Consider the following 72089-nt stretch of genomic DNA (forward strand, 5'->3'; position numbering starts at 1 on the left):
TACATCTAATTTTTATGTGTCTATCACCTTTATTTATTTTTTTATTACGCTTTTAATTTAGCTCACTAGTCTGAATTCCTCTCAAAAGGGGGGGGGCGTGGCCTCACTGTGCAGGTCTCCGCCCCCCTCCCTCAGTATGCTGTCTGCTCACATCTCCCCTAGCATTAGCAAAACTACAACTCCCAGCTTGTCCTCACTGACAGTAGCGGGACACAAGCTGACAGTGGGAGGATTTTTCCTCCAGCTATGAGCCCTGCACTCACAGCTGTCAATCAAGGAAGTGTGTCCATGACATAGGTGATGATGCATGGACTAGACTTGTGCAGAACCAAAAATTTTGTTTCTTTTCGTTTCGTATAATTTTGGATTAAACATTTTTTTCGGTTCTGTTCAACCTTCGGAACAGATTATTTAGTTTTATTCTGTTTTCGGACACAATCAATATAATAATATATGTTTTGGATCTATTCGGAAACTGTGCAAGTTTTGGACGCATTCGTTATTTCGGATCTATTCGTTATTCATATAAGTCCATTCACTTTCATTTGGGGCCGATTTTGTTATTCGTTTATATAGTTATTATTCCTAAAGAATAGCGAAAACGGCAGAATTCAGTAGTTAGGCCAGGTCAGGCCAGAGCTTTTCAACAAACTTTATTGAAGTGACACAAACTTACTATCTCATTCTGGTTTCTTCCACCCAGTGTGTTAGACTCAGAAGCTGTTTGTCTGTAGAGTAAAATTGATTAGTGTGTATTGTGAGCGTAAAAAAATCTGGTATAAGAGAAATTGTGTCTGTTGTGGCTGGGAGAGAGGATGGTGAGCATGCTGTGGGTGTGACTGAGAGTGAGGGTGTGCGTGAGCGTGCACATGTGTGGTGGCAGAATTGGGATAAAGCCTTGTGGGGTTGTAGGGTAGTTAGGGTGTTGCTGTTCGGGATAGTTAAGGGCACTGTTAACCCTTGTCACTCGTGACGCCAGGGTGTGGGTTAAATGCTGTAATCTTGATAGGCCTATTGCCACCCTTCCCAAGAGCAATATGTGATGCAGAAATAAAGGATTGTCCACAACCACTGTTAACTGAAAACTTGCAGGAACTTTTACTGAAGAAGTTCTGTTCATGCAGCAATAGTAACAGTCCAGATAACAGAGTCTCTATGCATATAGCTGAGCAGCGATTGACAGCTGGTTGGGATCAGATATGCTCAATTTAGCTTCTTAAGGATTGTATAGCATATATCTGCTGGATTTAGGGGTGCGTTTAGGTCCAGTGATCTTGCGATGAGTAGCGAGGAATTTCTTAGTCTATCCGCTATGTAAGAGGCCTAGGCCGCAAGGCTTTGGCCTAGTAAATCGTCTTGTAAGCAGCAGAGGTCCTACCTCTTCCAGAGTCAGCAACCCAAGAGAGGGATCAAGATGGCGCAGGTCCCTTATATGGGCAGGGGCTGGCCATTTTGAATTGGTCCATAACAACTGTCACTCACCGTTACAGTGCATTGTGGGTGAACACGTCACGAGAACCTCCAAAGGTCCTGTAGCAAAACCATAGAGTTCTGAACTAATCACGTGACCCGCAGGTCCTGCTACGCTTGACTAGGTAGGCCATTACATATATACATATCTATACTTATACTTATATTGATAAGAACTTCTATATAGTCATCGACTAAGTGAGGGGTGACAAGGGGAAAACTACAGAAGAGGGACCCCGACGTCCTAGTGACTAGTGAATATGGGGACCTCTATAAAGGTAACGTATAAAATACGGTACCGGGACACCACAAACCCCCTTACTTAAAATAAGTCGACCCCGACGCCTGTCCCCTAAGGCAGAGGAACTAGGACTAGAACAGGATTATATATATATATTTTCTATACATCCTGACAAAACCTGAGTAAACATTAAACACATTTATACTTGCTTGTTACTCTGACTAGCATATTGACTAGACAATATTGAAGCTATCTAGACATTTTGAAGCTATCTAGACAGTAGTGAAGCTATCTAACCTTTAGTTTCTAGCTCCTTAGACATTTCTTATAGCTCTCTATAACATTTATGAGGCTAACTAGACATTTATATACAGCTTTCTATAACCTTTAGTCTCAAGCTGTCTACACATCTTTAAATCTCACCACATTTTTATTTTTGCCACGATTAGTCATCTGTTGGTACACAGAAGGGTATATTGGCTTGCCCGAGGCTCTCTACCAATGAGGATGGCTACTAGGGTCTATCGGCTACACGCTACTTACCCCTAGAACACAACAGTATAACCTACCTAGGTTACCTTTTAGAAATACATGTTTAATTCTAAGCTCGCAAGAGCACCTACTGGCCAGGTAGAGCATCTCACACACGTAATACAGAGAACAGAAACATGAGTGTACCTAACAGTGGCAGGAATTGGGTATCAATAAGCTACAATTATCAATAGGCTACAAGTGTTTCTTGAATGTGAGATATTTTCAGTTTTTGTGTATTTACTGAAGAAGAATGAGGTAGTACATTTAAGTGAGTAATTTGGTGTACTGAAAAGATATAGGTAGTACATTGAAGAGAGTCATTGAAGGTACTATATGTGCAGGAACTAAATGTAAATCTTGGTACCTTAAGGGTATTTTACCCCGTGTAGTCCTTTGAGACCGTCGCAACACCACCTCTGAGTCATCAGGAGTCTCTTCACTCGACGAATCTGCAAGAACTTCAGTCCCCAAGGGACCAGCTGGAGGTCAGGAAACAGGTGCAACATCTTCGGTTGAACTGAGAGATTCTCTGAAGTCAGGTGGAGAAGGTGCAACAAGACTTGGAGCGGTCACAGGAGCAGGACTGATGCTTGGTGTATCGACCAATGATGGCTGACAGGGAGAAGCAGTTATTGGCAGCTGTCTGGGTGGAACGGCTACTGGCAGCTGACTGGGTGGAGCAACCAGTGGCGGCTGGCTGGGTTGAGCTGGACATGGTATACCCCAATACATGACAGGCTGATGAGAGGGGAACAAAGAAATGTCCATAGTGGGATAAATTCCCTCTCCCGGCACATATTCTCTCACTGGCCTTGCTGGGGGTGGAGTAGGCGGAGAAGGTGGAGGTGGTCCAGGCCTTCTTTCAGGCACACTTTTATTCTGTTTCTGTGGACCACCTGCGGCACGAACCCCTCTTTCTGTATTTCATATATGTCCGTTTCCTGGTACGGGATCGCAGTAATGTTATAAGGTTCCGTTTCCCACAATGAGTCCAATTTATGGGTCCTAGGAAATTTTCTGAGCCACACCTTATCTCCAAGCTGTAAGGGCTTAGCTGAAGCATGCCAATTATAATCTCTCTGCTGTCGTCCATGGACTTCGCCCATTTTCTTCTCAACAATGCTTTTGGCCTCCTCTATCCTCCGTTGATGCTCCGACACCCAACCTTGAGAAACCTGAGGGAATTGTTGAAAGGAGCCTGCAGCCCGAAGGTCCGATCCTTTGGCAATTGGCCATGTCAGCCCATCATCAGGAAAAAGGGGGTGTACCCTGTAGAACAGTGGACTGTGTTGTTGTAAATTTCGAGGAGCTCAGGCAACAACCAGGGCCACTTTTCTTGCTTTGAAACAGAGGCAGCTCTGAGCATCTGAAAGAACACTTGATTGATCCTCTCGCAGAGCCCATTCCCCTGGGGATGGTAGGCTGTCGTCCGGAGCTTTTTGCAGTTATGCAACTGGCAAAGTTCTTGGAACAACTGGGCTTAAAAGGCGGTTCCCCGATCCGTGAGGACCGATTCGGGACACCCCAGAGGTTGGATCCAGTGACGATAGAAGAGCTGGGCAGCCGTCTTGGTGGTAAGGTCCTTGACAGGGACCACGACCACCCACTTAGAGTAATGGTCCACCATGATCAGGGCATGGCAGTAGCCAGATCGAGTGGGGGCCAACTTCACATGATCCAAGGCAACAATCTGATTCGGTCTCTCCGTACAGATGGGATGTAAAGGGGCCCTTGCGTCCCTACAGCGATTCTTGATAACATTGCACACGGAGCATTCAGCGCACCATTTCTCGATGTCTCCCCGCATCCCTATCCAGTAAAATCTTCTTCTGACGGAGGCTTCAGTCTTATGGACCCCGAAATGCCCGGACTGGTCATGATAGGCATTCAGGACCATGGCTGCATCTCTTCTAGGGACCACAATCTGATGTATACGATCCCTGGAAACTGGGTCCAGGGAATTTCGGTATACCAACCCCTTGTGCAGGAACAGGCGATTCCTCTGTTGCCACAGCCGTTTCAATTCAAAGTCCCCTTGTGTCTTGTGAAGCCGAGTGGGCCCTTTCTTGTGGAGGCAATAGTCTAAGAGGTCCCCGATAACCCAGCTTTCGTCCTGAAGTGTCTTCCATGTAGATAAATCTTCAGGGACTTTGAGAGATCCAGGTTCGTCACCCTCCTGGGCAGTTAGAGCACTCTGGCTCACGAACCTTCGGTAGAAGGGAGGCATCTCCACATCTTCCCACACATCCTCAACAGGAGGTGCTTCCCCCGGAGCCATGCGAGAAAGTACATCCGCGTTAATGTTAGTTTTTCCGCTGCGGTACTTGATGTGGAAATCATAGTTGGCCAATCGGGAGGCCCAGCGTTGTTCAAGAGCCCCCAACTTAGCAGTGTTCAAATGGGCCAAGGGATTGTTATCAGTATAGACCATGAAGGGAGTAGCAGCCAGATAGTCTTTAAACTTCTCAGTAATGACCCAGACCAAGGCCAGGAGCTCCAGTTTGAAGGAGCTGTAGTTGGCGTCATTCCTTTCAGCGCCTTGGAGGTGTTGTCTGGCGTAGGCAATTACCCTCTCTTTGCCATCTTGTACCTGAGATAAGACTGCTCCCAGACCTTTGACGCTAGCGTCTGTATATAAACGGAACGACAGGCTGTAGTCAGGATACGCCAAAATAGGGGTTTCCATGAGGAGGTATTTCAGGGCTCGGAAGGCCTTTTCTTGATCTTTGGCCCACTGTATGGGTAACCTCCCATTATAATTCTCCCGGGCAGTGCCTCTCAGTAACTCGGTCAAGGGTCCAGCAATTTGGGCAAAGTGGGGGATGAAGCGTCGGTAATAACCAGCAAATCCCAGGAAACTTCGGACGTCTCGCACTGTCTTGGATGTAGGCCACTCTCTCACAGCACTCACTTTATCCGGATCAGGCTGGACTCCTTGGGCACTGACGACATTACCCAGGTAGTGTACTTGCGGCTTCAACAGATGACACTATGTTGGATAAGGACTCGGAAAACTTCTTTCAGGTGGTCCCGATGTTGCTGATATGTCCGGGAATAGACAATGACGTCATCTAAATACAACAGAAGACTCTGGAAGTTGAGATGTCCTAAACATCGCTCCATTAAGCGTTGGAAAGTAGCCGGTGCATTGCACAGTGGAAAGGGCATTCTTTTGAACTCGAAGAGTCCCATGGGGGTCACAAATGCTGTCTTCTCTCTATCCTCCTCCGCCATTGATACCTGCCAGTAACCACTTGTCAAGTCCAGTGTGGAAAAGTAGGCGGCAGACTACAGTGCAGTCAAGGATTCTTCCATACGGGGGAGAGGATAGGCATCCTTGTGAGTTAAGCCGTTCAATTTCCGGTAATCTACACAAAAGCGGGTAGTCCCATCCTTTTTCTTCACAAGGACCAAAGGTGCTGCCCAAGGACTCTGGCTTTCTTGGATAACATCAGCCTCCTTCATTTCCACAAGCATCTTCTTTATGGTCTGATACATTCCAGGAGCCACGGGGCGATGCCTCTCCTTAATGGGTGGACTGTCCCCGGTGAGAATGCGATGTTTGATCATCGTGGTCCTGCCAAAGTCTGTGGGGAACTTGCTGAAAGCTTCTTGATATTGTTTAACCACCTGGATGACTCCTTCCACCTGTTTCCTGGGGATGTCTTCGTCCCCTATTTGTAGCTGGACCCACCAATGTTCCGCTGGATTCTGATCAGGTCCTCGTTGGGCCACTTGTGACTTCGAGACCACATCTCTTGCGTCTAAATGGTGCAGTTTAGCCACAGGGGTGTATTTGGGTAGCCGGACGGCAACTTTAGAGAGATTAATGAGTCTTACTGGAACTTTCCCATTACGTACTGTTACCAGGCTTCTAGCTGCTCGCACCAAGGGACAATCTTCCAGCATGGTTCACAAACTTCTGTTCTGCTTGGAGTACTTTGAGGTGGTGTTGCGCAGCTCGCCGGCCTGGAGGTGACATGTGAATGAGAGATGCATGCAGTAAACAGACAATATCATCAAAACAGTGTCTCATAATGTACATTCCTAAGATGAAGTCAGCTGCCCCTTCATCCTTAACACTGGAGATAATCACAACCTGCCTTTCCAACACATGCTCTCCCACCTTCACCGTGGGCTCCCAGTAGCCATGCCTGGGTACTGGTTTCCCGTTCCCTGCGATTACTCTAAACTCCACTTCCTTAGGCTCACACAACCTTTCTGGACCCCAATACTTATAGAAAACTCTCTGCGGAATAGTGGACACCTGAGACCCAGTATCTATTAGAGCTTGCAACCGGATACCTTCAACTATCACCTGTACATAAGGGCAAGGAGCAACATACAATGACAGTCCTTTCTTGTTGCCGGTTGGTTCTGGACCTTCATCAGCTAAAGCCCAGCATTGGCTCTTCCAGTGTCCATTCTTGTTACAATAACTACAAACAGGTCTCTGACTCCCAGGCAGTCTCACAGGAGGGGTATCAGGTGGATTGGCAGGGCGGGGGTCAGGTTTCCTAGGTGGGAGTGTTGTAGGTCTAGGGGGATTGGGCCGGACGGTCATTTCTTTAAAGGCCCGGGCTAACTGTTCAATGTCCTGTTTAATGTCTTGTAAATCAGCTGTCCAAGGGCTAGGGGTAGGCATTGTAAGAGCAGGCTGATAAGGGACAGGTGACTGGGGCGAGGGCCCCGGGGATTCTGTAGCAGGGACACTAGCCTCCTCTGTCTGGGGTCCTGATTCAATCACCTTAACCGCTAGTCTCTTAAAAGCTGGGAAGGCCATGTTGGGATTTTGCACAGCTAACATCCTAAATTGGCCTTGTCCCACTTATTCTGTGCTCCCTCTATAAAACAGTCCATCAGCACTCGGTTACCCTGATCGGGCGTAATGCCATCCAGCTTTTGCACCGCCTCTAATGCGCTCTGTAAAGCTACTGCATATGCTCTGAGAGGCTCACCTGGTTTCTGACGTCGCTCATATAGTCTGAGGCGTACCTCAGAGGGGGAATGAGATTCAAACACCTGAGAGAGTCCTTAAAAAATCTGCCCCACTGTGGCTTTTTCAGCCGCTGGCCAGGTGCGAAGTTCCTCCAAGGCAGGTCCCTAAATATTCTCCCTAAAGTCTCTCAACGTGAAGGGATCTCCGGTGTACGTGGGAAGAACGGGGTTTCCCAGGAAGACAGGGGCAGCAACAGGGGCTCCCAACATGTAGGGAACAGCTGGGGATGAAGGTGGATCCGGACTTGCTCGGGGTGAAGGTCTTGCCGTTGGTGTCGCAGGAGGACTATGTCGTTGTCGGTCAGGCAGCATCAGTATGGGTGGCAGCATTCTTCTGACTTGCGGTGGGGACCTCATTGGCGGGGTCCCAGGAGCACCACCTTCCTGTTGGTCAAGTGGCGGTGATGGAGTTACAGGCTCTGACAATCTTTTATTGAGTGCCCTGGCCCTTTAAATGAAGCTTGGATCTGTATGTCCCCGACTTTGGGCTCTGGCAAGATGGCTGGCGCCACACCGCAGACTTCGGTGGGCAGAGTTTCTGTATCCCGCGCGCCGGAAGGCCTCGCGCCGGTTTTAACTCTTTTCAACGAGGATTGCAGCTCCGCTGTACTCTTCGCCTCCCCCCTTACTTTTCATGTGGCCCCTTTGTAATGCACCACACGCACCGCTACTGTACACTGCAATGCGGTCTGCGACACATGAACAAAGTCCGTCACTTTCTGGGGGGGTGTACAATTTCACTAGTGGCAACAGCAGTAGGCACACACCCGAATCCTGTTCGTGCGACGCCAAAAAGGCTTGTGGTGGCCGAATTGGGATAAAGCCTTGTGGGTTTGTAGGGTAGTTAGGGTGTTGCTGTTCGGGATAGTTAAGGGCGCTGTTAACCCTTGTCACTCGTGATGCCAGGGTGAGGGTTAAATGCTGTTATCTTGATAAGCCTATTGCCACCCTTCCCAAGAGCAATATGTGATGCAGAAATAAAGGATTGTCCACAACCACTGTTAACTGAAAACTTGCAGGAACTTTTACTGAAGAATTTCTGTACATGCAGCAATAGTAAGAGTCCAGATAACAAAGTCTCTATGCATATAGCTGAGCAGCGATTGACAGTTGGTTGGGATCAGATAAGCTCAATTTAGCTTCTTAAGGATTGTATAGCAGAGATCCGCTGGATTTAGGGGTGCATTTAGGTCAAGTGATCTTGCGATGAGTAGCGGGGAATTGCTTAGTCTATCCGCTATGTTAGAGGCCAAGGCCGCAAGGCTTTGGCTTAGTAAATCGTCTTGTAAGCTGCAGAGGTCCTACCTCTTCCAGAGTCAGCAACCCAAGAGAGGGATCAAGATGGTGCAGGTCCCTTATATGGGCAAGGGCCGGCCGTTTTGGATTGGTCCATAACAACTGTCACTCACCGTTACAGTGCAATGTGGGTGAACACATCACGGGAACCTCCAAAGGTCCTGTAGCAAAACCATAGAGGTCTGAACTAATCACGTGACCCGCAGGTCCTGCTACGCCCGAATAGGTAGGCCATTACATATATACATATCTATACTTATACTTATATTGATAAGACCTTCTATACAGTCATCGACTAAGTGAGGGGTGACAAGGGTAAAACTACAGAAGAGGGACCCTGACGTCCTAGTGACTCTGACTATGGGGACCTCTATAAAGGTAACGTATAAAATACGGTATTGGGACACCACACATGAATTTGGGTCTGAGCGTGAGAATGTTGAGTGCGTTAGTGGTGGCGGGGAGAGAAGAGGAGTCGAGCAGGAGTTTTGCAGGTGATGATACTGCAAGAATCCTAGGTTGGGTGATATCTGACTCTATCAGCCACACCTCTGACAGTGACGAGAGTCAGCGCTCAGTCACACCTGCCAAAAAATCCAGAGGGCCCAGATTTATAGAGGCAGAAAACCTTGCGCTGATGGCTGCTGTCATCAGTGAAAAAAACATATTGTTTACCACAACTGTGGGCACAAGGGAAAAGATGGCTGCCTGGACCAGAGTGAGGGACAAAGTGTCTCAAGTTGACACAGTGGACAGGACAGTCAGCTGTGTCAGGCATCGGTGAGTAAATATTTCCATATGATATCAATGTTGGCAAAGACATATTGCAAAACATAAACTATCTTTGTCTAAGTATACCATTCTATAACCTTTATTGTTACACATATGTCCTTTACATCCTAGATTTCTAATTGCATCTATTGTATACAGATGTGGTTTCACCCCTTAAGCATATGCTCACCAGCTTTCTTGCCAAAAAATACCGGCCATGCTCAATTGCATTATTAACCCCTTAAGGACCAGGTGTTTTTTCTGTTTTTGCACTTTCCTTTTTTTATTCCTTACCTTTAAAAAAAATCATAACTCTTTCAATTTTGCACCTAAAAATCCATATGATGGCTCGTTGTTTGCACCACCAATCCTACTTTGCAGTGACATCAGTCATTTTACCCCCAAAATCTATGACAAAATGGCAAAAAAAATGATTGTGTGACAAAATTGAAGAAAAAACACAATTTTGTAACTTTTAGGGGCTTCCTTTTCTACATAGTACATTTTTCGGTAAAAATGACACCTTCTCTTTATTCTGTAGGTTGATATGGTTAAAATGATACCCTACTTATGTAGGTTTGATTTTGTCGTACTTGTGGAAAAAATCATAACTACATGCATTTATACGTTTAAAATTGTCATCTTCTGACCCCTATAACTTTTTTATTTTTCCGCGTATGGGGGTGGGTGGGTATGAGGGCTCATTTTTAGCACCGTGATCTGAAGTTTTTAGCGGTATAATTATTGTATTGATCAGACTTTTTGATCGCTTTTTATTAATTTTTTCATGATATAAAAAGTGACCAAAAATACGCTATTTTGGAATTTTTTTGCGCGTACGCCATTGACCGTGTGGTTTAATTAATAATATATTTTTATAATTCGGACATTTCTGCACGCAGCGATACCACTTATTTTTATTTACACTGTTTTTTTTTTTTTTTTTTTTTTAAATGGCAAAAGGGAGGTGATCCAAACTTTTATTAGGGGTTAAATGATATTTATGAACTTTTTTTTCCAATTTATTTTTGTAAGGGGCTATAACACTGCAGACACTGCTCTTTTACATTGATCAATGGCTGCTCATAAAAAAAACATTGATCGATGATTCTTCTTGAGATCTTCATGCCTGGATCTCAGGCACTGAACAGTCATTCGGTGATCGGACACCAGGAGGCAGGTAAGGGGACCCTCCTCATGTCCTACAGCTGTTCGGGATGCCACGATTTCACCGCAGCGGTCCTGAACAGCCCCCTGAGCTAACCTGCATTAGTTTACTTTCACTTTAGACGAAGCGATCAACTTTGAATGCCGTGTCTTAAGGGTTAATAATGTGCAGCACCCCACGATCAGTGCCGCGTGCTATTAGCCACGGGTCCCAGCCGTTGTTAGAGGCCGGGTCCGACCCGCTATGGCGTACAGGTACGCCCTTGGTCCTTAACAGGTTAATTATATATGCTTGACATCCCAGGATACACCTATGAAGGGGATATTTTGTTCTATTCTGACCCCTATAATTTTCGTACTTCTCCTTATACAGTCCTGTAAGAGGGCTCATTTTTTGCACCCCGGTCTGTAGTTTTTGACAGTACAATTTTTGTTTTAATGTTACTGTTTTGTTTATTGATTTATTTCTTTATCAAAGTCAGGAGTTGCAGTTAGTTACTAACTACAACTCCCCGCGTGCCCTGATACAGCCTGTGGCTCAGCAGCAGCTCCAAATGAAACTGCAACTCCCAGCACGTTTAAAAGTTGCATTTGTATTCTATGTCCAACCTGGCTTACAGAAAGTGCATACGTCCGCAGAAAAGGACATTAACACCCACTTTAACTAACATTCCCTGCTGCGCTACCTATATATATTGCCCCCAGCAGTGCTTATATGTGCCCCCTCCCCCCGCAGCGAGTGCATACATTTGTCCTTCGCAGCGCTATCTGTGAAGTAAACTATCAGCAGCGCATCATGCTGCTAGCCGGGGAAGGCAGTGCAATGCCGGCAGGCAAATACGCTGCTAATAGTATACTTCACAGATAGCGCAACAAGGGACATGGGGGTCCAACACACGTTTTAGGACTACTACTCCCATCATGGACAGAGTATGCCTGTAAAGGGAGTTATAGTCCATGGGCTTAGGTGCAGATCGCAGCAGGTCATTATCCAGAGACACGCTGCGATCAGCATTTATTAACTGTAAAAGCCGGTGGTATATGCGGCTACACTGCGCTGCCGCTGGCTCCAGTATACCCTGTCATATAATTCATAATCCCCGCTGCCAGGAGAGGGAAACTCTGATTGGTTAATAGCTTTTCTTCAATCAGAGCTTCCCTCTCCCGGCAGCGGGGAATATGAATTATGTGACAGTGTACACTGGAGCCTGCGGCAGTGCAGTGTAGCCGCATATACCGCAGGCTTTTACAGTTAATAAATGCAGATCGCAGCGTGTCTCTGGATATTGACCTGCTGCGATCTGCACCTAAGCCCATGGACTATAACTCCCATCACAGGCATAGTCTGTCCATGATGGGAATAGTAGTCAAGGCTGCACTGGCCATAGGGCACATTGGGCATTTGCCCGGTGGGCTGGGCAGCTGCCCTCACCTCTTTTTTTATTTTAATCAGTTACTGGGGCCGGGCTTGCCCTAACGGTGTCCTAGCTGTGCACACTAAGTAGCGCCGACAGGGAGGCCTGTGATACAACCCTGGCTGCTGGTATGAAACGTGCCTGTGCGCGGGACATCAATAACCAGTCATTGGGAGAAGAGGCCGGCTAGTGACGTCGGCTGACGCATCCCTCCCTCTCCCTGCTCGGCGCCTGCAATAGAGTGTATGTGTGTATATGGGGGTGTGCATATAGGGCTGTGTATGTGTGTGTATGGGTGTGTGTATGGGTGTATATAGGGCTGTATATGTGTGTGTATGGGGGTCTGTATGGGTGTATAAAGGGCAGTGTATGTGTGTATATGGCGGTGTGTATGTGTGTATATGGCGGCAATAATGTGTGTATATAGGGGCGTGTATGTGTGTGTGTGGGGGCTGTGTATGTGTGTATATGGCGGCCTTTATGTGTGTATATGGCAGCGTATATGTGTGTATATGGGGCTGTGTATGTGTGCATATGGGGCTGTTTATGTGTGTATATGGCGGCGTATATGTGTGTTTATGTGCCTGTGTATGTGTGTATATGGCGGCGTGTATGTGTGTATATGGCGGCATGTATGTGTGTATATGGCGGCAATAATGTGTGTATATAGGGGCGTGTATGTGTGTATATGGCGGCGTGTATGTGTGTATATGGCAGCAATAATGTGTGTATATAGGTGCGTGTAAGTGTGTCTATGACGGCAATAATGTGTGTATATAGGGGTGTGTATGTGTGTATGGGGGCTGTGTATGTATATCACCTTAGGGACACAGTGTATAAATGTATGGAGCGCCAATAACACTGATTAATGCTGTGCTATGGCACATCATTGTTTAGTACATGCAATCTTTTTTGAGATGGTGTGTAATTGTCTCCTAAAAAATGTGTAAAAAAATATAAAATCCCATCCCTTCCCCAATATCGCGCCACACCCCTACCCTTCAATTCCCTGGTTGAGCTTGATGGACGTATGTCTTTTTTCAACCATACTATGTAATAAAAAATTTTAATAAGCCCCTTCCTTACCTAATAAAAGTTTCAATCATCCCACTTTTCACATTTTCTCAGTTAAAACAATGTAAGCAAAAATTTACTAAAACATATGTGGTATCAGCGCTTGCATAAATGTCCAAACAATTAAAATATAACCGTACCTGTTATAAAAAAATTAATTAAAAAAAATCCAGAATTGAGCATTTCTGGTCATGTACCAGGAAAAAAAAAGTAATCAAAAACTCCCTCATAAACAAAAATGATACTGACACAGCGCAACAAATTAACCCTCATAAATCCCTGTCTGAGGAAATGTTTTTTTGTACAAAAAGTAGTAAAGTAGTTTAGTAAATTAAATCAAATCTTTTATAAACTAGGTATCATTTTATTGTATGGACCTACTGAATAAAGATATGGTGTCAATTTTACCAAAAAAGTGCTCTGCGTAGAAACAGAAGCCTCTAAAATGACAAAATAAAAAAATAAAAAATCTAATTTCACCCCAATAATTGATGTCGTTAAAAAGTTCAAATGGAGGTGCAAAAACAAGTCTCATATGGGTCTGTAGGTGGAAAATGGCTTTTAGTAGGCTAGGAGAAAAAACGAAAGTGCAAAAATGAAACATCTCTGCCTCCCTAAGTGGGTATGGAGGCTGTGTGAACGTGTGTGAGGGGGCAGTATGTGTGTATAGGGGCACAAAGTGGGCAATATTGAGGCGAAGTTTGCATAGAGGTGGGGATGGTGCTGTCACAGTGCTCTCTGCTGACATCTCAGCAGAGAGCACTGCGCTCATGATGTCAGCAGAGAGCTCTGTGTTTCAAACGGTAAAGAATTTCCACTGTAGTATTCAGCAGCTAATAAGCACAGGAAGGATTAAGATTTTTTAATAGAAGTAGTTTACAAATCTGTTTAACTTTCTGGCACCAGTTGATTTAAAAAAATAAATAAAATTCACCGGAGTGCCCCTTTAAGGTCAAAATGGGCTTCGTCCCCAAGGGGTTAAAAAAAAACCAACATATTTACTACCATTTCCTACAAAAAAGTGTTGTAATCTTGGTCTGCATCATTCTGTTGTGAAAACCAACAAAAGTTTAGTTAATTTTTAAAAACAGAAAACAAAATACATTTTTGATGTTTTTTAAGTCATTCTACATGTTAGATGAGATGCTAACATGTATGGTTAGTTTTTTAATTGATATAAATTTGTTGACACATACTTCTACTTCATCACTTTCCCTTTCCATTTTTTTTCCCTCTTGCCTAAAATCACATATACCATAATAACATGTAGCCATGATGTTCGCAGCATTTTTAATTAGTGAATGCATTGCCAAAGCACTTTCCATGTCTAACATAACAAAAAATCATATCATCCTTTTTTTTTTTTTTTAAGGGAATTTTTATTGTTTAATCGTTTTCCTATTAGCCACAGCACAAGAAATAATAATATAAACTTAAACCTAACACTTGACTTTTAGATTTTAATTTAACATGTGTAGCTGTGTTACATTATTCCCACAGTATTATGTACACTTATGTTTCTTTTTCACTATTTACAACCTATTAACCAAAAAATTCTTCAGTAATGCGCTGACTAACAGCTTGACCCGCGTTATTCACGTGTGGATGTATCTTTCACTGCTTCAATTTCTTCTCACAGATCTTCATCAACCTCCCCTTCCAAATGATGTTTAACTGCAAAGTTGTGCAGAATACAGCATGCAATGATTATTTGACAAATGTGCTTGGGCTTGTAGAATAAAGCCCCTCTGGTTATGTCTAAGCTCCGGAAGTGACTTTTTAGGATGCCAAAGGTGGGTTCCACCATTGCCCTTGTCTTTTTGTGTGCCAAATTAAATTGATGTTCTGCTTATGTTCTTGGATTTAAATAGGGTGTAAGCATACAACTGAGCTTAAATCCATTGTCGCCTATTGGATGGAACATATCAAAATTTAGATTTCACTTGGCTTATGTCACAATAAAATGTTGTTTTGTACTGCAGTGTACACTTTGTAAATATGTACATTTTTCAATCATCTTTCTTTAGGCTGTCCCCTCATGGTTGTCCACCATCACCTTTTACATGTATGAAACCTATTGAACTGTCATCTTGGCAGGAAAATTCCTCATTCAACATCTCATTCTCAGAAGGAATAACTTCATCAAGACTTAAATGCTCAGAGTGATCATGACGAACCAGGGAAAGGTTCTGTGGTTGTTTTAGAATAGTAGATGGTAATGGGGAATCGCTATTTTCTGAACTATCATCATCTGTCTGCGGAAAATGCTCATGGAGGAACTCAGGAAAAGCATGTGAAATCTCTTCTTTTTTAAGTTTTTGCCTTCTTTTTCTAGGTGTTTTACTCATAACTGCTGCTACTCCAGTATTCTTATTGTTCGTTTGATTTCCTAACTGTGGAGTTTATAAGTATTCTGGATCAGCTGTTTGCAGTTTTCTGTGGGTTTGGTTTTGTATCAATGCGCCTAAAAACCCATGCGCCTAAAATCATGCGCTTAAAAATTCCCCATGTGCCCCCCCCCCCCAAAAAAACATGCTCTTAAATAGTAAATAACCAGGGGAAAAACCAGAAAAAAAAATACCCACAAAATAACAACTCTCCAGTTTTAGTAAATAAACCCCCATGTCTCTCATTGTAATTAAGGTTTCTAGTTTAGCACTGATGGTGGTCTACTTATTTTCACGCTTTGCACTGTTAAATTGCGACTTTCTAAATTATTCACGAATGGCAAATTAATAAACACTGCATCTAAAGTATCTACCACGACCAGTCTGGAAAAAACACTTAGCTAGTAGGAAAAAACTCAAAGCAAAAATAAAAGAAGAAAATAAAAAAAAGGTATAAATTACCCCCTCCCCCCCCAATGTGCTAATTTTTTGACTTGATTCATTATATTCTGCATCTGAGATATATAACGTAAGAGTGACAGTTCATCACAACAGTGTTAAGTCATGTCACAAAGTACTGTATATACGCTTATGTGGAAACCCAGGGATTGTTCTGTAATAGAAGCATTTTCAGTATTGTAATGACATGTTGCGATTGGTTTCATAAGAAATTGTAAGCCTAAAGGAAAGGTAAGGGTGGACACATTTGTGTGTTGTACAGTAAAGTACAGTGTTGTGTACAGTCAAGGGTAGGGTCACACTTAACGCATCCACAGCATATTTTATGCTGTGAATCTGGGGTGGCAACAGCTGGAGGCACACTATGGGTTGGATTATCAGCAGATCCGCAGTGTAAAATATGCTGTGATTTATTTATTATTATGTGTGACTCTACCCCAACAGTGTATCAGTCTTTTAACTGTCATAATGGAAAAATAAAAAAATATTGTTGTTGTCATTCAGGTAAAAAAAAAAAAAGCCCAGTTCTCAAGAGATTAAATAAGACACTTTAAAATTATGGTAAATTAGTTATTTTACGATTTTTTTTCTGCAAAAAAATCTTGAGTTATATCCTTTGCTTCTTCTGCTTGGCCTTGCATGTTTGATGGTATTACTTTGAAGCAGTAATACTTGAAGCAGTCATTGTTCTGGTGCATTTTTAAGTGTTTTACTTCCTTAGTTCTTTATGTAGTTCAATTAAATAAATATTATTAATATTTTATTATTATTATTAGAGATGAGCAAACTTTCGATTCGGCCGATTCGCCGAATTTTCCCCCAAAAATAGTTTTGATCCGAAATTATTTGCGGCAAAACTATATTAAATATGTCTATTTCTGGCCTACAGAGAGCCTCAATAGGGGTATAGAACACTTTTCTGTGTTCTAACACGCATGTGGAGTGTGCTGGGGTACTGAAATAATACTGTTATTCAGAATAACATGAAGATTACCGGCATCGCTTTTAGAATCACTGCCCCAGTGTGGCACAATGACAGAGCCTGGAGGTGGCATTAGTATGAGGAGACCATATAGTGGCTGAATGGCACAGCGTGGAGGTTTTGGCAGCATGAGGAGACCATATAGTGACTGAATGACACAGCGTGAAGGTGTTGGCAGCATGAGGAGACCATATATTGGCTAAATGACAGAGCGTGGAGGTTTTGGCAGCATGAGGAGACCATATAGTGGCTGAATGACACAGCTTGGATGAGGCTGAAGCATGAGGAGACCATAAAGTGGCTGAATGACACAGCGTGGAGGTGGTGGCAGCATGAGGAGACCATATAGCGGCTGAATGACACAGCGTGGAGGTGTTGGCAGCATGAGGAGACTATATAGTGGCTGAATGACACCGAATGGAGGTGCTGGCAGCATGAGGAGACCGTATAGTGGCTGAATGACACAGTGTGGAGGTGTTGGCAGCATGAGGAGACCATATAGTGGCTAAATGACACAGAGTGGAGGTGTTGGCAGCATGAGGAGACCATATAGTGGCTGAATGACACAAATATTTTGGATAGCTAGTGCTACCTACCATAGCAACATTTTTATTCCCAGACCCAGGCCCAGCAGCGGTTTCAGTAAACCATATATTGCCTGAATGAAACAGCCTGGAGTTGGCTGAAGCATGAGGAGACCCCAGGGCTTCACAATCCCCAAGAAAAAACACAATCATTTTTGAAATGTAAATTGAAGAATTTGGATAGCTAGTGCTACCATAACAACATTTTCAGTCCCAGACCCAGGCTCAGCAGCAGTATCAGTAAACCATATATTGCCTAAATGACACACCCTTGAGTTGGGTGAAGCATGAGGAGACCATTGAAATGTATGATTTTTTTACATTTCAATATAAGAATTTAAAATAAATTTAATGATTCTGAAATTTAACTTTTAACTCCCAAGTTATAGTGTCCCGGATCCCGGCGTTTGGGTACAAAGGGCCAAATCTAACAAGCCCCCACAGGGCTCATGTGGTCATGAGATGTAGGCACAATGTCTCCATTGCTCTGACCAGCCATTGTTTCCAACACTTTTCGCCAAGGCAAACCTGAAGAACAGCGTGACACCGCCATGCCCTGTACACATGGTATGCTAAAGGGCCACTGAGAGTCTGAGACTTGTCTGGGCAGTGGAGGCTGAGGACATGGTGGAGGATGAGGAGGTGGAGTCGAACACTGTCACCAGACCAACGTGCTGACAGAGTGGAGCAGGAAGCAATATGATAACACAAGAGGGTTTCACAACCCCTAAAAGTAAAAGGTGAATGTTGAAATCTCTATTGAAGATGCATGTTAGGTAGTGCTACCATCCAAAAATTTAAGGCCCAAGCCCAGAAGCATCAGTAAGCCATATAGTTCCTGAAAGACACAGTCAGGAAAAGGCACCAGCAGAACACAAGATAATTTCATAACCCCTAAGCTTGAAAGATCAATGTTGAAATCTCAATTAAGCATGTATGTAAGCTAGTGCAAAACGTCCATAACTTTAAGGCCCAAGCCCTGAAGCATCAGTAAGCCAAGTAGTTCCTGAAAGACACAGGAGCAGTCAGGAGCAGGCATCAGAAGTACCTAAGAGGGTTTCATAACCCCTTACATTGAAATATCAATGTTGAAATTTCTATCATGCATGTATTTAGCTTGTGCTAAACATCCAAAAATTTAAGTCCCAAGCTCAGAAGCATCAATAAGCCAAGTAGTTCCTGAAACACACAGTCAGGAGCAGGCATCAGCAGTGCCCAAGAGGCTCTCATAGCCTCTTACATTGCACAATCAATCTTGAAATTTCAATTAAGCATGTATGTAGCTAGTGTGAACATCCAAAAATTAAAGGCCCAAGGCCAGAAGCATCAGTGAGGCAAGTAGTTCTTGAAAGACACAGGATCAGTCAGAAGCAGGCATTAGCAGTACCCAAGAGGGTTTCATAACCCCTTACATTTAAAGATCAATTTTGAAATTTGCATTAAGCATGTATTTAGCTAGGGAGCAGGCATTAGCAGTACCCAAGAGGGTTTCATAACCATAATTGTGAAGTGTTGGTGTAGCAGCATGGTTAATCTACTCTGAGGCATCTGGAATTGGTGGGTGGAAATACTGGCTGATCCATGCCTGATTCATCTTCACAACGGTCAGTCTCTCCACATTTTCCGTGGACAGCCAAGTTCGCCTTGGGGTGACTATGGCCCCGGCCGCACTTTACACCCACTCTGAGGGCACACTTCTGGCCGGGCAGGACAGCTTTTCCAGGGCAAACTCTGCTAGTTGCGGCCATAAATCAAGTTTGGCTGCACAGAAGTCCAGCGGATCTTCAAGGTTCTTTGGCATGGCCATGTCAAGGTATGCCACCACCTGCTGATTAAGGTCCTGTTCCATGTCTACCTGATGCTGATGAGTTCCTTCACTATGCGGGTAAAGAAAGGTACTCATCTCCGACTGTAGACTTAGGCTGTTGATAATGGAGCTGCTACTGCTGCTGCCACCCCTCCCCTTCACAGCAGCCATGACAGTGGAAGGTGAGCGTAGAGGGCCCCCCGAGTCAGACCTGCAAGTGGATGGACCATGTCGCCGATAGGCATCGGCCAAATGACTACGTAGGATCTCTCTGTAGTAGGTCAGTTTGTCCTTCCTCTGAGTGGGTGTAAAAAAGGCCCCCATTCTGTGACGGTAGCGAGGGTCTCATAAGGTGGAGAGCCAGAAGTCATCCCGCTGATGAATTTTGACAATTCGGGGGTCACTAAGCAAGCAACTAAGCATGCATCATGTTGTGTCCCAGGACACAACAGTGCAGCACCACAAATAAAATAAAAAAACAGGGATTAAACCCTAAAATGCCCTCTGTCACAGAGTGTTAAGAGTAGTGTGAACTGGTTTTAATACCCTCTACAGATTAGCAGTAGATGATTGTTTGTGGAAAAAATAGACAGAATTGCGCTGAAAAATCTTTCCTGCCTCCGGTGATATAACATTCATGAAGTTGAGGAAGTTGTTGATATGTATGAGGCAATGAAAAGCTATCTGGCTATCTGCCCCTCTCTGATAAAATGCTGAAGAACGTGACTGGAAGGTATGGTGCAAAAATCCCTCTCAGTCAGAACAAGCAATGCAATTAACTTCTCTCTGTCCACAAGGCTGATGGAAATAGCAGTTGTCAGTGGAACGCTGTGGCTTCAGCGCACAGACACGGAGTATGTCCTATGTATGCAGTGTATATGGCATAAAATGAGCAGCCATAAGATGGCTGACGATTATATAGGGCTATGACATCACAGGGGTCAATGAATGCTGATAGGCTGCATCTCGCATGTGATTCAGGGTCATCCCGCCTCCCATCCCGCCGTATTTTCCCGCCCTCCCATAATCCCTGCCCCATGTAGTGACATGTGGATCCGCCATTTTAGGTCTCCTTTAGCCTGTAACGCTGTAAAATAGAATTTAATGAAGCGATACTCGCATTAGTTGCGAATCGAATATTTCATGAAATTCGTAACAAATTCAGGTTCATCAACTTCGGTTCGCTCATCTCTAATTATTATTATTATTATTGGTCTTTTGTTATTCTTGTATTCCACTGTGTCTCTATAGTAACAGTTAATTCTTTTTTTTTGGTATATATTGCAGTTCCCTCATTATGTATTCAGCATGTCCCACTTTTTTTGGTTACTATATAAATATTACATCCATTGTACAGAGAGTGTAACTTTTATGGTAACAGGGAGAAGTTAGTAACCACTGGGCAGCACGGTGGCTCAGTGTTTGGCACTGTTGCCTTGCAGCCCTGGGGTCCTGGGTTTAAATCCCACCAAGGATAACATCTCAAAGAGTTTTTATGTTCTCGGTGCTTGGGTGGGTTTCCTCCCAAACATACTGATAGGTTTAGATTGTGAGCCCTCATGGGTACAGAAGCCAATTTGAGTGTATGGTGCTGTGGAATCTGTGTGCGCTATATAAATAAATCATTATTATTCTATATTTTCCCAGTGTGCTCTCCATCGGGGCATCCTACACACCTGGAGTTGTCTGTATGTGGATATTATAAGGATCTCTTGGCCTTAATTTGACACAACATGATGAACCACAGGCCAGTCCCACAACCCAATGACTTGTTCATCCTATATCCCTTCATCTCTATAAAAAGTTGTTCTGACTTACTAGAGACTAAAGAAATTGACTGATAAGAAGATACTAAATTCTTGAAGAACATCTTATCACCTCAGGCTTCTCATTTGATTGTTTAAATTTGAAGTAAATGTCTCCATTTTCTCACATGTCCTAAAGAATATATTTAAGTGAAATTGCCCTCATTTTATGGTTCCATGTTTACGAACAGCTTTATCCTCAGTGAATATTTCATAAGGTAGTTTATGGTTGAGTAACAGGGTTATATTCTTTCTAATTACAAAATCATGGGCTCTCTCCTGAAGCTATTTCACCGGCATTTGCTTCCTCGCTAGACTGTCTTCGTGTCTCACAGAATTTTTTATCCCTCTATATCGGACTTCAATGAGCACAATAGATGCTAGAAGGTTGTACCTAAAGCTGCTTTGCATAAACATCATTTCTGTGCATTGGGCTTTCTGCCTGGTTCAAAGCATTTTACTTGTTATGTCTGCAGTTGCAGTTTCTTCTCTTCGTTCCTGTGAAAAGTACCTGTTTATTCTATAAGATGTTTCTTTGTTTTCCTATTAGGCATATATGAGCATATATGAGAAAGGACACAGAAATTACAAAGTGAAATCTCTGCTGAATTGCAAACAATGGGTATAACAATCCATTCCGATATTTGACTAGAGATGAGCGAATAAGTGCAAATTGTATTTTTGCCATTGATACACAGTGTTGAGCGGCATAGGCCATATTCAAATTCACGATATTTCGCGAATATATGGACGAATATTCGTCATATATTGTCTAAATTCGCATATTCGTAAAATTCACGTTTTTTTTTTCGCATAGGCGAAAATTCGCATATGTGAAAATTTATGAACTTTATATGTATGTTGCTAATCTCCGACAACTGTATTTGCATCATTCTCATTGGCCCACAAGCTAAAAGAAGGGAGGGATCAATATTTGCGAATATTCGCCCGGAGGTCTCACACAGTAGTATTAGAGCTTTCTTTAGACCACACAAGCTGGAAACAGAGAGGGATGATCACTGTGATGTGTACTGTGAAAAAAAAAAAGCCAATATTCGTAATTTCGAATATATAGTGCTATATTCGCGAATATTCTCAAATTTGTGAATATGTGATATTCGCGAATAAAATTCGAATTGCGAATATTCGTTAGCAACACTATTGATACATCAAGTTGGCAAATGTTTTGCTTAAAGGGGTACTCCGGTGGAAAAGATTATTATTATTATTATTATTTTTTTTTTTTTTTTCAGATCAACTGAGGCCAGAAAGTTAAACAGATTTGTAAATTACTTTACAAGAGAGATCTGCAATGGAGATTTGCACCTGGACATTTCCTGATACAGACAGAGGTGTCATAAGACAGCACTGTGGTCAGACTTGAAAGAACTACACAACTTCCTCTGGAGCATACAGCAGGTGATTAGTACTAGAAGGATTAGGATTTTTAATAGAAGTAAATTAAAAATCTATGTTTGCTATTGAAAAGGAGGCAGATGAGTACCTTGAAACGTGTCTAGCTTCCACCACCTGTACCCCAGTATTGGCAAACTTGACATCATCCATTGGACTGCAAAAACTATATCAGAGCACGCTCCCGGGATTGCACGTATCCCGCCTGCCAGTGGACATCTCCCCGGTGAAAACCTATGCCCGGTAACCTCGCTCCAGGACATTGCTGGTAAGAGGCACAGTGTGCCAAATCCCTAAACTCACTCAAACTTACCCCATGCTGCCGGGGTAGAGTGGTCCACATTTTAGGGGTCTCCAGTGCTGCAGAGCGCAGCTTCATGCACCTACAGGATTACAAATAACAGACTATCTATATCCCACTCACTAATCTCTATCCTTGTGCCATCAGGGTAGAGTGGGACACATATAAGGAATCTCCAGCGCCGCAGAGCGCACTGAATTCACTCACTTACCGGCATGCTGGGATGCGCAATATCTCTATCAGATACGAGCCACACAGAGACATCACTGCTCGGATCATAAGACATTGTATTCCACCCGGAATAGCACGATCCCCATGCATGCACCTATAGCGCTAACTATTATTTGCCTAACTGGGATACCAGCACCTATTACTTATACATTTTCTGCCTATTTTATTTTTATTTTCTAATTTATGTACATCTACTACCAGTCTTATCGTGGTAAGTCCGATGTAAGGGCCCTACAAAGGACACCACAAGAAATATCACTATTGTTGTATTAATAAATTGTTTTAATTCAGTCTAACTCACTGGATCCAAATGATATATATATATATATATATATATATATATATATATTTATACAATCATATATTTTTTTTATACACCTATACATTGGTTTTAATCAAGCCTAGACTTGAGGAAAGTGTACCCCCACTACATAAATTACAAATCTGTTTAATTTTCTGGAACCAGTTCATATGAAAACAATTTCCACTGGAGTACCTCTTAAAGATATGGTATGTCATGGTTTGTTTATTGCTTATATTGATACTATATTGTAATTATGACATATAGAGATAATAATTAACCAAGGAATTGACAGAAATCTTGAATCTCATGGGTTTTAATACAAAATAACAACCAGAGACTCCAAACTTCCATGTTTCAATGAAAATACTGGCCCCTTCTTTTGTGGCCCCCCCTTTAGGAGACAGGACTTGGGTGCAGTTGTTATCTTTGCAACCATAACTTTCCCCATTAGGTTGGGTTCACATATATTTTGATCACTATCTTAGACAATACCAGGAGAAGGTTAAAATCTTTATGTAATGTACAGCTGTATTCTTTATAAATATCACTCTGATGTCTATGGTCCATATTTAATAAAGGAATGTTTTAAATAAAAAAGGGATAGCTTTAAATATTTTTAGCATCTTGAGTGTATGATGTACAATAAAACATTTCTGCCATTGTTTTTAATCACAATTTTAACCGTTATTCTTCTGCAGCTTGCACATATAATACATCGCAAACATCATGATTCTGGCAAGTTTCAATACCCATTGCCACTGTCAGCTCTTATTTTCTGATGAATGCATATCTAAGCTCATAAAATTTAAGTTAGGTGTGTACACAAAAAAACAAACAAAAAAACAAACAAACAGGAGGGACTAGGTATCTGGGCTATTAGAATTGGGACTAAATTTGAAATGCTACAGAAGAAAGATGGTAAACAATTTTTTACAATTTTGGGGTCACAATTTTACCCTGATGGGTACGCCCTGGTACTTAAGGACCCAGGGCGTTCCTGTACCTGGCACGCGGCAGGGACCGAACCGGGATGACTGCGGATATCTATCAGCAGGCACCCTGTGCAAACCCCATGTCGGCGATCACCGCAAATGGCTGGTCAATTCAGACCGGCGATTTGCTGCCATTCCGGGTCAATCGGGTCTCTGGTGACCTGGAAAAAAAGGGTCAATGGGACTGTCCAGGACAGCCCCATTCACCCTTATCCAGCAGGAGTGAGGTGGCACGGGTGCCACCTCACGATCATGTGATTGATCGGTCGGAACGACCGACAAATCATTGCCCTGCTGGGCAGTGATCGAGGCGGCGATCAGGGCTGGTGGGGGTCTCTTACCTCTCCCTGATCTGGTGGGGGCCCCTCAGAAGTGGTCCCCACGGCAGCGGCGGTCCCAGCGGCAGGATACAGCAGGAGGTGAGGCCTGTTCACCTCCTGCTGTTGCTTAGCAACAACTATCAAGCATGCAAAGCCAAAGGGCAAGCTGGGAGTTGTAGTTTTGCAACCACAACTCCCAGCATGCCCTTTGGTAGTTTGTGCATGTTGGGGGTTGTAGTTATGCAACAGCTGGAGGCACATGTTTTTCTATGAAAAAGTGTGCATCCAGCTGTTGCATAACTACAACTTCCAGCATGTACAGACTACCAAAGGTCATGCTGGGAGTTGTAGAAGTTTGCCTCCAGCTGTACCAAAACTACAACTATCAGCATGCACTGAGAGACTGTACATGCTGGGAATTCTAGTTTTGCAACAGCTGCAGGCACACTGGTTGCGAAACACTGAGTTAAGTAACAAACTCTGTGTTGCACAACCAATGTGCCCCTAGCTGTTGCATAACTACAACTCCCAGCATGTATGGTCGGTTAGTTCATGCTGGGAGTTGTAGTTTTGCAACAGCTGAAGGTTTGCCCCCCCCCCCCCCCATGTGAATGTACAGGATACATTCACATGGGAGGGAGTATACAGCGAATTTTCTGCGGCAAGTTTGAGATGCGGCAAATTTTCCACCGCAGCTCAAACTCCCAGTGAGAAACTTACTGTAAACCCCCGCCTGTGTGAATGTACCCTAAAAACACTACACAAAATAAAAAGTAAAACACTACATATACATATACCCTTATACAGCCCCTCCAAATAAAAAATATTTAAAAAACTCTTTTACGTCACTGTTTCAAAATGGAGCCTTCAGCTGCTGAAAAACAACAACTCCCAGTATTGCCGGTAAGCCACTGACTGTCAAGGCATGCTGGGAGTTTTGCAACAGCTGGAGGCAGCTGGTTTGGGAAACACTACTGTAGGGTATTTTGGTGGCGGATACAAATCCCCAGAATAGGCCTCAAATGAGCATGGCGCTCTCTTGCTTTGGAGCCCTGTCATATTTCAAGACAAAAGTTTAGTGCCACATATGGGGTATTTCTGTACCCAGGAGAAATTAGCGTTACAAATTTTGGGGGGCTTTTTCTCCTTTTACCCCTTATGAAAAGGTAAAGTTGGGGTCTACACCAGCATGTTAGTGTAAAAAAATGTAATTTTTAACACTAACATGCTGGTGTTGCCCCATACTTTTAATTTTCACAAGCGGTAAAAGGAAAAAAAAAGACCTACAAAATTTGTAATACAATTTCTCCTGAGTACGGAACTACCCCATATCTGCGGGCACACAACATGGCTCAGAAGTGAAAGCGCACCATGTACATTTGAGGCCTAAATTGTTGATTTGCACAGGGGTGGCTGATTTTACAGCGGTTCTGACATGAACGCAAAACAATAAATACCCACATTTGACCCCATTTTGGAAACTACACCCCCACGGAATGTAACAAGGATTATAGTGAGCCGTACAACCCCACAGGTGTTTGAAGAATTTTTGTTAAAGTTGGATGTGAAAATGAAAATGAAAAATAATTTCACTAAAATGGGTGTTACCCTACATTTTTCATTTTCACAAGGGAGAATAGGAAAAATGTTTAGCCCCATTTCTTGTAAGTAAGAACATACCCCATATGTGGATGTAAAGTGCTCTGTGGGCGAACTACAATGCACAGAAAAGGAGCGCCATTGGGCTTTTGGAGAGAGAATGTGCCTGAAATTGAAGACCATGTGTGTTTACAAAGCCCCCATAGTACCAGAACAGTGGATCCCTCCACATGTGACCCCATTTTGGAAATTACACCCCTCACAGAATTTAATAAGGGGTGCTGTGAGTATTTACACCCCACAGGTGTCTGACAGATTTTTGGAACAGTGGTCTGTGAAAATGAAAAATTAAATTTTTCATTTGCACAGCCCACTGTTCCAAAAATTTTCCCACTGTTCCAAATTCTCTCTCCAAAAGCTCAATGGCGCTCGTTCTCTTCTGAGCATTGTAGTTAACTTTAGAGCAGTGTAGAGCACTTTACATCCACATATGAGGTATTTCCATATTCAGAAGAAATGGAGTTACAAATTTTGTTTTTTTCCCTCCTATTAAAGGGGTAGTCCAGTGGTGAAAAACGTATCCCCTATCCTAAGGATAGGGGATAAGTTTGAGATCGCGGGGGGTCCGACCGCTGGTGCTCCCCGCGATCTCTCTATACGGGGCCCCGGCTCTCCGCCGAGATAGCGGGTGTCGACCCCCGCACGAGGCGGCGGCCGACACGCCCCCTCAATACATCTGAATGGCAGAGCCGGAGATTGCCGAAGGCAGCGCTTCGGCTCTGCCATAGAGTTGTATTGAGGGGGCGTGTCGGCCGCCGCTTCGTGCGGAGGTCGACACGCCCCCTTCCCGCGGGCTGTTGGGGCTCCGTACAGGAGATCGCGGGGGGCCCCAGGGGTCGGACCCCCCGAGTTCTGCAACTTATCCCCTATCCTTAAGATAAGGGATAAGTTGTAAACCACTGAGTCCCCACTGGACTACTCCTTTAACCCTTGTGAAAATGAAACATTTGTGGTAACACCAGCATTTTTTGTGAAAAAAAATCTAATTTTTCATTTTCACTTCCAACTTTAGCAGAAATTTGTCAAACACCTGTGTTAAGGCTCACTGTACCCCTTTTTACATTCCTTGAGGGGTATAGTTTCCAAAATAGTATGCCATCTGTTTATTTATTTATATTTTTTTTTTTGCTGTTCTGGCACCATAGGGGCTTCCTAAATGCGGCATGACCGCCAAAGACCATTTCAACAAAATTTGCTTTCCAAAGGCCAAATGTGACTCCTCTTCTGAGCATTGTAGTGCGCCCGTAGTGCACTTCATTTCCACATATGGGGTATTTTAATATTCAGAAGAAATGGGGTTACAAATTTTGGTGGGATTTTCTCCTATTCCCCCTTGTAAAAATGTAACATTTGGGGGAAAACCAGCATTTTAGTAAAAAAAAAAAAAAAAAAATATTTACACATTTGAATTTACCGAAAAGTTGTCAAACACATGTGGGGTGTTAAGGCTCTCTGTACCCCTTGTTACGTTCCTTGAGGGGTGTAGTTTCCGAAATAGTATGCCATGTTGTTTTTTTTTTTTGTTTTGTTTTTTTGCGATTCTGGCACCATTGGGTTTCCTAAATGAGAAATGCCCCCCAAATTTTACCCCTTGTAAAATGTCAAAAACTGGGTCTAAAAGAGCATGCGAGTGTAAAATATGAAGATTTTGAATTTTCTCCTTCACTTTGCTGCTATTTCTGTGAAACACCTGAAACAAAATTTTGAATACTTTGAGGGGTGCAGTTTTTATAATGGGTTCAATTATGGGTATTTCTAATATGAAGGCCCTTCAAATCCATTTCAAAACTGAACTGATCCCTGAAAAATTATGATTTTGAAAAATATGAAAATTGCTGAAGAACTTTGATGTCTTCCAAAAATAAAAACATGTCAACTTTATGATGAAAATAATTGTATATGTGAATCAATATATAATGTATTTGTTATGTCTATTTTCTTTATAAGCAGAGAGTTTCAAAGTAAAAGAAATGAAAATTTTCTAATTTTTTATCAAACTTTGGAATTTTTCACCAAGAAATTATGCAAGTTTCGACAAAAATTTACCACTGACATAAAGTAGAATATGTCACGGAAAAACAGTCTCGGAATCAGAATGAAAAGTAAAAGCATCCCAGAGTTATTAATGCTTAAAGTGACAGTGGTCATATTTGCAAAAAATGCCCAGGTCCTTAAGGGGAAAATGGGCTGGGTCCTTAACCTGTTAAGGACCAAGGGCGTACCTGTATGCCCTGAGTCTGCTCCTGTTCTATAACATGGGGCCACGGCGTGGCCCCGCGTCATATCGGGTCGGGCCCAGCCTCTAACAACGGCCGGGACCCGTGGCCCTCTTACCTTGCTCCGTCGGGTCCGATCGGCGATTGATTGCTCCAAGCCTGAGCTACAGGCTTGAGCAATCAACCCCTTATTACGCTGATCCATTCAAAGCTATGGCTTTGCAGGATCAGGGTAAAAGATCAGTGTGTGCAGTGTTATAGCCCCCTATGGGAGCTATAACACTGCAAAAAAAATGCATAATAAAAGTTTGAATCACCCCCCTTTTCCCATAAAAAAAAAGACAGTGTAAATAAAAATAAGCATATCTGGTATCGCCGCTTGCGTAAATGTCCAAATTATAAAAATATATCATTAATTAAACCGCACGGTCAATGGCGTACGCGCAAAAAAATCAAAAGTCCAAAATTGCATATTTTTGGTCACTTTTTACATAATGAAAAAAAATGATTAAAAAGCGATCAAAAAGTCTGCTCAATACAAAAATGGTACCGCTAAAAACTTCAGATCACGGTGCAAAAAATCAGACCTCATACCGCCCCATACGCGGAAAAATTAAAAAGTTATAGGGGTCAGAAGATGACAATTTTAAACGTATAAATTTTAGTATATGATACTCACTAGGTAATGCAGAAACTTTACATGTCACATTTCTGTAAATGTCTAGCTTCTCTATTTGGCTCATAAGTCCCTCAGTTCTGCTGCTCACTCATCCACTCGGGGGTCCAAGGCAAGCATTGAGCCCGCCCTCACTCACCACGAGTTCACTTCCTCTCTGAGTCTGCTGTGCTGGGTCTCTTCATTCAATCACTTCAGGATCTTCAGTAACCCCCTCCTCTCTGTTGCAGTCTGATAGGGCAGGACACAAAGCATTGCTAGTCCTACCCTTACTTACTGAACTTTGTCCATGCCTTTGCTTCAGCCGGGACAAAGATGCTGCTGCAGCTGGACAGGATTGTGTTCTGAATGGTTCTTATGAAGTATATTGGAAAGGTTGATGTTTTGCCAAGATATACAACATATTAAAAGTTTTTGATTCTAACAGTGCCCATTTAAATCTCTACAAGAAAAAAGAATATGGCAATGTGGTAAAAAAAGAAACCTGTCAGAGTTTTCATCCTCCATTAGCTGTGGGCCATATTCTGTAAAACAAAAGCAGCTGAGCAGACTTATAGATTGTAGGAAAACAGTGCAATTTGTAAAAAAAATTTTTATTGAAGTTACACTTAACCCCTTAAGGACCACAGGTTTTTCCATTTTTGCACTTTCGTTGTTACGATTCGGCAGGCTGGATGTGGATCCTCTGTGTCAGCGAGGGATTGGCGTGGACCGTGTCGGTGGACAGGTTCTAAGTTGCTACTGGTATTCACCAGAGCCCGCCGCAAAGCGGGATGGTCTTGCTGCAGCGGTAGCAACCAGGTCGTATCCACCGGCAACAGCTCAACCTCGCTGACTGCTGAGAAGGCGTGGGACAGAAGGACTAGGCAGAGGCAAGGTCAGATGTAGCAGAAGGTCGAGACAGGCGGCAAGGTTCGTAGTCAAATAGGAACAGCAGAAGGTCTGGAACACAGGCTTTGGACAACACTAAACGCTTTCACTGGCACAAGGCAACAAGATCCGGCAAGGAAGTGCAGGGGAAGTGAGGTAATATAGCCAGGGAGCAGGTGGAAGCTAATTAGGCTGATTGGGCCAGGCACCAATCATTGGTGCACTGGCCCTTTAAATCTCAGAGAGCTGGCGCGCGCATGCCCTAGAGAGCGGAGCCGCGCGCGCCAGAACATGACAGCCGGGGACCGGGACGGGTAAGTGACTTGGGATGCGATTCGCGAGCGGGCGCGTCCCGCTATGCGAATCGCATCCCCGCCGGCAATGTCAGTGCAGAGCTCCCGGTCAGCGGGTCTGACCGGGGCGCTGCAGAGAGAGAGATGCCGCGAGCGCTCCGGGGAGGAGCAGGTACCCGGAGCGCTCGACGTAACAGTACCCCCCCTTAGGTCTCCCCCTCTTTTTGTCTCCTTGTCCCTTCAAAAGAGACGAGAATATAGGGGACGCCTCTTGAGTCTCCTTCTGAAAAAAGAAGTCCTGGGTAGCTATACCAGCGGCAGGTAGTTCAGAAGAAGTGGGAATGGGGAGGGGGGGCAGAGGGTGAAGCTTGTCACGGGGCAGAGTGTCACCAGGACGGGGGCTATGAGGAGGCATGGCACAGTACTGATAGGCCTTGGGGAGACCAGGCACAGGAGGAGACACTGAGACACGACAGACGGGACTGGGAGCCGACGTGAGGCATTTCTTACGGCAAGCAGAACCCCAATTCTTGATCTCCCCGGTGGACCAGTCAAGGGTGGGAGAATGATGCTGGAGCCATGGCAGACCGAAGAGGACTTCAGAGGTGCAGTTGGGAAGGACGAAAAATTCAATCTTTTGGTGATGGGGTCCAATGCACATTAAGAGGGGTTCTGTGAGGTAACGCACAGTGCAGTCCAACATCACTCCGTTGACCGAAGAAATGTAGAGCGGCTTGACGAGACGGGTCTACGGAATGCAGAACTTATTCACCAAAAAGTCCAGAATAAAATTTCCAGAAGCACCAGAGTCCAAGCAGGCCACGACTGAGATGGAGGAGTTGGCAGAAGGAGAAATCCGCACGGGCACAGTGAGACGTGAAGAAGCAGACTTCATACCAAGAGACGCCACTCCCACGTGAGCTGGGTGCGTGCGTTTCCTAGACGTGGAGGACGAATAGGGCAATCCACCAAGAAATGTTCGGTACTAGCGCAGTACAGACAAAGATTTTTTTCCCTACGGCGAGTCCTCTCTTCATGGGTCAGGCGATACCGATCCACTTGCATAGTCTCCTCGGCGGGAGGCAAAGGGGTAGATTGCAAAGGATACTGTGGGAGAGGTGCCCAGAGATCAAGGTATTTTTCCTGGCGGAGCTCCTGGTGTCTTTCAGAAAAACACATGTCAATGCGGGTGGCCAAATGGATAAGTTCTTGCAGGTTGGCAAGAATCTCTCATGCGGCCAGCACATCCTTGATGTTACTGGATAGGCCTTTTTTAAAGGTCGCGCAGAGAGCCTCGTTATTCCAAGATAATTCGGAAGCGAGAGTACGAAATCGGATGGCGTACTCGCCTACTGAAGAATTACCCTGGACCAGGTTCAGCAGGGCAGTCTCGGCAGAAGAAGCTTGGGCTGGTTCCTCGAAGACACTACGGACTTCAGCGAAGAAGGACTGGACTGTAGCTGTGGCAGGATCATTGTGGTCCCAGAGCGGTGTGGCCCAAGACAAGGCCTTTCCAGACAGAAGACTCACTACGAACGCCACCTTAGACCGTTCTGTAGGAAATTGGTCCGACAACATCTCCATATGTAGGGAACATTGAGACAGAAAGCCACAGCAGAGTCTAGAGTCCCCATCAAATTTGTCCGGCAGGGACAAGCGGAGGCTAGGAGTGGCCACTCGCTGCGGAGGAGGTGCAGGAGCTGGCGGAGGGGATGGTTGCTGCTGTAGCAGTGGCAGAGGTTGCTGTAACGTGGCGGTCAACTGCGACAGCTGCTGTCCTTGTTGGGCGATTTGCTGCGATTGCTGAGCGACCACCGTGGATAGGTCAGCGAGACTTGGCAGCGGCACCTCAGCGGGATCCATGGCCGGATCTACTGTTCCGATTCGGCAGGCTGGATGTGGATCCTCTGTCTCAGCGAGGGATTGGCGTGGACCGTGTTGGTGGACCGGTTCTAAGTTGCTACTGGTATTCACCAGAGTCGGGATGGTCCTGCTGCAGCGGTAGCAACCAGGTCGTATCCACCGGCAACGGCTCAACCTCGCTGACTGCTGAGAAGGCGTGGGACAGAAGGACTAGGCAGAGGCAAGGTCAGACGTAGCAGAAGGTTGGGGCAGGCGGCAAGGTTCGTAGTCAAATAGGAACAGCAGAAGCTCTGGAACACAGGCTTTGGACAATACTAAAGCTTTCACTGGCACAAGGCAACAAGATCCCGCAAGGAAGTGCAGGGGAAGTGAGGTAATATAGCCAGGGAGCAGGTGGAAGCTAATTAGGCTGATTGGGCCAGGCACCAATCATTGGTGCACTGGCCTTTTAAATCTCAGAGAGCTGGCGCGCGCGCGCCCGGGGAGGAGCAGGGACCCGGAGCGCTCGGCGTAACATTTCCTCATCACCTTATAAAAATTATAATGCTTTAAATTTTGCACTTACAGACTCATATGAGGGCTTATTTTTGTGCCACCAATTGTACTTTGTAATGACATCAATCATTTCACCACAAAATGTAGGGTGAACCCAGAAAAAAAATATTTTTGGGGGGCAAAATTGAAAAAAAAAAGCCATTTTGTAACTTGTGGGGGCTACCGATTCTATGCAGTGCACTTTTCGGTATAAATGACACCATATCTTTATTCTGTAGGTCCATATGGTTACAAGGATACCTAATTTATATGTTTTATTTATTGTATTACTTTAAAAAAATTATAACTACATGAACTAAAATTAGTATGTGTGAAATTGTCATCTTCTGACCATGATAACTTTTTTTTTTTCCATATTATTTTTTTTTTAGGGTATACAAAGTGACCAAAATACAAAATTTTGGACTTTGTGTTTTTTTTTTACGTGTACGCCATTGACCGTGCAGTTTAATTAATATTATACTTTTTGTCACGGCGAGCACCGCACCCCTACCATGTGCGCTTGCCTCTCTTTCTCCTGCTGGGGTTCCTCTGCCTGATAATCAGTTAAGCAAGTTGTCCACCATGATGGAGCAGTTGCTATCTGCTCAACAATAGCAGCAACAGCCTCAGCCACCTCCTGCTCCAGTGCTGTCTCCCACTCCTGCAGTCGTCTCTGGACCTAAACTCTGCTTGTCTCTTTCTGAGAAATATGAGGGGGATCCCAAGTCTTGTCATGCTTTCGTCACACAGTGCTCCATGCACATTGAACTCATGGTGGAACAGTTCCCTATGGAACGAGCAAATGTGGCCTTTGTCATCAGTATCTGGAAGGGCCTTGGCCTGGGCAACACCGTTTTGGGATCGCAGTAATGAACTCACAACTAATCTCCAGGCTTTTCTGACGGAATTTTGGGGTGTCTTTGAAGAACCAGCTCAAGCTTCCTCCGCTGAGACAGCTTTGCTGAGCCTTTCTCAAGGCATCTCCTCTGGCATCGGAGTTATCATGGAACAATGAAGCTCTATGCGCCACTTTCAAGAGTTTGACTATCTAGTCAAATCAAGGATGTTCTCGGTTCCTGGGAATTGCCATCTAGCCTGAATGAACTCATACAATTGGAATCCCGGATTGATGTCCGTTTCTGTGATTGACGTGAGGAACTTTGCCAAGAAAGGGAGCCTGCACGACCTCGGCATTTTCCTCATCTGGCATTTATCTTCCAGCAACCACCGCGACCTTCTACGTTGCCTCCCGCAGTGGAGGCTATGCAGGTGGATCGGTCTCGCCTTACCCGGCAGGAAAGAACTCGCAGACGAACTGAGAATCTTTGCCTATACTGTTCCAGTGCAGATGACGTCCTCAAAGAATGTCCTCTGCGTCCACAGTCACAGGGAAACGCTGGCACTTAGAGTTTGTGGGAGAGGCCTCCCTAGGTGTGAATACCACCTCTCCATGCTTGAATTTGACAGTCAAGCTTTCTCTTCCCTCCAAATAGACTATTTCCGTTCTTGCCTTCCTGGACTCTTGTTCCGCAGGAAATTTTATCAATGCCTCTTTAGTACATAGGTATCGTCTGCCAGTATCCCACCTTTTGAAGCCTCTGTACATCTCTTCGGTCAATGGAGAAAAACTGGACTATACAGTCTTATTCCGCACAGAACCCTTATCTATGCAAGTTGGAGTTCTGCATATGGAGAAATTATCCCTTTATGTATTTCCCCATTGTACCTCCACTCTATTATTTGGCCTTCCTTGTTTGCAACTACATGCTCCGCATCTTGATTGGAAGACTGGAGAAGTTCTTCATTGGTTAACCTACTGCTATAACAACTGTTTTCATATGCTTCCGTCCAAGCTGGTGTCTCCTACTACTTCTCTGCCTGGTCTGCCTTCATTCCTTCTGAACTTTGCTGACGTCTTTAGTGAAAAGCAATTTTACCACCTCATTGTCCCTACGATTGTCCAATTGACTTATTGCCCGGCATCGCACTTCCTCTGGGCAAAATTTACCCTTTGTCTGTTCCTGAAACTAAGGCCATGTCTAACTATAACCAAGAAAATCTTTGCAACCTTGCATCGACTACTGCGGTCTGAATAAAATTACTGCAAAGAACCGCTATCCACTTCCATTGATCTCAGAGTTATTTGATTGTAAACGTGGTGCTAGAATCTATTCCAAACTCGACCTTCGTGGGGCCTATAATTTTATTTGCATCCGTGAAGGGGATTTATGGAAGACTGCGTTTACTCGTGATGGACATTTCGAGTATCTTGTGATGCCAATCGGACTTTGTAATGCTCCATCAGTTTTCCAGGAGTTTGCCAATGGTATTTTTGGTGACCTTCTATACTCCTGTGTTGTTGTCTACTTGGATGACATACTCATCTATTTGCCCAATGTCCAGTCTCTTCGCTCTCACCTCCGCCAAGTTTTACAACATCTCTGAGAAAATCATCTCTATGTTAAACTTGAGAAATGCATTGTTGAAAAAAACAGCCTTCCATTTCTGGGGTATATTGTCACCAGTCAAGGTCTTCAAATGGATCCTAACAAGTTGTCCGCAGTTCTGGATTAGCCAGGTCCTACTGGCTTGAAAGCTATTCAGCACTTTCTTGGATTTGCCAATTACTATCGGCAGTTTATTCCTCGCTACTCCATTTTGGTAGCTCCCATCATTTCGCTTACCAAGAAGACTGCTAATCCAAAGGTCTGGACTCCAGAGGCTGAAGAAGCTTTCAAACAGTTAAAGTCTGCCTTCACTTCTGCTCCTGTTTTATCTAGACCAGATCCAAGCAAGCCATTTATCTTGGAAGTGGATGCTTCTTCAGTTGGAGCAGGTGCAGTCTTAACGCAAAAGTCTTCTACTTTAACCTTCTGATTTTTCTTGAAGACCTCCTCCCCTGTGGAGAGAAATTATACCATCGGAGATCGCGAGCTCTTGGCTCTGTACATCCGCTAACTATCTATTCTGGCCACAAGAACTTGCTCTATCTCCAGTCTGCCCATCGTGTCAACCCCCGGCAGGCTCGTTGGTCTCTGTTCTTCTCCAGATTTGATTTCTTTATCCACTTCTGCCCTGCAGAGAATAATCTTCACGCTGACGCTCTGTCAAGATCCTCAGATGTGCAAGACCAGGAATTCGATCCTCAACACATTATTCCTCCTGATCATCTCATCTCTGCAGCACCAGCAATTCTTCAGCACTTGCCTCCTGGGAAGACTTGTGTACCTCCCCGTTTAAGACTCCGAGTCCTGAAATGGGGTCATTCCTCTCTTCTGGCCGGTCACGCCGGAATTCTTAAAGGAAAACTGTCAGATATTTTCTCCCACACTATCCACAGGTACTGATGGATAGTGCGAGAGACGCTGATTTCAATGAGCCCTACCTTGCCCAGATCTGCCCGGCTGTTTGCCCGCAATCGTAGTTTTATTCTATGTGGAAATCTTGTTGTAACTGGCACGGGCGGAGCTTCTGCAGCTAACTGGCACTGACGTCAGCACAGCTTATGAATATTCATCCCCCTTCCTCCAGTTCTCCCTCTCTTCGCCGCTCCTAATGGGATGAATATTAATAAGCGGCGCTGATGTCAGTGCCAGTTAGTTGGAGAAGCCCCGCCCGTGCCAGTTACAAGATTTCCTCATAGAATAAAAGTACAGTTGCTGGCGAATGGACGGGCAGATCCGGGCAAGGTTGGAATCAGCATCCCCCACACTATCCATCAGTACCTGTGCGGGAGAAAATATCTGACAGTTTTCCTTTAAATCCTTGCAGCTCATCTCCCGACAGTGCTGGCGGCCTACTTTAAAACAGAATGTTGTTGATTTTGTATGTTCTTGTTCGGTCTGTGCCCGGGACAAGACCCCCCCGTTCCAAGCCTGCTTGTCTACTACATCCTTTGCCAGTTCAAGAGAAACCCTGGACCGATATTGCTATGGACTTTATTACTGACCTTCCTTCTTCTGGCGGCAATATGGTAATTTGGGTTGTAGTGGACCGATTCTCTAAAATGGCTCATTTTGTGCCTCTACCAGGATTACCATGTGCACCGTATTTTATATAAGTTATTCCATTGCCATATTTTCCGCCTTCATGGATTGCCTTCTCATATTGTCTCCGACCGAGGTGTCCAGTTCGTCTCTAAGTTCTGGAGGGCTCTCTGCTCATGTCTCCAAGTTAAATTGGATTTTTCCTCAGGTTACTACCCACAATCCAATGGACAAGTCGAAAGGGTGAACAACATCTTGGGAGACTATGTTTGGCATTTTGTTTCTGCTCACCAAGATGACTGTGTCAATTTAGTACCCTGGGCCGAGTTTTTTTACAACCATAAGGATTCTTAATGCACTGGGACCTCACCGTTCTTTGTGGTATATGGACTTCATCCTCGTCCTCCTCTTCTCTTGTCCTCTTCCTCAGGAGTTCCCGTGAATAATGAACAAGTGCGGATTTTCGCCTCCATCTGGCAGAAGACTCGTCACTCCCTTCTATATGCCACTACCCGTATGAAGAAAAGACTTCATGAATTCTCTCCTTGGGACAGAGTATGGTTATCTTCCAAATATATCCATTTTAAAGTACCCTGTTATAAGCTGGGTCCTCGCTATTTGGGTCCTTTTAAGTTCAAGAAACATTGAAATCCCATGGTTTATTCTCTCCATCTGCCTTCCTCTCTCCAGATTCTGAATTCTTTTCATGTATCCTTCTTGAAACCTGTCATCCATAACCACTTCTCCAAAAAAGACATCTCACCTATTCCCACCTCCGGTACCTCGGATGTTCTCTGATGTTTATATTGTCAAAGAAATTCTGGAATCCAAGTTTGTCAGAGTTAAAGTTTTTTCCTTGTTGATTGGGAAGGATTTGGCCTGGAGGAAAGTTCTTGAGAGCTGCAGGACAACATTTTAGACCGTGACCTCATCCACAAATTCTTGTCCTCAAAAAAGAGGGGGAGACCAAAAAGGGGGGGGAGTACTGTCACAGTTAGCGCTCCGGTCCCACATCCCGACCGTGTGCACTCGCCATCTCGTTCTCCCGGCGGGACCACGATTCCCATCACGGGATGCACCCACATGCGAATCGCAGCCCGTTCATTACCTGCTGCTGCCTGGCCCTTTGCTTCTCTGCGAGCACGCCCCTGCCTCCTGGGGACCGCTTGCGGCACCTTCTCTAGATTTAAAGGGCCAGTGCACCACTAGTTGATGTCTGGTCCATCCCATACCTTATTTAAGCCAGCTCCTCCCCCACTTCCCTGCTAGATCTTCGGTGCCCCTTGCCTGAGATTAAGCGTTCCTTATTGCCTGTTTGCCTTACCCGTGTATCCAGACCTTCCTGCTACGTTATTTGACCGCGTGCCTTGACCTCCTGCTAAGTTTGACTACGCTTCAGCCTCATCCTTCGGTACCTCGTCTTTCCCAGCTACCTGTGTGGTCGAGCCGTGTCGGGGGTAGCGACCTGGGTGTTGCCTGCCGCAGCAAGCTCATCCTGCCTTGCGGCGGGCTCTGATGAAGACCAGCGGCACCTTAGATTCCGTTCTACAATACAGTCTGAGTCATCTGCCACAAAGGTTAAAGGATCCAAATCCAGCATCGTAACAATTTTTATAGTTCGGATATTTTTTATGGGAAAATGGGGTTGATTCAAACTTTTATTAGGGAAGCTAATAGTGCCCAGAGGGGACTATTACATGCAATCCTTGGATTGCATACATTGTTCAATGTTATGCAATAGCATAGCATTGATCATTCTAATCTGCGCTCGATTGCCTGGATCTCAGGCATGGAACAGAAGAGCGACGATCGGATAGCGGGAAGCAAGGTAAGAAGCCTCCCACTGTCCTCTCAGCCGTTCAGGATGCCGCAATTTCACCGTGGCAGTCCCAAACAGCTCACTAAGCTCCCGTTTTAGTCGCCACGATCAAAGTTGATCAGTGTTGTCCGGTATTAGCCATGGGACCTGGCTGCTTATAGCAACCAGGACCTGCCGGGTATGAAGCATGCTCAGCTCCTGAGCGAGTTTCACATAATGGGAGCCGGCCACGAGCGTAAATATACACTTGTGGTTGTTAAGGGTTGTTATACCGCCTTATATGTACAAAGTCATAACAATGAAACAGGAAACTCTCTTTACCAGAAGCGCCTGTGAGCTTCTCTGTTTATAAACAATCAACCTTTTCTTTCAACTCCCATTTCTTAGTCTTAGATCAAAGATACCGGCAATGTCAAAATATTCACAGTTTCTTTGAGTAAACCGGTAGCATTGGCCGCGTATTTAAGCAGTAGTTTAGAGTTATTTCCTGACTCAAGAAAATCCTTTTAAGTTTTGATAGTCGGCATAATTATTTTAATTAGGCAAAATATATGAAGTGGTTTGAGTGCATTTAATCAATAGGCAGGAAAAATCAGTCGTCTTTAGCAGCATTTAATGTGATAGTTTGTATTATCCAATAGAGCTACCAGAGAGTTAAATGATACCAATTCATAGTATACCTTCCTGGTGGAAGCACTATATGGAAAATATTAAAGAGCTATATGGCAATATTTACATATAAACTAATCAGCTATAACATTAAAAAGGTAAAGTAAATAATTTGGATTATTTTGAGATAATATTGAGGGGTTCTTCAACATATGAACAGTCAGTTCTTCAAGTTGATGTCGTGGAAACTAGGAGAAAGGGCAAGCATAAGGATCTTTTAGGCTGGGTTCAAATATGTCTGGCATCCAGCATAGGTGAACTCAGCCTTGATCTTGAAGCAAGTGATGCAACATCTGATGACAACATGTATCAGTGGTATGGCATCTGGCGTCAATTGTTTCTGTCCAACCTGGTGTCATAATTGAGACTCTTGATAATTGTGAACTGTCCCATTCAAATGAATGAGATCAGTTCTAGCATCAGCTTCCCTCTGGTACACACCGAAGGGAAACTATGTCGGATGCTGGACATATGTGAATCCAGCCTTTCAAGGATCCAAACCTAGTGGGGTGCACTACAACATTCAGTTTTTCAAGGAAGGACAAAACTTAAACCAGTTTTAACCCCTCAAGGATGAAGAGCGTACAGTTACTTGTGTCCTGGTACTCAAGGACCGAGGGCATACCTGTACACCCTGTTCCCATACCAGAGTTTAAAGCGTGCTAACGAGCAGAGAACACTTCAAGCCCAGTGGGTCCTGGTTGCTATTAGCAGCCAGGACTCACTGTTAATGCCGAACATAGCCAATTGTGTCAATGCCTGGCATTAACCCTTTAGACGCCGCAGCAGATCACCGATAACACTGATCAATGCTATGCTATGGCATAGCATTGAACAGTGTATACAATCTACAGATTGTGTGGTAGCTTGGGGGTGTAGGGTAGGTAGGTTGTAGCTGTCGGTGATGAAAGGGTGTTGGATTAACCCTTAACTGTCGTGACACCAGGGTGCGGGTTCCTCTCTGTCTATATATCCTACCGCCACCCATCCCGGGAACGATAGGGAGGAATAAAGGATTGTCCACAACCGGAATTTTAGTAAACTGAAGGCAACTTTACTGCAGATTTTAAGCAGATTAAACGTAGTAACAGTCTTTACAGAGGACCGGACTTTAGGTTCCTCATAGGTTTTTTTGGGACCTTGTAGGGAATGAGCTTGAAGTATTTGCTTTATGCTGTTTCACTGGATTTAGGGGTATTGTTTAGGTCCAGCAGTCACGTAGGATTAGGATTGAGTTAGATTCAACTCACGGTTTTGTATTCGGCTGAAGTTAGCAGGCTTCAGGCCTAGATTTGTCTTGCAGGTATACACGGAGCTTCTCTCTCTCTGCTAGTCTGGAACCCAAGAGAGATGTTACTGCTTTGCAGTACGGGAACCAATAGAGCGATGAGTGGAAACAGTGCCCTTATATCTAAAGGGGCAGGCTTCAAGCTTATTGGTCCCCCAGACCTGTCAGTCCTAATACAAAGCATTGTGGTACAACACGTGACATGAGCACATGACCTGGAAGGTCCTTAACCTTAGCAGAACAATATAATTATCAAACATGTGACCTAAGGTCCTGGAAGCAACATTTACACTATACAATATATATAATATATACATAATATTAAAGAAGGAAGAGGCGACTATGGGTTATCCCACTAAGAGCATCCTATCAGTACGGAGGAACTCTGACTTTGGGGACTTATTATACAAGGTACAGTACACGTACAGTACCGGGACACCATAATTGCATGTTATAAGGTCTTATTTTTATCGATAATTTCACTGTGTAGAAATGGAAGCCCCAGCGTTTTTTTCTTTTTTTTTCAATTCCACCCCACAAATATTTTTGGGGGGTTTTGCAGTAGATTGTGTTATTAAATGATTGATGTCATTACAAGGTACAATTGGTGCTTCAAAAAACAATCCGTATATGGGCCTGTAGGTGCAAAATTTAAAGCGTTATTATTCTTAGAAGGAGGAAAAAACGAAAGTGCCATAATGAAAATTGGCCTGGACCTTAAGGTCAAAATCGGCTGTGTCCTTAAGGGGTTAATACGTATGACTGTTTAGAATGCACACATATATAGTTGTATTTCATATAAATTTCCAGCTATATACCCAGGATGACGAGCAGACATTCCGCATATTTGCATTTTCTGGTGGGCGTTAGGGCTGTCCGGAAAAGTGTTGTATGTGTCATAGACATCAATGCATTTCTGAGCGAAATCCGCAGAAAGAATAGACATGTCTATTATTTTTGCAGGCGCCCAAATCTGTAAGCATCTCCTCTGGAAATTCCACTGTGCAAACAGTGCAGCAGAATCCCATTGAAATCATGCTACAGCAAAATGTCTGTGCGGAAAATTCCAGTGGAACACCACACGGACATTCCGTCGAGTGAACATACCCTAAGAGGTGCAAGTACTGTATGTGTCCAACTTGGATGATCCATGTGTGGTATGTGTCCAGAATTTGATTACTCGGGGATACACACATGCACACACCTCTTTTGCAGGGACACTCTGTAGTTAGTGTTCACTCTATAAAGCAAAAAGCAGTGTGTAGCTCAAAGAGTAACCATAGCATCATATGGATGTCCGTTTTATTGTTGGATTGCTCGTGCAGCTAACAGGAGCTATTTCCTGATATCATCTGTAACGTTTCTCCAAAGGTGAATGTTATTTTTAAGCTCTGACATTCTTAGCTATAAAGACATTATTAAATGCATTTCTCTTCCTTTTTCCTTTACCCAAAAACACGCTGTTTCCTGATTTCACCTCAGTATTGGGGATTTTTAAGTAACTAATGTGCAAGTAGAAGGATACCTAGGAAATAGTGACCATAATATAATACATTATAACTTGTTCTTCAATAAGGGAATCTCTCGAGGGCCCCAAAAGCAATGAACTTTAGGAAGGCAAAGTTTGATCAACTTAGAGAAGCCCTTAGCAATAGAAATTAGGATAATGTCCTCAAAAACAAGAATACTGACACTAAATGGGAGACTTAAAAATATCTTAAATTCTCACTGTAAGATGTATATACCTTATGGGAATAAAAGGGTCAGAAATAAAAGAAAATCAATATGGATGAATAAAAATGTTAAGAGGGCAATGAATGACAAAAATAAAGCATTTAAACTACTAAAACAGGATGGCAGTGAAGAAGCATTAAAAAGCTATAGAGAAAAATGTAAAATATGTAAAAAATAATAATACTAATAATAATAATAAAAGCCGCAAAAATAGGGACAGAAATACTTATTGCCAAAGAGAGTAAAACTAACTCCAAAATGTTCTTTAACTATATAAATAGCAAAAAGGTCAAACTGAAAGTGTTGGCCCTTTAAAAAATGATGAGGAAGAAATTATAAACGGGGATCAGGAAAAAGAAAATATATTAAACAAATTCTTCTCCACTGTATTCACGGAGGAAAATGAAATGCCAGGTGAAGTACAGCGAGATAAGACACACTCCCATAGTACAGGTCACCTGTCTAACCCAGGAAGAAGTACAGTGCCGCCTACAAAAAATCATAATAGACAAATCACCAGGTCCAGATGGCATTCACCCCCCGTGTTCTAAAGGAATTAAGTAATGTAATAGACAGACCTCTATTTTTAATATTCAGGGACTCTATAGTAACAGGGGCTGTTCCCCAGGACTGGCGCATGGCAAATGTGGTGCCAATATTTTAAAAGGGGGCAAAAGGTGAACCCGGGAATTATAGGCCTGTTAGTTTAACCTCCGTTGTATGTAAATTGTTTGAGGGTTTTCTAAGAGATGCTATTTTAGAGTATCTTGATAAAAATAAATGTATGACACCATATCAGCATGGCTTTATGAGGGATAGGTCCTGTCAAACTAACCTGATCAGCTTTTATGATGAGTTGAGCTCCAGACTGGACCAGGGGCAATCGCTGGTTGTCATATATTTGGATTTTTCCAAAGCATTTGATACAGTGCTAAATAAAAGGTTGGTGCTTAAAATGAGAAGGATTGGGCTGGGGGAGAATATGTGCAAGTGGGTAAGTAACTGGCTCAATGATAGGAAATAGAGTGTGTTTATTAATGGTACTTATTCTGATTGGGTGACTGTTACTAGTGGGGTACCACAGGGGTCAGTCTTGGGTCCTGTTCTATTTAATACATTCATTATTGACCTTGTAGAGGGGTTGAATAGTAAAGTAGCAATCTTTGCAGATAATACTAAACTCTGTAAAGTGGTAAACATGACAGAGGACAGTGTACTGTTACAAATGGATAGGTTGGAGGTTTGGGCTGGGAAGTGGCAGATGAGGTTCAACACTGATAAATGTAAAGTAATGCACATGGGGAAGAAAAATCTGGGCTGGGATTATGTATTAAATGGGAGAACACTTGGGACATCTGACGTGGAAAAGGACTTGGGAGTCTTAATTAACAGTAAATTTAGCTGTAGTGACCAGTGTCGGGCAGCTGCTGCCAAGGCAAATAAAATCATGGGGTGCATCAATAGGGGCATAGATGCCCACGACAAGGAAATAATTATACCGCTGTAAAAATCACTAATCAGACCACACAAGGAATACTGTGTACAGTACTGGGCACCACTGTACAAGAAATATAAATGAAAAAAAAATTTGAAAACTTTAAAAATAAAAAGATCTTGTTCAAAGCCATGTTCTGATCCCTAAAACTTTTTTCTTTTTGTTTTTTTTGCACCTATGGAGCTAAGTTAGGGTTTATTTTTTGCACCATGAGCTGTAATTTTTAGCGGTACCACTTTTGCGCATATATAACTTTTTTATGACTTTTTATTACGTTTTATGGGACATGATGTTACAAAAAATCTGCTGTGTTAAATTTTTTTTGCATTTACGTATTTTGCCACGCTGCATCAGGAACATCCTAATTTAACAGTTCAGACAATTATTCATGCAGTGAAAACAAATATGTTTATTATTTTTTTACAGTGTTTTATTTGAAAAATGAGAAAAAGGGGGGTGATTTGAACTTTTATCACGTGGGATTTTTTTAATATTTTTTAAAACACTTTCTTTTTTACTTCATTAAAAAAATTGATTGCTAAATATGTGCAAAAAATTGTTCAAAATGGCCACTATGGGTCTCTGTCTTTTTTTTATTTTGTCAACAAACCCAGAAAATTCAGTTTTGGTCCTCTAAAGAAAAAAAAGAAAGAAAAGAAAAGGACCAAAATATGTGAGGGGAGGGGGAGGGAGATGTGGATATCTTCATTCTCCGTTTGTGCAGAACTCATGACAGGGGAGAGGGGGGAGGAGAGGAGCTGATCATGCTCCAGGGGAAATGCCACCAGCCTCTGAGAGAAATGCAAGAGACTATGAACGACTGAGCACAGGAATACATATATCAAAAGGTATTTGACATATTAACACATGCATATTATTATGCATAGAGGTCTTAGGGCACATTACTACACTATTTTAAGCCTTTTTTTTAAATGTCTTTTTAATAATAGTAACGCTTTAAGCAACCGCTGATTCACCGAGAACAAAAAACAAACAAACTGGTAATTCCCTGTTCTTCCCCAGCAACCTATCTGCAGCCTGTGATCGCTATTGATTACGGTATTTGACCATTTAAATTGATGGACATTGGAACGAGCTCCAATGTCCGTCATTACCGGCAGACAGTGGTGTACCTACTGTGCCACTACTGACTAAGGGCCCGCCACTGCAGCTGCTACTAAGTATCCAGGACAAGAGTCCATAGGCAAGCAGCGCTGCCTTCTGCTGCATGTGCGTTAAACGCACATACACCAGAAGGCATCCCCTCTGTGTAAGCCGCATCTGTGGCCTACACAGAGGAGACGTGAGCTCCGCCCCCATGCAGCACACAGTGCAGGTGCCGACGGCGCCACTCATCGGTGCCTGCACTGTGCAGGAAGGAAGATGTGGGTCCTGCTGCACTCCGGAGGAGAAGATCACTGTGTGGGACATAAGGTGAGCATAATGTTTTTTTTTTCAACCTGGGAGGGGAGAGGGAACTCTGCTGCCTACACCTACTGGGGTGGGTGGGTGGGGAGGGGGAAAACTCTGCTGCCTACACCTAATGGGGGGAGGGGGGACTCTGCTGCCTACACCTACTGGGGAAGGGGGGAAAACTCTGCTGCCTACACCTAATGGGGGAGAGGGGGAAAAACTCTGCTGCCTACACCTACTGGGGGGGATGGTGGAGAAACACTGCTGCCTACACCTACTGGGGGGTGGAAACTCTGCTGCCTACACCTACTGAGAGTTAAATGATACCAATTCATAGTATACCTTCCTGGTGGAAGCACTATATGGAAAATATTAAAGAGCTATATGGCAATATTTACATATAAACTAATCAGCTATAACATTAAAAAGGTAAAGTAAATAATTTGGATTATTTTGAGATAATATTGAGGGGTTCTTCAACATATGAACAGTCAGTTCTTCAAGTTGATGTCGTGGAAACTAGGAGAAAGGGCAAGCATAAGGATCTTTTAGGCTGGGTTCAAATATGTCTGGCATCCAGCATAGGTGAACTCAGCCTTGATCTTGAAGCAAGTGATGCAACATCTGATGACAACATGTATCAGTGGTATGGCATCTGGCGTCAATTGTTTCTGTCCAACCTGGTGTCATAATTGAGACTCTTGATAATTGTGAACTGTCCCATTCAAATGAATGAGATCAGTTCTAGCATCAGCTTCCCTCTGGTACACACCGAAGGGAAACTATGTCGGATGCTGGACATATGTGAATCCAGCCTTTCAAGGATCCAAACCTAGTGGGGTGCACTACAACATTCAGTTTTTCAAGGAAGGACAAAACTTAAACCAGTTTTAACCCCTCAAGGATGAAGAGCGTACAGTTACTTGTGTCCTGGTACTCAAGGACCGAGGGCATACCTGTACACCCTGTTCCCATACCAGAGTTTAAAGCGTGCTAACGAGCAGAGAACACTTCAAGCCCAGTGGGTCCTGGTTGCTATTAGCAGCCAGGACTCACTGTTAATGCCGAACATAGCCAATTGTGTCAATGCCTGGCATTAACCCTTTAGACGCCGCAGCAGATCACCGATAACACTGATCAATGCTATGCTATGGCATAGCATTGAACAGTGTATACAATCTACAGATTGTGTGGTAGCTTGGGGGTGTAGGGTAGGTAGGTTGTAGCTGTCGGTGATGAAAGGGTGTTGGATTAACCCTTAACTGTCGTGACACCAGGGTGCGGGTTCCTCTCTGTCTATATATCCTACCGCCACCCATCCCGGGAACGATAGGGAGGAATAAAGGATTGTCCACAACCGGAATTTTAGTAAACTGAAGGCAACTTTACTGCAGATTTTAAGCAGATTAAACGTAGTAACAGTCTTTACAGAGGACCGGACTTTAGGTTCCTCATAGGTTTTTTTGGGACCTTGTAGGGAATGAGCTTGAAGTATTTGCTTTATGCTGTTTCACTGGATTTAGGGGTATTGTTTAGGTCCAGCAGTCACGTAGGATTAGGATTGAGTTAGATTCAACTCACGGTTTTGTATTCGGCTGAAGTTAGCAGGCTTCAGGCCTAGATTTGTCTTGCAGGTATACACGGAGCTTCTCTCTCTCTGCTAGTCTGGAACCCAAGAGAGATGTTACTGCTTTGCAGTACGGGAACCAATAGAGCGATGAGTGGAAACAGTGCCCTTATATCTAAAGGGGCAGGCTTCAAGCTTATTGGTCCCCCAGACCTGTCAGTCCTAATACAAAGCATTGTGGTACAACACGTGACATGAGCACATGACCTGGAAGGTCCTTAACCTTAGCAGAACAATATAATTATCAAACATGTGACCTAAGGTCCTGGAAGCAACATTTACACTATACAATATATATAATATATACATAATATTAAAGAAGGAAGAGGCGACTATGGGTTATCCCACTAAGAGCATCCTATCAGTACGGAGGAACTCTGACTTTGGGGACTTATTATACAAGGTACAGTACACGTACAGTACCGGGACACCATAATTGCATGTTATAAGGTCTTATTTTTATCGATAATTTCACTGTGTAGAAATGGAAGCCCCAGCGTTTTTTTCTTTTTTTTTCAATTCCACCCCACAAATATTTTTGGGGGGTTTTGCAGTAGATTGTGTTATTAAATGATTGATGTCATTACAAGGTACAATTGGTGCTTCAAAAAACAATCCGTATATGGGCCTGTAGGTGCAAAATTTAAAGCGTTATTATTCTTAGAAGGAGGAAAAAACGAAAGTGCCATAATGAAAATTGGCCTGGACCTTAAGGTCAAAATCGGCTGTGTCCTTAAGGGGTTAATACGTATGACTGTTTAGAATGCACACATATATAGTTGTATTTCATATAAATTTCCAGCTATATACCCAGGATGACGAGCAGACATTCCGCATATTTGCATTTTCTGGTGGGCGTTAGGGCTGTCCGGAAAAGTGTTGTATGTGTCATAGACATCAATGCATTTCTGAGCGAAATCCGCAGAAAGAATAGACATGTCTATTATTTTTGCAGGCGCCCAAATCTGTAAGCATCTCCTCTGGAAATTCCACTGTGCAAACAGTGCAGCAGAATCCCATTGAAATCATGCTACAGCAAAATGTCTGTGCGGAAAATTCCAGTGGAACACCACACGGACATTCCGTCGAGTGAACATACCCTAAGAGGTGCAAGTACTGTATGTGTCCAACTTGGATGATCCATGTGTGGTATGTGTCCAGAATTTGATTACTCGGGGATACACACATGCACACACCTCTTTTGCAGGGACACTCTGTAGTTAGTGTTCACTCTATAAAGCAAAAAGCAGTGTGTAGCTCAAAGAGTAACCATAGCATCATATGGATGTCCGTTTTATTGTTGGATTGCTCGTGCAGCTAACAGGAGCTATTTCCTGATATCATCTGTAACGTTTCTCCAAAGGTGAATGTTATTTTTAAGCTCTGACATTCTTAGCTATAAAGACATTATTAAATGCATTTCTCTTCCTTTTTCCTTTACCCAAAAACACGCTGTTTCCTGATTTCACCTCAGTATTGGGGATTTTTAAGTAACTAATGTGCAAGTAGAAGGATACCTAGGAAATAGTGACCATAATATAATACATTATAACTTGTTCTTCAATAAGGGAATCTCTCGAGGGCCCCAAAAGCAATGAACTTTAGGAAGGCAAAGTTTGATCAACTTAGAGAAGCCCTTAGCAATAGAAATTAGGATAATGTCCTCAAAAACAAGAATACTGACACTAAATGGGAGACTTAAAAATATCTTAAATTCTCACTGTAAGATGTATATACCTTATGGGAATAAAAGGGTCAGAAATAAAAGAAAATCAATATGGATGAATAAAAATGTTAAGAGGGCAATGAATGACAAAAATAAAGCATTTAAACTACTAAAACAGGATGGCAGTGAAGAAGCATTAAAAAGCTATAGAGAAAAATGTAAAATATGTAAAAAATAATAATACTAATAATAATAATAAAAGCCGCAAAAATAGGGACAGAAATACTTATTGCCAAAGAGAGTAAAACTAACTCCAAAATGTTCTTTAACTATATAAATAGCAAAAAGGTCAAACTGAAAGTGTTGGCCCTTTAAAAAATGATGAGGAAGAAATTATAAACGGGGATCAGGAAAAAGAAAATATATTAAACAAATTCTTCTCCACTGTATTCACGGAGGAAAATGAAATGCCAGGTGAAGTACAGCGAGATAAGACACACTCCCATAGTACAGGTCACCTGTCTAACCCAGGAAGAAGTACAGTGCCGCCTACAAAAAATCATAATAGACAAATCACCAGGTCCAGATGGCATTCACCCCCCGTGTTCTAAAGGAATTAAGTAATGTAATAGACAGACCTCTATTTTTAATATTCAGGGACTCTATAGTAACAGGGGCTGTTCCCCAGGACTGGCGCATGGCAAATGTGGTGCCAATATTTTAAAAGGGGGCAAAAGGTGAACCCGGGAATTATAGGCCTGTTAGTTTAACCTCCGTTGTATGTAAATTGTTTGAGGGTTTTCTAAGAGATGCTATTTTAGAGTATCTTGATAAAAATAAATGTATGACACCATATCAGCATGGCTTTATGAGGGATAGGTCCTGTCAAACTAACCTGATCAGCTTTTATGATGAGTTGAGCTCCAGACTGGACCAGGGGCAATCGCTGGTTGTCATATATTTGGATTTTTCCAAAGCATTTGATACAGTGCTAAATAAAAGGTTGGTGCTTAAAATGAGAAGGATTGGGCTGGGGGAGAATATGTGCAAGTGGGTAAGTAACTGGCTCAATGATAGGAAATAGAGTGTGTTTATTAATGGTACTTATTCTGATTGGGTGACTGTTACTAGTGGGGTACCACAGGGGTCAGTCTTGGGTCCTGTTCTATTTAATACATTCATTATTGACCTTGTAGAGGGGTTGAATAGTAAAGTAGCAATCTTTGCAGATAATACTAAACTCTGTAAAGTGGTAAACATGACAGAGGACAGTGCACTGTTACAAATGGATAGGTTGGAGGTTTGGGCTGGGAAGTGGCAGATGAGGTTCAACACTGATAAATGTAAAGTAATGCACATGGGGAAGAAAAATCTGGGCTGGGATTATGTATTAAATGGGAGAACACTTGGGACATCTGACGTGGAAAAGGACTTGGGAGTCTTAATTAACAGTAAATTTAGCTGTAGTGACCAGTGTCGGGCAGCTGCTGCCAAGGCAAATAAAATCATGGGGTGCATCAATAGGGGCATAGATGCCCACGACAAGGAAATAATTATACCGCTGTAAAAATCACTAATCAGACCACACAAGGAATACTGTGTACAGTACTGGGCACCACTGTACAAGAAATATAAATGAAAAAAAAATTTGAAAACTTTAAAAATAAAAAGATCTTGTTCAAAGCCATGTTCTGATCCCTAAAACTTTTTTCTTTTTGTTTTTTTTGCACCTATGGAGCTAAGTTAGGGTTTATTTTTTGCACCATGAGCTGTAATTTTTAGCGGTACCACTTTTGCGCATATATAACTTTTTTATGACTTTTTATTACGTTTTATGGGACATGATGTTACAAAAAATCTGCTGTGTTAAATTTTTTTTGCATTTACGTATTTTGCCACGCTGCATCAGGAACATCCTAATTTAACAGTTCAGACAATTATTCATGCAGTGAAAACAAATATGTTTATTATTTTTTTACAGTGTTTTATTTGAAAAATGAGAAAAAGGGGGGTGATTTGAACTTTTATCACGTGGGATTTTTTTAATATTTTTTAAAACACTTTCTTTTTTACTTCATTAAAAAAATTGATTGCTAAATATGTGCAAAAAATTGTTCAAAATGGCCACTATGGGTCTCTGTCTTTTTTTTATTTTGTCAACAAACCCAGAAAATTCAGTTTTGGTCCTCTAAAGAAAAAAAAGAAAGAAAAGAAAAGGACCAAAATATGTGAGGGGAGGGGGAGGGAGATGTGGATATCTTCATTCTCCGTTTGTGCAGAACTCATGACAGGGGAGAGGGGGGAGGAGAGGAGCTGATCATGCTCCAGGGGAAATGCCACCAGCCTCTGAGAGAAATGCAAGAGACTATGAACGACTGAGCACAGGAATACATATATCAAAAGGTATTTGACATATTAACACATGCATATTATTATGCATAGAGGTCTTAGGGCACATTACTACACTATTTTAAGCCTTTTTTTTAAATGTCTTTTTAATAATAGTAACGCTTTAAGCAACCGCTGATTCACCGAGAACAAAAAACAAACAAACTGGTAATTCCCTGTTCTTCCCCAGCAACCTATCTGCAGCCTGTGATCGCTATTGATTACGGTATTTGACCATTTAAATTGATGGACATTGGAACGAGCTCCAATGTCCGTCATTACCGGCAGACAGTGGTGTACCTACTGTGCCACTACTGACTAAGGGCCCGCCACTGCAGCTGCTACTAAGTATCCAGGACAAGAGTCCATAGGCAAGCAGCGCTGCCTTCTGCTGCATGTGCGTTAAACGCACATACACCAGAAGGCATCCCCTCTGTGTAAGCCGCATCTGTGGCCTACACAGAGGAGACGTGAGCTCCGCCCCCATGCAGCACACAGTGCAGGTGCCGACGGCGCCACTCATCGGTGCCTGCACTGTGCAGGAAGGAAGATGTGGGTCCTGCTGCACTCCGGAGGAGAAGATCACTGTGTGGGACATAAGGTGAGCATAATGTTTTTTTTTTCAACCTGGGAGGGGAGAGGGAACTCTGCTGCCTACACCTACTGGGGTGGGTGGGTGGGGAGGGGGAAAACTCTGCTGCCTACACCTAATGGGGGGAGGGGGGACTCTGCTGCCTACACCTACTGGGGAAGGGGGGAAAACTCTGCTGCCTACACCTAATGGGGGAGAGGGGGAAAAACTCTGCTGCCTACACCTACTGGGGGGGATGGTGGAGAAACACTGCTGCCTACACCTACTGGGGGGTGGAAACTCTGCTGCCTACACCTACTGTGAGGGGATTCTGCTGCCCACACCTACTCTACTGTGGGGGAACCCTGCCGCCTACACCAACTGTAGAGGGACCCTGCTGCCTTCACCTACTGTGGGGGGACCCTGCTGCCTACACCTACTGTGGGGGGACCCTGCTGCCTACACCCACTGTGGGGGGACCCTGCTGCCTACACTTACTGTGGGGGGACTCTGCTGCCTCACCAAATGTGAGGGAATATCTACTATGTTTCTGCCTAGCTAATATGGGGAAAAACTACCAAACTAATAGGAGGGCTACCTACTACCTACATAGGGGGTTTTCATAAAGGGGGCAGCAATCTGGGGGATTTACCTACAGGGGGCATGACTACCTACCTGGGGAACTTAACTACCTGGGGTCTATATTTTTCCTATGTTCGTGAAATTTGCATACTCGCTGTGTTTGTTCTCTTCTTTTTTTCATGCAAAAATTTGTAATGAAATTCACATAGTGCGCATACTCGATTATATCTTTCACCTAAAAGAAGGGAGGGATCAGTGTCCTCTGACTGGAAGTGCCAATATTCGAGATTATTTGCATGTTCGCAAATATGCGAATATTTGCATACACACATATTTGCATATTAGCATATATTCGCATGTTCGCAAAAAAAAATATTTGTCATTATGAATATATATCACTACATTCAAAATAAATGCGAAATCACGAAGTGCCGATATTCGTGGTAAAAATTAGCATTTCGAATATTGGCGCCCAACACTAGGGGTCATCTTGGGGACATTTTCTACCTGTAACTTACATAAGAAACACCTTATTTTCTGTCCGCTAACACAAAATACTCTGAGACTAGACTCTGGATCTGCCACTGGGTGAAGGGGGGTGCTGGCTACCTACTTGACTAGTTACCTGGCTACATAGCTTTATACCTTGATGCCTAACTACTTACCTACATAAGACAATACAGAAATTTAGGTGCACTACTGTGGTAGATGTTTACAATGACATTGGCTAATCCCTCAACACTGATGTTAAAATTGAGACATTTGCCAGTGTATCCTTATATTAAGGACACACCAGAGCCCGCACACCAACGCCAAGGTTTCTCAGATGGCACGGGACCTAACGCTAACCTACCAGTGCGTAATAAGCAAAAACCAGTATATAATCACATATTGTATAAAGATCTCTGTAAAGCTGGTATGTACCGCTATATGGGCACTGTATATTATCACTTTTACAGATCCTGTATAGTATACTGGTCTTTTTTACACCATTCACTGTACGGGATTATTAACATTATATTTTGATTGTTTGGACATTGTGCATGTGGCAATACCACATATTTTCTTAATTATATATTTTTTTATCCCTTTTTATTAAAAAAGGGAAAAGTAACCATTTACATTTTTATTGGGGGAAGGGGCTTTTTCACTTTTTATACTTTTTTTGGGGGGGTGGAGGAGGGACTCTGAGTGGGGCCAGGGGCAGGGTCGAGGGGGTGCCGATATAGCATCTCGCCAGGGGCACTAGGGGTGCTAGGTATGCCTCTGCCGGCAGATGTCAGCAGCAGCAAGGGGTTAAGCCAGTTTCAACCCAGTTACAAATGAAAATTTCTAAACCTACTTTTCTGACATGTCAAACACTTTTGCAAGATCCAGAAACACTATGGGGGAGATTTATCAAAACCTGTCCAGAGGAAAGTTGCTGAGTTGCCCATAGCAACCAATCAGATCACTTCTTTCATTTTTGAAAAATCCTCTGAAAAATGAAAGAAGCGATCTGATTGGTTGCTCTGGACAGGTTTTGATACATCTCCCCTATATGCACAGCCACCCCCCCCCCAGATCTGTAAATTATTATTATTATTATTAGTTGTAGTAGTAGTTATAATAATAATAATAATAATAATAATAACAACAATTAATTCTGTATTTATATAGCACGAACACATTCCACAGTGTTGTACAATATTACAAGAAATTGCTTTCTAAACATGTTATGACAAAACTCTACTAAATATATTGGTCCAGATTTATTAATCTTTCTGAGACAAATATGTCAGATTTTTTTTAAATCTCAGACAGATAGCAACCAATCAGAGCACATCTTTCATTTTATTATTTGAGAAATTAAAGCTGAGCTGTGATTGGTTGCTATGGGCAAATCTGACACCTTTTTGTCTGACAGATTGATAAATCTGGACCATATAATTATTATTTATTCGGTATGTATTTATTTGTATTTAACCTTTTGGTTGTATATTAGGGCTATATAGGGCTCGCTATTGGAATTAAATAAAATTTCAAGTAATATAAAAGAAAGAAATTGGCTACAGGAGAAAGTTTTCCCTTGTAGCAAGTACGCGGCACACTGAGCTCTTGAACACAATCCACTATAATCTGCACTCCACCACCTTCACATATCTAATTAGACATTCCTTGCACGTACAGCACTAAGCACAATACCTCAACAAGAATACATTTAGGCTTAAAGAATTCAAGGATTCAAACCCTCAGCTGGGTGCCACTGTGGCGCAATGTGTCACTGCTTGTACAAGAACCAGTTACCCTGTTACCAAAATAAAACCGGCATTATCCTATTTCTCTAGAACAGTGAAGTGCTATTAAACTTTTCGAAATTTTACTTTAGAGCATATACATAAAATACTTGTCAGAGATAATAAATTCCTCCAGGCAAGTAGATCTACTGTAAATAATATGCAGCTCACCGCAAAATCCAAAATAAAATGAGTAGGCTTTATTGTGTGTTAACCTTTAAGGATCAATCTTTTTTTCCCCTCCTCTCCTTTTAATACCCATAACTATTTTATTTTTTCATCTACACCCCCTTATGAGGGTTTTTTTTTGCAGAGACTGAATGTATTTCGTACTGACTTTTTTGAATATATGCTCCAAAACTGTAAAAAAAAAAAATCTTTGTGAGGGGAAATTGAAAAAAAAAAAAAAAAGTAAAAATGAACTAAAACAATTTTAATAATCTTGAGTCTTTTGATGTACAAGATTACAAAAATATTTAATTTGCATAGTTTTTGTTATGTTTTATGACTTTTAAAAAATGTTGAACTTTTTTGTATGTTTTCTTTTTTCAATTGCCATTTTCTGACGCTTTTAAATCTGGCTTAACTTTTGCATCGTGAGCTGTAGTTTCTATCGGTACCATTTCGGTATTAATTTAACTTTTTGATGGGTTTTTGCTAAATTTTTAAAGGTAGATAGGTAAGAAATCCCCCTAGTAGATAGGTAGGGAATCCCTCCCCACCCCCCTTTCACCCCCTCTGCTCCTCCCATGCCAAGGCATCTTCATCCTCCAGTCTTGGCCAAACTTTTGTCTAAACCTTGACAACAAAAGTAAGTATACCACTAAATGGAAATGTTTAAATTGGGCCTGAAGTGTCAATATTTTGAGTGGCCATCATTATTTTCCAGCACTGCCTTAGTCCTCTGTGGCATGGAGGTCACCAGAGCTTTACAGGTTGCCCCTAGAGTCCTCTTCCACTTCTTCATGATGATCACAGAGCTGGTGGATGTTAAAGACCATGCACTACCCCTATCTTCCATTTGGGGATGCCCCACAGATGCTTATTAGGGTTTAAGTATAAAGACATTCTTGGCCAGTCCATCACCTTTACCCTCAGCTTCCTTAGCAAGGCAGTGGTCCTCTTGGAGGTTTGTGTTTGGGGTTGTTATGTTGGTATACCACCCTGCAGCCCAGTCCCTGAAGGGAAGAGATCATGCTCTGCTTCAGTATGTCACAGTACATGTTGGCATTCATGGTTCCCTCAATGAACTGTATCTCCCCAGTGCCAGCAGCAATCATGCAGGCCCAGACCATGACACCCACCACCATGCTTGACTGTAGGCAAGACATATTTGTCTTTGTACTTCTCACCTGGTTGCTGCCAGGCATGGTTGACTCCATCTGAACCAAATAAGTCTATCTTGGTCTCATTCGACCACAGGACATGGTTCCAGTAATTCACATCTTTAGTCTTCTTGTCTCCAGCAAACTGTTTGCTGTCTTCTGGGACAACAGCCATGCAGACCAATTTGATGCAGTGTACATCATATGCTCTTAGCACTGACAGACTGACCCTCCCACCCCTTCAATCTCTAAAGCAATGCTGGCATTGCTATTTCCAAAGGATAACCCCTGGATATGACACTGAGCATGTGCACTCTGCTTCTTTAGTCAGCCATGGCAAGGTCTGTTCTGAGTGGAATCAGTCCTGTGAAACTGCTGTATGGTCTGGCCCACCATGCTACAGCTCAGTTTCAGGATATTGGCAATCTTCTTATAACCTAGGTCATCTTTATGTAGAGGAACACTGCTTTTTTTTTTCAGATCCTCAGAATGTTCTTTGCCATAAAGTGCCATTTTGAACTTCCAGTGACCAGATAACACTGGTTTGAGATACCCATTCTCTATTCACACCTGAGACTTTGTAACACTAACAAGTCACATAACACCAGAGAGGGAAATGACTAATTGGAGACAATTTGGACTTTTAGGCTAGGTTCAGACTACGGAATCTCCGGGCAGAAAATTTCCACCCGGAGATTCCGAGTGCGGCCAGCACTGACTGAATCAGTCGGCGCTAGGACCATGTGGACACTGCATTCTCCAATAGACTGCAATGTGTTCCGCGAGTATTTCTGCCTGAAGAATGAGCAACGTCATTCTTCAGGTGGAAATTTCCAAGAGGATTTTCCATTCACAAATTCCACTGCACAAATTCCTGTTACGCCGAGCGCTTCGGGTCCCCGCTCCTCCCCGGAGCGCTCGCAGCGTTCTCCTGTTCGCAGCGCCCCGGTCAGACCTGCTGACCGGATGCGCTGCGATAATGTCCCCAGCCGGAATGCGATTCGCGATGCGGGACGCGCCCGCTCGCGATGGGCATCCCGACCCGCTTACCAGACTCGTTCCCCGTCTGTGCTCCCTAGGGCGCGCGCACGCCGGGTCTTTGCGAATTAAAGGGCCGGTGCGCCACTGATTGGCACATGAGTTTTAATCAGTATCTTCACCTGTACACTTCCCTATTTATACCTCACTTCCCCTGCACTTCCTTGCCGGATCTTGTTGCCATTGTGCCAGTGAAAGCGTTTCCTTGTGTGTTCCTAGCCTGTGTTCCAGACCTCCTGCCGTTGCCCCTGACTACGATCCTTGCTGCCTGCCCTGACCTTCTGCTACGTCCGACCTTGCTCTTGTCTACTCCCTTGTACCGCACTTATCTCTGCAGTCAGAGAGGTTGAGTCGTTGCCGGTGGATACGACCTGGTTGCTACCGCCGCTGCAAGATCATCCCGCTTTGCGGCGCGCTCTGGTGAAAACCAGTAGCAACTTAGAACCGGTCCACCTACACGGTCCACGCCAATCCCTCTCTGGCACAGAGGATCCACCTCCAGCCAGCCGAATCGTGACAGTAGATCCGGCCATGGATCCCGCTGAGGTCCCGCTGCCAGTTATCGCTGACCTCACCACGGTGGTCGCCCAGCAGTCGCAACAGTTAGCGCAACAAGGCCACCAGCTGTCTCAATTGACCGTGATGCTACAGCGCTTCTACCACAGCTTCAGCAACCATCTCCTCCGCCAGCTCCTGCACCTCCTCCGCAGCGAGTGGCCGCATCCAACTTTCGTTTGTCATTGCCGGACAAATTTGATGGGGACTGTAAATTTTGCCGTGGTTTTCTCTCACAATGTTCCCTGCACTTGGAGATGATGTCGGACCAATTTCCTACTGAAAGGTCAAAGGTGGCTTTCGTGGTCAGCCTTCTGTCTGGGAAAGCCCTGTCATGGGCCACACCGCTCTGGGACCGCAATGATCCTGTCACTGCCTCTGTACACTCTTTCTTCACGGAGATTAGAAGTGTCATCGAGGAACCAGCCCGAGCCTCTTCTGCCAAGACTGCCCTGCTGAACCTGGTCCAGGGTAATTCTTCTGTTGGCGAGTACACCATCCAATTCCGCACTCTCGCCTCCGAATTGTCCTGGAATAACGAGGCCCTCTGCGCGACCTTCAAAAAAGGCCTATCCAGTAACATCAAAGATGTGCTGAAATCCCTGCTAACCTGCATGAACTTATTCATCTGGCCACCCGCATTGACATGCGTTTTTCCGAAAGGCATCAGGAGCTCCGCCAGGATATGGACTTTGTTCGCATGAGGCGGTTTCTCTCCCCGGCTCCTCTCTCCTCTGGTCTGCTGCAATCCGTTCCTGTGCTTTCCACCGTGGAGGCTATGCAAGTTGACCGGTCTCGCTTGACACCTCAAGAGAGGACACGCCGCCGCATTGAGAACCTTTGCCTGTACTGTGCCAGTACCGAACACTTCTTGAAGGATTGTCCTATCCGACCTCCACGTCAGGAAAGACGCACTCCGACTCCGCACAAAGGTGAGACAGCTCTAGGTGTGAACTCTGCTTCTCCACGTCTTACTGTGCCTGTGCGGATTTCTTCTTCTACCTTCTCCTTCTCAGCTGTGGCCTTCTTGGATTCCGGATCTGCAGGAAATTTTATTTTGGCCTCTTTCGTTAACAGGTTCAACATCCCAGTGACCAGTCTCGCCAGACCCCTCTACATCGCCTCTGTTAATGATGAAAGATTGGACTGTACTGTGCGTTACCGCACGGAACCCCTCTTAATGTGCATTGGACCCCATCACGAAAAGATTGAATTTCTGGTCCTCTCTAACTGCACTTCAGAAATTCTTCTTGGACTACCTTGGCTCCAACGCCATTCCCCAACCCTCGATTGGACCACCGGGGAGATCAAGAACTGGGGTACTACTTGCCACAAGAACTGTCTTATGTCTGCTCCCAGTACTGTCAGTCAAAACCCTATGGCTCCTCCGATACCAGGTCTCCCCAAGGCCTATCTGGACTATGCTGATGTTTTTTTGCAAAAAACAAGCAGAGACTTTGCCTCCTCACAGGCCTTATGACTGCCCTATTGACCTCCTCCCTGGTACTACTCCACCCCGGGGCAGAATCTATCCTCTGTCCGCTCCGGAAACACAAGCCATGTCGGAGTACATCCAAGAGAATTTAAAAAGGGGATTTATCCGCAAGTCTTCATCCCCTGCCGGAGCTGGATTTTTCTTCGTCTCCAAAAAAGATGGCTCCTTACGACCTTGCATTGATTACTTAATAAAATCACTATAAAAAACCCGCTATCCCCTACCTCTTATCTCGGAACTCTTTGACCGACTACGTGGCGCCAACGTCTTTACCAAATTGGACTTAAGAGGTGCATATAATCTCATCCGCATCAGGGAAGGGGACGAGTGGAAGACCGCGTTTAACACCAGGGATGGACACTTTGAATATCTGGTTATGCCTTTTGGGCTTTGCAACGCCCCTGCCGTCTTCCAAGACTTTGTAAATTAAATTTTTCGTGATCTTCTATATACCTGTGTTGTGGTCTACCTGGACGATATTTTGATTTTTTCTTCTAACCTTGAAGAACACCGCCGGCATGTCCGCATGGTTCTTCGGGACTTCGGGACAATCAATTATATGCCAAAATGGAAAAATGTCTCTTTGAATGTCAATCTCTTCCCTTCCTAGGATACTTAGTCTCTGGCCAGGGACTCCAAATGGACCCGAACAAACTATCAGCCGTATTGGTTTGGCCACGCCCCTCCGGACTCCGTGCTATCCAACGTTTCTTGGGGTTTGCCAATTATTACAGACAATTTATTCCACATTTTTCCACTATTGTGGCCCCAATTGTGGCCCTAACTAAGAAAAACGCCAACCCTAAGTCCTGGCCTCCTCAAGCGGAAGAGGCGTTCAACAGTCTCAAAATTGCCTTTTCTTCTGCTCCCGTACACTCCAGACCTGATCCATCTAAACCCTTCTCACTGGAGGTAGATGCCTCCTCGGTGGGAGCTGGAGCGGTACTCCTACAGAGAAATTCTTCCGGACATGCTGTTACTTGTGGTTTCTTTTCTAGGACCTTCTCTCCGGCGGAGAAAAACTACTCCATTGGTGATCGAGAACTACTGACCATAAAATTGGCGCTTGAGGAATGGAGGCACCTGCTGGAGGTATCCAAATACCCAGTTATTATATACACTGATCACAAGAATCTCTCTTATCTTCAGTCTGCCCAACGGCTGAACCCCCGCCAGGCTAGGTGGTCTTTGTTCTTTGCCCGTTTTAACTTTGAAATTCATTTTCGCCCCGCTGACAAGAACATTAGAGCTGACGCTCTCTCTCGTTCATCAGATGCCTCTGAAATGGAAGCTTCCCCGCAACACATTATTCCTCTGGACTGTCTGATCTCCACTTCTCCAGCTTCCATCAGACAAACTCCTCCAGGGAAGACCTTCGTCTCTCCACGCCAGCGCCTCAGGATTCTCAGGTGGGGACACTCCTCACATCTCGCAGGCCATGCTGGCATCATAAAATCCGTCCAGCTCATCTCTCGTTTTTATTGGTGGCCTACCCTGGAAGCTGATGTTGCTGATTTTGTTCGGGCTTGTACAGTCTGTGCCCGGGACAAGACCCCTCGCCAGAAGCCTGCCGGTTTCCTCCTTTCTCTGCCTGTTCCTGAGCGACCATGGTCTCAGATTGGTATGGACTTTATTACTGATTTACCTTTATCCCATGGCAACACAGTTATTTGGGTGGTCGTTGATCGGTTCTCCAAGATGGCACATTTTATCCCTCTTCCAGGTCTTCCTTCTGCGCCTCAGTTGGCGAAACAATTTTTTGTGCAAATTTTTCGCCTTCACGGGCTTCCTACGCATATCGTCTCGGATAGAGGCGTTCAATTTGTGTCAAAATTCTGGAGGGCCCTCTGTAATCAACTTAAAATCAAATTAAACTTCTCGTCTTCTTATCATCCCCAATCCAATGGGCAAGTGGAAAGAATTAATCAGGTTCTTGGTGACTATTTGCGACATTTTGTTTCCTCCCGCCAGGATGACTGGGCCGATCTTCTACCATGGGCCGAATTCTCGTACAATTTCAGAGTCTCTGAGTCTTCCGCTAAATCCCCATTTTTTGTGGTGTACGGCCGTCACCCTCTTCCCCCCCTTCCCACTCCCATGCCTTCTGGTTTGCCCGCTGTTGATGAGGTGACTCGGGACTTCTCCACCATCTGGAAAGAGACTCAAAAATCTCTCCTACAGGCCTCATCCCGGATGAAGGAACATGCCGACAAAAAAAGAAGAACTCCCCTTGTTTTTTCTCCCGGAGACAAAGTATGGCTCTCCGCCAAGTATGTCCGCTTTCGTGTCCTTTTTAAAATCAAATGCCAAATCAACCCTGTCTCCTACAAACTCCTTCTTCCTCCTTCTCTCCGTATTCCTAATGCTTTTCATGTCTCTCTCCTTAAACCACTCATCCTTAACCGCTTCTCTCCCAAGGTTGTTGCTCCTACTCCTGTTTCCGGGTCCTCTGACATCTTCTCGGTTAAAGAAATTCTGGCATCCAAGACGGTCCGAGGTAAAAAAAAAATTCTTGTAGATTGGGAGAATTGCGGCCCAGAGGAGAGGTCATGGGAACCCGAGGACAAGATCCTCGACAAGGACCTTATTCACAAATTCTCGGGTTCTAAAAAGAGGGGGAGACCCAAGGGGGGGGGTACTGTTACGCCGAGCGCTCCGGGTCCCCGCTCCTCCCCGGAGCGCTCGCAGCGTTCTCCTGTTCGCAGCGCCAAGGTCAGACCTGCTGACCGGATGAGCTGCGATAATGTCCCCAGCCGGGATGCGATTCGCGATGCGGGACGCGCCCGCTCGCGATGCGCATCCCGACCCGCTTACCAGACTCGTTCCCCGTCTGTGCTGTCCCGGCGCGCACGGCCCCGCTCCCTAGGGCGTGCGCGCGCCGGGTCTTTGCGGTTTTAAAGGGCCGGTGCGCCACTGATTGGCGCATGGGTTTTAATCAGTATCTTCACCTGTGCACTTCCCTATTTATACCTCACTTCCCCTGCACTTCCTTGCCGGAACTTGTTGCCATTGTGCCAGTGAAAGCGTTTCCTTGTGTGTTCCTGGCCTGTGTTCCAGACCTCCTGCCGTTGCCCCTGACTACGATCCTTGCTGCCTGCCCTGACCTTCTGCTACGTCCGACCTTGCTCTTGTCTACTCCCTTGTACCGCGCTTATCTCAGCAGTCAGAGAGGTAGAGCCGTTGCCGGTGGATATGACCTGTTTGCTACCGCCGCTGCAAGACCATCCCGCTTTGCGGCGGGCTCTGGTGAAAACCAGTAGCAACTTAGAACCGGTCCACCGACACGGTCCACGCCAATCCCTCTCTGGCACAGAGGATCCACCTCCAGCCAGTCGAATCGTGACAATTCCGAAGTGTGAATTTGTGAATGGAAACCCATTCACTACACTATACATTTTAGCAAGTGGAATTTGAGCAAGTGAAATTCTGTAGTGTGAACCTAGCCTTACACTTAAGGGTGAACTCACTTTTGTTACCATGGTTTAGACATTAATGGCTGTGTAGAGTTATTTTGAGGGGACGCAGCATTAAACACTGTTATACAGACTGTGCACTCACTACTTTACATTGTAGCTGAGTGTAATTTATTCAGTGTTGTCACATTAAGATAGAATAAAATTATACAAAAATGTGATGAGTGGACTCACTTATTTGAGATACTGTAAAAAGATGATTGTAGACATTCAGAAGGTCAGAAGGTAGACAGTCAGACAAGGAAAGGAAACAAATTAAACTACAGTAGGTAGACAGACCAGTCTAATATTAGCTTACAGATACCTAGGAACCTTATAGGCAGGAAGTAATGGGAGAAAGACAGAACATTGACTGGCTAAAATAAACCTTGGTGCCCACCGGCCTTTTACGAGGCTGAGCAGAGTGAGGGAGGAAGTTCTCCCCTGTATTGCTTCAGATGATGTCACCGTCTGCTGGGGAACGCCCCTTCCCAGTCTGTGAATCTGACTGAGCAGAAAATACAGAGCAATATCAAGGTAGAAAACTAAAAAATAATAAAAATAAAGGCAGGGGGGGGGGTTTATCATGATGGGGGTAGTGAACTGGGAGGATTGCAAAATTTTAAAAGACCATAAAAGGTACAATTACAGCTCTGCCACCTCTGTTGTAATATGGGTTAAATATTTTAGCAGTAAATTATGAAGTTGGTGTAAATCCCTAATGCAGAACACAATTACACAAGAATAATACATGAATGCTAAGTTTTATGTGGTCGTCGGTAAAAGTGTAATAGTTTTATATTGATCCTACAAAATTGTTTTCGCCCCTTACATGTAATGAGTTCAGAATTGTTGCATCTTCCACCAGCTTTAATCTTCACTCACAGCCTTCTGATAAAAATACAAATTGCAGCTATCAGGATATCAAGGATATTAACATATATAATGCTGTTATAATTTCCTTACAGCCTGCATCATAAAAGGAAAAAATTAGAATTTACAGCAGTGCACAGAAGCTTTGTGGGTCCATGCCATTGTACATGAGGCCTTATTCAATTCACTTTCACCCTGTACTACCAGAACATACTTATTTTTTATCACAAAGTTTTCCATGAGCCATAATCATAATTAATTTTACAATTTTGTATGTTCAAGGTCTTTGCAAATGAGGATGATATACAGGTGAGAAACATGTTTTAATACATGTAGTTATCCTACATGTCATCATGTCTGGAACACATCCTATCAGGAAAAAACAAGGAAACAGAAGGGGTTAATATAACTAAGGGGTAGGAATTGCATTCTGCTTTAAACACACAAGAATTATAGCTGAGCGAGCTTTGCCAGGCTAGCCAAGCTTTCGGTCCGTGTTCGGTTTATGGCGAACCTCAGTGAAGGGGTTAAGTTGTGCTGCTGCACAGTGCAACTTAACTCTTTTGTCACAGTAAATCAGCCAATCCGCTGGGTTACTGTAACATTCAGAAAGAAAGGAGTTAATTATGATGATGTCACAAGGGGGCTGAGCTTCACAGGAATAGGCCTGGACCAGCGGGCTGGACTACCTGTAATAGGATGACCTTTGACCTTTGAAGGCAAAGGAGGTAATTGACAACTAACGTGGTGCTTCAAAATTTGTAAACCCTTTAGAATTTTCTATAATTCTTCATACATTTGACCTAAAAAATAGGTATAAACACTGTTTTTTTTTTATCTAAAAATGTGTAAGGCTGCTTTCACACTATAATGTTGCTCAGTTTTAAAGACCTGTAATAATGTCCCGTTAGGGAAACCCTTAACCCCTTAAGGACCCGGGCTTTTTTCCGTTTTTTCATTTTCAATTTTTCCTCCTTAACTTTAAAAAATCATAACTCTTAAAAATTTTCACCTAAAATTATATATAATGGCTTAATTTTTGCGTCACTAATTCTACTTTGTAATGACATTAGTCATTTTACCCAAAAATCTACGGTGAAACGGGAAAAAAAATCAATGTGCGACAAAATTGATGAAATAACACTATTTTGTAAGTTTTGGGGGCTTCTGTTTTTACGCAGTACATTTTTTGCCAAAACTGATACCTTATATTTATTCTGTAGGTCCATACGGTTAAAATTATACCCTACTTGTATAGGTTTGAATTTGTATCACTTGCGAAAAAATAATGAATACATGCAGGGAAATTTATACGTGTCACGATGCCGGCTGGCAGGTGGTGGATCCTCTGTGCCAGAGAGGGATTGGCGTGGACCGTGCTAGAGGATCGGTTCTAAGTCACTACTGGTTTTCACCAGAGCCCGCCGCAAAGCGGGATGGTCTTGCTGCGGCGGTAGTGACCAGGTCGTATCCCCTAGCAACGGCTCAACCTCTCTGGCTGCTGAAGATAGGCGCGGTACAAGGGAGTAGACAGAAGCAAGGTCGGACGTAGCAGAAGGTCGGGGCAGGCAGCAAGGATCGTAGTCAGGGGCAACGGCAGAAGGTCTGGAATCACAGGCAAGGAACACACAAGGAACGCTTTCACTGGCACTAGGGCAACAAGATCCGGCGAGGGAGTGAAGGGGAAGTGAGGTGATATAGGGAAGTGCACAGGTGTAAACACTAATTGGAACCACTGCACCAATCAGCGGTGCAGTGGCCCTTTAAATCGCAAAGACCCGGCGCGCGCGCGCCCTAGGGAGCGGGGCCGCGCGCGCCGGGACAGAACTGACGGGGAGCGAGTCAGGTACGGGAGCCGGGGTGCGCATCGCGAGCGGGCGCTACCCGCATCGCGAATCGCATCCCGGCCGGAGGTGGTAACGCAGCGCCCCGGGTCCGTGGAACCGACCGGGGCGCTGCAGTGAGGGAAGTGTAGCGAGCGCTCCGGGGAGGAGCGGGGACCCGGAGCGCTCGGCGTAACAGTACCCCCCCCCTTGGGTCTCCCCCTCTTCTTGGGGCCTGAGAACCTGAGGATCAGACTTTTGTCCAGGATATTGTCCTCAGGTTCCCAGGACCTCTCTTCTGGACCACAACCCTCCCAATCCACTAAAAAAAAAGTTTTTCCTCTGACTTTTTTAGAAGCCAAGATCTCTTTGACAGAGAAGATGTCCGAGGAGCCGGAAACAGGAGTGGGAGGAACAGATTTAGGAGAAAAACGGTTGAGGATGAGAGGTTTAAGAAGAGAGACGTGAAAGGCATTAGGGATACGAAGAGAAGGAGGAAGAAGAAGTTTGTAAGAGACAGGATTAATTTGACACAAAACTTTAAAAGGACCAAGATAGCGTGGTCCCAACTTATAGCTCGGGACACGGAAACGGACATATTTAGCGGAGAGCCATACCTTGTCTCCAGGGGAAAAAATGGGAGGAGCTCTTCTTTTCTTATCTGCGAATCTCTTCATGCGAGAAGAAGCCTGTAAGAGAGAATTTTGGGTCTCTTTCCATATGGTGGAAAGATCACGAGAAATTTCATCCACAGCGGGCAGACCAGAGGGCAAGGGGGTAGGGAGGGGGGGAAGAGGGTGACGGCCGTACACCACGAAAAACGGAGATTTGGAGGAAGATTCAGAGATTCTGAAATTATACGAGAATTCGGCCCAAGGTAGAAGATCTGCCCAGTCATCCTGGCGGGAGGAAACAAAATGTCGTAAATAGTCACCCAAGATCTGGTTAATTCTCTCTACTTGTCCATTGGATTGAGGATGGTATGCAGAAGAAAAATTTAATTTAATCTTGAGTTGTTTACAGAGAGCCCTCCAGAATTTAGACACAAATTGGACGCCTCTATCCGAGACGATCTGTGTAGGCAACCCGTGAAGACGAAAAATGTGTACAAAAAATTGTTTAGCCAACTGAGGCGCTGAAGGAAGACCAGGAAGAGGGATGAAATGTGCCATTTTGGAGAATCGATCAACGACCACCCAAATAACAGTGTTGCCATGGGATGGGGGTAAGTCAGTAATAAAATCCATACCAATCAGAGACCAAGGTTGTTCGGGGACAGGTAGAGGATGAAGAAAACCAGCGGGCTTCTGGCGAGGAGTCTTATCCCGGGCACAGATAGTGCAGGCTCGCACAAAGTCCACCACATCAGTCTCTAGAGTCGGCCACCAATAGAAGCGAGAGATGAGTTGCACAGATTTCTTAATGCCCGCATGACCTGCGAGATGGGAGGAGTGACCCCATTTGAGGATCCCAAGGCGTTGGCGTGGAGAAACAAAGGTCTTTCCTGGAGGAGTTTGCCTGATGGAGGCTGGAGAAGTGGAAATCAGGCAGTCAGGAGGAATGATGTGTTGAGGAGGGAGTTCAATTTCAGAGGCATCTGAGGAACGAGAGAGAGCATCGGCCCTAATGTTCTTATCAGCAGGCCGAAAGTGAATTTCAAAATTAAATCGGGCAAAGAACAGAGACCACCTGGCCTGACGAGGATTCAGCCGTTGGGCAGACTGGAGGTAGGAGAGGTTCTTGTGATCGGTGTAAATAATAACTGGAAATCTTGATCCCTCCAGCAGATGCCTCCATTCCTCAAGTGCTAATTTAATGGCTAGAAGCTCTCGATCCCCGATGGAGTAGTTCCTCTCCGCCGGAGAGAAGGTCCTGGAAAAAAAACCACAAGTAACAGCATGCCCGGAAGAGTTTTTTTGTAGAAGGACAGCTCCAGCTCCCACTGAGGAGGCATCAACCTCCAATAGGAAGGGTTTAGATGGGTCAGGTCTGGAGAGCACGGGAGCCGAAGAAAAGGCAGACTTGAGTCGTTTAAAGGCGTCTTCCGCTTGAGGAGGCCAAGACTTGGGATCGGCATTTTTTTTTGTTAAAGCCACAATAGGAGCCACAATGGTAGAAAAATGTGGAATAAATTGCCTGTAATAATTGGCGAACCCCAAAAAACGTTGGATGGCACGGAGTCCGGAGGGGCGTGGCCAATCTAAGACGGCAGAGAGTTTATCTGGGTCCATTTGTAGTCCCTGGCCAGAGACCAAGTATCCTAGAAAAGGAAGAGATTGGCATTCAAACAGACATTTCTCTATTTTGGCATAGAGTTGATTATCACGAAGTCTCTGAAGAACCATACGGACATGCTGGCGGTGTTCTTCAAGATTGGCAGAAAAAATCAGGATATCGTCCAGATATACAACAACACAGGAGTATAGGAGATCACGAAAAATTTCATTAACAAAGTCTTGGAAGACGGCAGGGGCGTTGCATAGACCAAAGGGCATGACCAGATACTCAAAGTGTCCATCTCTGGTGTTAAATGCCGTTTTCCATTCATCCCCCTCTCTGATGCGGATGAGATTATAAGCACCTCTTAAGTCCAGTTTGGTAAAAATATGGGCACCTTGGAGACGATCAAAGAGTTCAGAGATGAGGGGTAGGGGGTAGCGGTTCTTAACCGTGATTTTATTAAGACCGCGGTAGTCAATGCAAGGACGTAGAGAGCCATCTTTTTTGGACACAAAGAAAAATCCGGCTCCGGCAGGAGAGGAGGATTTACGGATAAAGCCCTTTTTTAAATTTTCTTGGACGTATTCAGACATGGCAAGAGTCTCTGGGACGGACAGAGGATAGATTCTGCCCCGGGGTGGAGTAGTGCCCGGGAGGAGGTCAATGGGACAATCATAAGGCCTGTGAGGAGGTAGAGTCTCAGCTTGTTTTTTGCAAAAAACGTCCGCAAAGTCCATATAGGCCTTAGGGAGACCGGTTACATGAGGAAGCACAGGGACACGGCAAGGTTTACTGGGAACCGGTTTTAAGCAGTCCTTGGAACAAGAGGGCCCCCAACTCTTGATCTCCCCAGTGGACCAATCCAGGATTGGGGAATGGAGTTGAAGCCAGGGAAGTCCAAGAAGGATTTCAGAAGTGCAATTGGGGAGGACCAACAGTTCAATCCTCTCGTGATGAGATCCGATGCGCATTAGAAGGGGCTCCGTGCGGAAACGTATAGTACAGTCTAATCTTTCATTGTTTACACAATTGATGTAGAGGGGTCTGGCGAGACTGGTCACCGGGATGTTGAACCTGTTGACGAGAGAGGCCAAGATAAAATTTCCTGCAGATCCAGAGTCCAAGAAGGCCACAGCAGAGAAGGAGAAGGCAGAGGCAGACATCCGCACAGGCACAGTAAGACGTGGAGAAGCAGAGTAGACATCAAGGACTGTCTCACCTTTGTGCGGAGTCAGCGGACGTCTTTCCAGGCGGGGAGGACGGATAGGACAATCCTTCAGGAAGTGTTCGGTACTAGCACAGTACAGGCAGAGATTCTCCATGCGGCGTCGTGTCCTCTCTTGGGGTGTCAGGCGAGACCGGTCGACCTGCATAGCCTCCACGGCGGGAGGCACAGGAACAGGTTGCAGGGGACCAGAGGAGAGAGGAGCCGGGGAGAAGAAACGCCTCGTGCGAACAGAGTCCGTATCCTGGCGGAGCTCCTGACGCCGTTCGGAAAAACGCATGTCAATGCGAGTGGCAAGATGGATGAGTTCATGTAGGTTAGCAGGGATTTCTCGTGCGGCCAGAACATCTTTAATGTTGCTGGATAGGCCTTTTTTAAAGGTCGCGCAGAGTGCCTCATTATTCCAGGATAATTCTGAAGCAAGGGTACGGAACTGTACGGCATACTCGCCAACGGAAGAATTACCCTGGACCAGGTTCAACAGGGCAGTCTCAGCAGAAGAGGCTCGGGCAGGTTCCTCAAAGACACTTCGAATTTCCGAGAAGAAGGAGTGTACAGAGGCAGTGACGGGGTCATTGCGGTCCCAGAGCGGTGTGGCCCAAGCCAGGGCTTTTCCAGACAGCAGGCTGACTACGAAAGCCACCTTAGACCTTTCAGTGGGGAACTGGTCCGACATCATCTCCAAGTGTAATGAACATTGGGAAAGAAAGCCACGGCAAAACTTAGAGTCCCCATCAAATTTATCCGGCAAGGATAGTCGTATTCCAGAAGCGGCCACTCGCTGCGGAGGAGGTACAGGAGCTGGCGGAGGAGATGATTGCTGGAGCTGTGGTAGTAACTGTTGTAGCATAACAGTCAGTTGAGACAGCTGTTGGCCTTGTTGCGCAATCTGTTGTGACTGCTGGGCGACCACCGTGGTGAGGTCAGCGACAACTGGCAGAGGAACTTCAGCGGGATCCATGGCCGGATCTACTGTCACGATGCCGGCTGGCAGGTGGTGGATCCTCTGTGCCAGAGAGGGATTGGCGTGGACCGTGCTAGAGGATCGGTTCTAAGTCACTACTGGTTTTCACCAGAGCCCGCCGCAAAGCGGGATGGTCTTGCTGCGGCGGTAGTGACCAGGTCGTATCCCCTAGCAACGGCTCAACCTCTCTGGCTGCTGAAGATAGGCGCGGTACAAGGGAGTAGACAGAAGCAAGGTCGGACGTAGCAGAAGGTCGGGGCAGGCAGCAAGGATCGTAGTCAGGGGCAACGGCAGAAGGTCTGGAATCACAGGCAAGGAACACACAAGGAACGCTTTCACTGGCACTAGGGCAACAAGATCCGGCGAGGGAGTGAAGGGGAAGTGAGGTGATATAGGGAAGTGCACAGGTGTAAACACTAATTGGAACCACTGCACCAATCAGCGGTGCAGTGGCCCTTTAAATCGCAAAGACCCGGCGCGCGCGCGCCCTAGGGAGCGGGGCCGCGCGCGCCGGGACAGAACTGACGGGGAGCGAGTCAGGTACGGGAGCCGGGGTGCGCATCGCGAGCGGGCGCTACCCGCATCGCGAATCGCATCCCGGCCGGAGGTGGTAACGCAGCGCCCCGGGTCCGTGGAACCGACCGGGGCGCTGCAGTGAGGGAAGTGTAGCGAGCGCTCCGGGGAGGAGCGGGGACCCGGAGCGCTCGGCGTAACAATACGTTTAAAATGGTAATCTTTTGACCCCTATAACTTTTTTATTTTTCTGTGTTCAGGGCGCTTTGAGGACTCATTTTTTGCGCCGTCATCTGAAGTTTTTAGCGGTACCATTTTTGTTCTGATCAAACTTATTGATCACTTTTTATTCACTTTTTTGTGGTATAAAAAGTGATCAAAAATGCGCTATTTTGAACTTTGGAATTTTTTTGCGCGTACGCCATTGACTGAGCGGTTTAAAAACGGTATATTTTTATAATTCGGACATTTCCGCACGCGGCGATACCACATATGTTTATTTTTATTATTATTTACATAATGTTTTTTTTTATTTTTGGAAATGCCGGGTGATTCAAACTTTTATTAGGGGAAGGGATAATTGAAAGGGTTAATGATTTTTTTACACTTTTTTTATGCAATATTATAGCTCCTATAGGGGGCTATAACATTGCATGTACTGATCTTTTACACTGATTGATCCATCTCCATAGGAATGGATCAATCAGTGTTTTCGGCGACTGAATGCTCAAGCCTGGATCTCAGGCTTGAAGCATTCATTCGGCGATCGGACAGCACAGGAGAAGGTAAGAAGACCTCCTCCTGTGCTACAGCTGTTCGGGATGCCGCGATTATACCGCGGCGATCCCGAACAGCTCCCTGAGCTAACCGGGCACTTTTACTTTTGTTTTTAGCCGCGCGGCTCAGCTTTGAGCACGTGGCTAAAGGGTTAATAGCGCGCGGCACAGCGATCAGTGCCGCGCGCTATTAGAGGCGGGTCCCGGCATCACTATGATGCCGGGCCCGCCGCGATATGATGCGGAGTCACGCGTTATATCGCAGGACCGGGACTCATGACGTACGCATACGTCATGGGTCCTTAAGAGGTTAAAAACGGGCGTTGCAAAATCCCATTCAAGTATTTGGGAGTTTGTGATTAGCCATTATCACCCGTTATAGCCCGTTATGAATAACGGACGTTATTTGTTACAGGAGAAAAAGCATTACAGGCACTAATTTTTCTCCTGTCACAAATAACGTCTGTTATTCATAACTGGCTATAATGGGTGATAACTGCTAATCACAAAATCCCATAGACTTGAATGGGATTTTGAAACGGTTGTACAGGATTTTGTAACGGCTGTTTAATGGCCGTTTTAAAGGGCTTTCCTTAATGGACATTATAATGGGTCTTTAAAATGGAGCAACTTTATAGTGTGAAAGTAGCCTTAGCTAAGACCTGTCATTTAGCTGAGTCCCTATTATTTCAGATGACTTTTCAGGTTGCACTGTTCTGTGTGTATACATGTGTGTACACATTTTCTGACCATTGTATAAAATGTATATGGCATTTTCAACAGATTTCTGCTCTGCAGGCTTCATATTTAATTTGTAATTCTTCTAGAGCTGGTTGGCAGAGCGCTCTCCTCCTCCGTCCATAGAGTTGCATTGCTTGTCTTGCAGATACCGGACAATGAGCTGATTTTCATAGAAGATTTGAGTAGCAGGAGGGGGAGAGGAAAGAATCATATTTGTCGAATAAAATATATTAGAAAGTTTCTTATTAGCTTGTACTATTGATCTATGAAAAGTTTGTGCCTACTCACACATGTGTGAATCCATAGCACATTACCTATCTCAAATACTATAACATTGAGATACTTAATGTGCTTTAACACTGCTATAACATTTATAGTACTGTATGTCAATGCCCATTATTACATTTAAAAGAGTACTGTAGTGGAATGTAACTTATCCCCTATACCCCCCCCCACCCCTGCAGGAAGCCGTGGCAGACACAAACCCTCCCTGTATCTCTATGGGATACATGGAAGGGGTGTGTCAGCTGCCGCATCATGCGGGGGGACGAAACGCCCCTTTCCTGTGGACTGCTGCAGCCCCATTGTCACGATTCGGCTTACGGGTTGTGGATCCACTGTGTCAGCGAGGGATTGGCGTGGACCGTGCTAGTGGACCGGTTCTAAGAGGCTACTGGTTTTCACCAGAGCCCGCCGCAAAGCGGGATGGTCTTGCTGCGGCAGTAGCAACCAGGTCGTATCCACTAGCAACGGCTCAACCTCGCTGACTGCTGAGAAGGTGTGGGACAGAAGGACTAGGCAGAGGCAAGGTCAGACGTAGCAGAAGGTCGGGGGCAGGCGGCAAGGTTCGTAGTCAGGATGGATAGCAGAAGTTCAGGTACACAGGCTTTGGACACACTAAACGCTTTCA

The sequence above is a fragment of the Hyla sarda genome, chromosome 1 (assembly GCF_029499605.1).
Source record: "Hyla sarda isolate aHylSar1 chromosome 1, aHylSar1.hap1, whole genome shotgun sequence".
Taxonomy (NCBI): Eukaryota; Metazoa; Chordata; class Amphibia; order Anura; family Hylidae; genus Hyla; species Hyla sarda.